The 60410-nt window shown below is 42.7% G+C and overlaps 1 protein-coding gene across 1 annotated transcript; it reads left to right on the top strand.

The window, feature by feature from the left end:
* The first annotated feature begins 7902 nt into the window (after positions 1-7902).
* LOC149977407 (LIM zinc-binding domain-containing Nebulette-like) lies at positions 7903-57422 on the top strand. Its single transcript, XM_090199396.1, has 4 exons — positions 7903-8247; positions 14362-14456; positions 45724-45808; positions 53260-57422. The coding sequence occupies exons 1-4, from the start codon at positions 8179-8181 to the stop codon at positions 53548-53550; spliced, it is 540 nt and encodes a 179-aa protein (XP_090055522.1). The 5' UTR covers positions 7903-8178; the 3' UTR covers positions 53551-57422.
* Positions 57423-60410: the final 2988 nt, after the last annotated feature.

The following is a 60410-nucleotide window of genomic DNA, read 5'->3' as shown; positions in this document are numbered from 1 at the left end:
ATTATTTTGCAAAGGAAATCATTTGTCTTTTTTGGATCCCTAGATTAATTTGAATATGACTATTGTTGTTTTTAGATGGTTGCGTACATAGTTGGTGCTGGACACACAGAAGGACCTTAGACATACACACAGAGATTACTGGAAAATGGGAAATGCTTGTTTTTTATTTATTTTATTTAACCAGGTAGGCCATTTGAAAACAAGTTCTCATTTACAACTGCGACCTGGCCAAGATAAGGAAAAGCAGTGCGACAAAAACAACAGAGTTACGCATGGTATAAAGAAACGCAGTCAATAACACAATAGAAAAATCTATATACAGTGTGTGCAAATGAGGTAAGGCAATAAATAGGCCAATAGTGGCAAAGTAATTACAATTTAGCAATTTACACAGGAGTGATATAACATACGCTAACCCCATTCTGTACAAATGTGAGTGAGTTTACGTTATGTGCAGATGAGGATGTGCAAGTAGAAATACTGGTGCGCAAAAGAGCAGAAAAATAAATATGGGGATGAGATGGGCTGTGTACAGCTGCAGCGATCAGTATCTTGTATGCTTTTCTAATGCTATTTAATGTGTTTGGATAGTGGTAACATAAGAATATTTGCCAAGCAAAAAGGTAGCCAAAGTCTACAGTGGGAGAGTGCAGAGAAGAAACCAGAATTTCTTAAACTGACTGAACCAATCAAATGTAAGTTCTACTGAGTTCAGACCAACCAGGAAAACTTTTTGGTTTTGTTGCACATTGTTAAAATGGTAGTTATTTATATGGTAGTACGGATTCGATGCTTTGGGTGATAGTTTGTGATTGTACATTTCTCACGTAGTGTGCAGAATATCGTGTATTAATGTAATATATCCACGCTTTGAGTGAAATACTGTTTACTGCAGGTAATTTAGAAATGTGCATTCACAACTGTACGCTGGGAATTATTTTGAATATTCGTGAGCCCATAAAACAAGAGTTCATTGGACAGTAAAATATATTAGTGAAATCCGAGTTGTGTTTCGTTAGTTGGGATAGTTGATGGGTTGACATATATTGCTTTTGGGCTAGTTATATTTTGTTAAATTGAGTTCAGGCAAATATTTTTGTATATTCCTTTCTGAGCATAGTTACAACTAGAAAGTGTTACAAGATGTGTGATAATAAAAATATATGTATATGCAAGTTACGAGAAACACTTCTTCTGTTTTCCAAAAGACTAGTCAAGTTGTGTAGTGAGCAGGTTGGGGTCACAAATGTGGACTCTACGTAACTGACTGAACATTATGAATCGTTTGTACCCACTACAATCGGACCAGTCAACTGCTGTTTATAGCGCCATACGTATTTATACAGATATGAAGAAATCTAGTTTTTAATCATGGTTAGTGAAATTGTAGAAACCTTATGCGAAAAACATGTGTTCCACCATTGCAGTTAGTATGATGATTGCTCGCTGAAATAGATGCAATATTTTGAGAAATATTTGTTATGTTCTTTGTAGAAATTGGTAGTGCATTATGGGATATCCCAAAAAGCTGAAACCTCATTATTGTGTTGAATCTAATAGCAGGACAGACTGAACCAGTAAAATTAATTCCCTGATTTTTTACGACACTATTTCCGAGACACAAATATAGGAAGATGCTGTAATTTTAACTATTGAACGACACGTTAAGACTGACGTATACACTGTATCAGGCGCAATGATTTTACCATTATTAGCCACTCGGCGGCGCACCACATCCTTGATATTTCTGGAGAACATCGTCTCTACCGTCTCTGAAACTGGCATTGCTATCATGGGCTACAGTGCCGTGTAATGAGTGCTGAGCAGTGGTGGAAAAAGTACCCAAGTAAAATTAAATATACCATAATAGGAAATGACAAAAGTAAAAGTCACCCAGTAAAATAAATCAAAAAGTATTTGGTTTAAAATACTCAAGTACAAAAGGTAAATGTAATTGCAAAAATATACTTAAGTATGGAAAGTAAAATTATAAATAATTTCAAATGTATTATATTAAGCAAACCAGACTGCACCATTTTCTTTTTTTCATATTTGTTAATTAAGGACAGCCAGGGGCATTCTCCAACATTCGGACATAATTTACAACGCACGTGTGCTTAGTAAAGTACAGATACCCCCAAAAAACTACTAAAGTAGTACTTTAAATTATATTTACTTAAGTACTTTTACACCAGTGGTGATGAGTCAAATTACAAATTAAAGTCTTAGGGACAGACGGCTTAAAATAATATAGGGATAGACTTTTGCTTTGTCTTGATTTTAAATTGGCTATAAAAAATAAAAATCTAAGTAGACCGTTCTGCTTCTGACATCTTGCATGCCTTGGATCCTGCTGCTCTGTTCTGGCCTCTTAATGCACTCACCAAACAATTGAAACAAGTGCAGCCTGTTACAATCAATAGACCAATTAAAAGGAAGTCAGAGACATGACTTCCTCTACTGGGAAGCTAAAGACATGAGCTCCTCTAATTTGAACAAAAGTCAAATTTTGGGGGGGTCTCTTAATATTGATAGTTTGACAAAGACGCCCGCCGATAGCAAGACACATTAATCTCACCGGGGAAAGCATCCGAGCCGGCACCCCTATGTCTCAGTATGTGTAGATGGTTGGTAGAATTTCTTTATAACATGTACAGGGTCGCAAATGTATTTTCGTGGTACAGTGGCCTTTTTAAAGCTCCAACAGTGCAGGTCAAAGAGAAATAAATGAAACAATGCCTATTCAGCAGCTTAATGGTCTGGGGGTAGAAGCTATTAGCCATTCTTTCCGTTTTTTTCCATGATGCTCCTGTACTGCCCGTGTCTGAGTGATAGAAGCGGAGAGAACAGGCATTCCTGTTCATATGCATTCCTTTTGTCCAGGTGGGTGAGGGCAGTGTGCATTGCAATGGTGTTTACATCTTCCGTGGATCTGTCAGGGCGGAAGGTGAATTGGAGAGGGTCGGGGAGGGAGGAGATGATGTGATTTTTGATTAGCCTCTCGAACCACAGCATGGTGACGGAAGTGAGTGCTACGGGTCGGTAGTCGTTCAGTTACTTTCCCTCTTTTGGGCACGAGAATGATAGTGGATATTGTGACGACCCTCCCACTCTGTCTGCTGTATTCTGTCTTTGTTCTTGTTTCCTTATTAGGATGCCGGTGGGCGGAGTTGGGAGGGTCGTCAGCTTCATGGGAAACACCTGGGCCAGGTGTCTCCCAGGATAAATAGACCTCTTCCACATTCATGGAGGAGACTCTCTCCATGCAGACACCTTTGTAGATTGTGTTGTGGTTCTTGGTGGCCTTTTGTTTGTTTGCTTTGGCACCTTTCAACACCCTGCATTATCACATTCATGCACGCAAAACTCACTTACACTACTGATTACACACATCATTGTATATTTTCCTTAGTTGCTTTAGTTAAATAAATATATATTTTGTTACTCCTTATCTCCACGTTGTCTCCCTTTGTTACGGGCTTTGAGCCGGTTCGTGACAATATCTTGAACCAGGTGGGGATAACGGCCTGAGCTAGTGAGAGATTGAAAACACAACAACTTGCTGATCTGCTCATGCTCCGAGGGCGCGGCTAGGGACGCCGTCTGGTCCGGCAGCCTTGCGAGGGTTAATAGGTTTCAATGACTTTACATACGTCCTCCGTGGAGACCGCAAGCACATAGCCCTCGTTGTCCTCAGCCCATGTATCTTATTCTGTCTGGCCAAAAAGAGTATGACACAGGATTTCTAGAGCTGTTGTTGTGCAGGCTATGTGGGCGGAGCTATAGTTCATGACTAACCTGCAATCATATGAACAAAAACTCTAGGATGGGACCCTTTGATCTTCTTCTTCCCACTGAATGTGTTATGTAAGGCTGCCAGTCTCTTTCTCTTTACTCAAATGAACATGTGAAATGTTGTGCCTGTGCTGATACAGTTGTGATGCTGGTCTACAGATTAACGATCGCCACTCAGTTGGAAACAATGATTGTGATTGTGAATTATGAGCATTTTTAAATGAAAAGATTGCAAAGAGAATGTTTTTTAAATTAAATATTGTGAAGATAATTGATGCAAAGATAACCGTTCATATGATGCTTGGTATTTGACACAACATAAACAAGTCACAACGTACTTCGTTTTAGTGGCCTTTGACAACAATTGTAGCGTATCCATCAGCTTTAAACAGTGCTTTAATTAAATAATTAAGCTTGTGTTGCATTTCATTTGCTTAGTCTGGTCTCTCTCCTTCCCATCTCTCTCTCTCTCTCGCTGTGACTGGCAAAACAAGGGAAACTGCTGATGCACAACCAAATTTCGAACTTACACATTGTGTATTCAACTATTCTAACTCTCAACAGTAAATTGAGACCCTGGACATGTCCGAATACCCGTACTTGCATCCTAAATAGTAGTCCATTTTAGTATGCGGAAGAATAACGTGTTATACTATGTGATATTTCGAAAATTTAGTATACTCTAAACTCCTGACTGTTGCACTAATTTCAGCTTTGACAACCGCTGATCAATTAGATATATAAAATAATGAATTTGGCCTTTACTACCGCATAGAAATGCACTGAACAACACATTCGTAGATGGCAACAAAAAAATTAGTACACAAATGTAGAATAAGGAATAAGGTTTTGAAGTGTCTGTCCTATATCTAGGAGATATAAGAAAGCTCAGGAAATATTTGAGTTTTTTTGGTCACATTTAAACCCTTATATTTGTTGGCACAAGCAAACTACCTCCAGACTTCCATTAGTTTGTATGGGTTGCCTTCAGACGTGTCACTTGTGGGGGTCGTGTTCATGATAATCTCCCCTTTCCATAGAGTCGTGATAATAGATTGTAGGCCAAACTGTTCGGACACTGCAGACAGGCAGGCAGGGACCTGAGAGACTGAAAAACAACTTCTATCTCAAGGCCATCAGACTTTTAAACAGCCATCACTAACATTGAGTGGCAGCTGCCAACATACTGACTCAACTCCAGCCACTGGAAAAATTGATGTAATAAATGTATCACTAGCCACTTTAAACAATGCCACTTAATAAAATGTTTACATACCCTACATTACTCATCTCATATGTATATACTGTACTCGATACCATCCACTGCATCTTGCCTATGCCGTTCTATACCATCACTCATTCATACATTTTTTTATGTACATATTCTTATTCATTCCTTTACACTTGTAAAGGTAGTTGTTGTGAAATTGTTAGGTTAGATTACTCGTTGGATATTACTGCATTGTCGGAATTAGAAACACAAGCATTTCGCTACACTCACATTAACATCTGCTAACCATGTGTATGTGACAAACACAAATTTGATTTGATTTTTGTGAAAAGACCGATTTTCAGGATGTCGCGGAAGGCAAAGACATAGGCGGTGAGGTGGATTGAGACGCAGCCCCAAAACGGATATCTCTAGCTTAAACTGGCATATTTTTTATTATTTTTATACCCCTTTTTCGCCCCAATTTCATGGTATCCAATTGTTTTAGTAGCTACTATCTAGTCTCAAAACTATCGTTAACTCCCGTACAGGCTCAGGAGAGACAAAGGTTGAAAGTCATGCATCCTCCGATACACAACCACCTTACTGCTTCTTAACACAGTGCACCTGGCAACCTTGGTTAGCACGCACTGCGCCCGGCCCGCCACAGGAGTCGCTAGTGCGCGATGAGACAAGGCCCACCTACCGGCCAAGCCCTCCCTAACGACACTAGGCCAATTGTGCGTCGCCCCACGGACCTCCCGGTCGCGGCCGGTTACGATAGAGCCTAGGCGCGAACCCAGAGTCTCTGATGGCACAGCTGGCGCTGCAGTACAGCGCCCTTAACCACTGAGCCACCCGGGAGGCCCAAACTGGTGTATTTTTATGGAGATTTTTTTATTATGTTACTTAGATTGGCGCATGGGTGCGTCAATAGACTCTTAAGGATTTTACCCATATTACACGTTTGAAAAACTGAACCAAACCATATAAAGGGGATACCTAGTCAGTTGCGCAACTGAATGCATTCAACCCAAAATGTGTCTTCTTCTGAATCAGAGAGGAGCATGGGGCTGCCTTAATCAACGTCCATGTCTGCGGCTCCTGTTGTTGTTGGGGGTTAACTGCCTTGCTCAAGGGCAGAACGGCAGATTTTTCCACCTTACCTGCTCGGTTATTGGCCCAATGCTCTTAACCGCCAGGCTACCTGCCGATTTTGAATAATGCAATAATTCACAAGCATGTGCAGACATAAAGGGTTTATTTTCTCGTCTGTATGCTGCTACACTCATTACATTTTAGCTTCAGGACAAAAGCACTAACAGCATGTTGCTAACAGCATGTCTTCATCAAGTAACGTTAGCCTATAAAAAATTAACAGTTAGGCCTACTACCCCTCTCATACGAATATAAAAGTACAGTAAGCCTAATTTACAACATTACAGCAAGTCAGGCTTCATTTTATCAATGCCTTGCAAATCATTCAGCCTATATGTGGTAAAATCCAATTGGAACTGAAAAAGTTGGTATAGTATATAAGTGAATTCACTGGGGAGTTGCAACAAGCTGTTTTATATAAAAGGTTATACCTGCCACCCCCAAAAATGTATACATTGAAATGCGTCATGATTTGTGGACGCATGTACAATTAATCTGTGCCTTAGTCTGATCAACTGCAGCCTATAACAACCACAGCTGCAGGTAGCCTAAATTCCTTCTGATCCGATCTGGGCCTGGTCAGGGGAAACAAAGCAATAACATAATGTATTTATAGCCTAAAATATGTACTTATAGACTAATATAAGCACATTTATTTGTGTTCTGAGAAAATGTGAATGTGGTCAAATTTGGTTTATATTCAAACTTTGAGTGATTACATAGGCCTTTTGAATCCAATGACTGAATGGAATTAATAATTCAACACAATAGTGATGACATACTGTACCAACAACTTTTTAATTACAGATGCAAAGGTCTACATGTAAGTTTTACAATATAATTCATACACTATCTATACAAAAGTATGTGGACACCACTTCAAATTAGTGCATTCGGGTATTTCAGCCACACCCGTTTATACAGGTGTATAAAATCGAGCAAACAGGCATGTAATCTGATTAGACAAACATTGGCCGTAGAATGACCTTACTGAAGAGCTTAGTGACTTTCAACGTGCCACCGTCATAGGATGACACCTTTCCAACACGTCAGTTCATCAAATGTACGCCTTTGCTAGAGTAGCCCCGGTCAACTGTAAGTGCTGTTATATGTGAAGTGGAAATGTCTAGGAGCAACAACGGCTCAGCCGCGGAGTGGTAGGCCGCACAAGCTTACAGAATGGGACCGCCGAGTGCTGAAGTGCATAGCACGTAAAATTAATCTGTCCTCGTTTGCAACACTCACTACCGTGTTCCAAACTGCCCCTGAAAGCAACATCACCACAATAACTGTTCATCGGGGATGTTTGCATTTCAAATTAGGGAGGTGTTAAACAATGGAAGTGTTCATGAATTTCCCTGCAAAAAAGCAGAGAACCATTTACACAGGTTATGTGATCTGTGAAAATGCCTGAATCATGACTAGGTCTTTAGGTGTATTCTAATTTGCAGTGTTTTTTTTTTTATCCCCTATGCTTTTCAGATGTACGAAAAAGCAGGCAAAAAGAAGCAGGCATGTTAAATGAATGGGATTTTGGTCTAAGGGATATCTCTCTCCGTCTCTCTGTCTTTCTCTCTCCATCCATCCCCATTTTGCTCTCTCTCTCTCTCTCTCTCTCTCTCTCTCTCTCTCTCTCTCTCTCTCTCTCTCTCTCTCTCTCTCTCTCTCTCTCTCTCTCTCTCTCTCGCTCTTTACGAATGCACGAACATCATGTGGTCCTGGCTTGGCGCTGTCGTCTCGTTGCTGAATCAAACAGCTTGGATCGTGGTAGGTGCTGTGTCACACAAGCAGCCACAGTTTACGTCTGTGCAATTTTAATGCGGCATCCACTCAGGACAGCATAGTGACTGTGCGAACGTACTTGCGAGACGCACCATTCAGAGAGAGACGCGCTACTTTATTTTTACCGACTTGACCTCGGGATATGATACAGAGCTGTTGCCAGGTTTTGAACAACTATTGCGCACGAATATATTGGATTTATTGTCGTGTGGAATAAAGACGCATATTTGAAAATGAACCCGCCGTGCGCGCGCTGTGGGAAAATTGTCTATCCGACAGAGAAAGTCAACTGCCTTGATAAGGTCAGATCACAATTTTAGGCAGTTGTCTATATCAGAATTGACTGCGCTGTATTTCAGGAGTCTGTTGGTAGATTTTTAAACTTCGATTCAAACTTATCTTTGGCCACATAGCCTGATGTCACAAAAGAGTGAGTGCACTGCTACACACAAGACCAGATTATGCCAAAGTTTATAGGTGTATTATAGTAGCCTATCTATTGTAGCATACACTCTAAGAAAAAATCGTTCCAACAGGGTTCTTTGGCTTTCCCAATTGAATAACCCTTTTGGGTTCTTCAAGGGGTTCTCCTATGGGGACAGCCAAACAACCCTTTTAGCTTATGATAGGTTATAGATAGAAAAAAAAGTTGCGATGAGTGTAGGCCTATGAATCATATTGATATGACAAGGGGACAGAATAGCCTGCAAGTTTAGCCTTTATCCTCTGAAGGACATAGGCTATTCAGATTTGCTCAATATGGAATGACTGTGGAATTTTCTTGAGTGTGATCTTTTCTTTTCACTAGATCAAAATATGAATGCTGATTTATGGTGGAATATAATACTACTAGTTCATGATCATTTAATAGTGCCTTTGTATTATTGATGTCTAAATCAGACCTAGGTCTATACTAGGCTACAATTACTACTACTACTACAGGTTAATTGTAAAAAGGTAACTTAGAAGTGAGCATCTTATGTCTGCTAAACCAACGCTGTAGCCTTTATCTTGACCACTCGGCCCTGGGCCCTGCGTTTCCTGCAGGCCTACCCATTATCTAAACCACAAACCCTGGTCCTGCTTTATGGCCATATGGTATCAATGTGGCCCACTTTCTAAGGACATCACACATTACATCACATCATGCATATGCAATCAAACGGAACACACCATGGACATTGACTACTTTCTGTCACCTATCCAAGCAAATCTGTGGCCGAAACGCCAGTGGACAGTTGTAGCACAGGCGTATCTGCAAACAAATGCATGGCCTATTGTACAGCTCTGACACCTGTCACATATAGAGGCATATTCTTAGTTAAATTATTTGCTCAATTTGGAATCAGCAATTACCTCAGGGCAATTCCCGGAGGAGATGGCTGCCGTTTTACGGGTGCCTAACCAATTCTGCTATTGTGTGTTTTTTCACGTTATTTGTAACTTATTTTGTACGTAATGTTTCTGCCATTTCTGCCACCGTCTGTTATGACCGAAAATAGCTTCTGGATATCAGAACAGTGATTACTCACCTCGTACTGGATGAAGATTTTTTCTTTAACGAGTCGGACGCAAAGGATTTAGTTCAGACACCCAAATAATTCTCATGAAGAAGAGACAGAGATATCAGGGACATACAGTTGAAGTCAGAAGGTTACATACACCTTAGCCAATTACATTTAAACTCAGTTTTTCACAATCCCTGACATTTAATCCTAGTAAAAATTCCCTGTCTTAGGTCAGTTAGGATCACCACTTTATTTTAAGAATGTGAAATGTCAGAATAATAGTAGAGAGAATTATTTACTTCAGCTTTTATTTATTTCATCATATTCCCAGTGGGTCAGAAGTTTACATACACTCAATTAGTATTTGGTAGCATTGCCTTTAAATTGTTTAACTTGGGTCAAATATTTTGGGTAGCCTTCCACAAGCTTCCCACAATAAGTTGGGGGAATTTTGTCCCATTCCTCCTGACAGAGCTGGTGTAACTGAGCCAGGTTTGTTGGCCTCCTTGCTCACACACCCTTTTTCAGTTCTGCCCACAAATGTTCTATAGGTTTGAGGTCAGGGCTTTGTGATGGCCACTCCAATACCTTGACTTTGTTTTCCTTAAGCCATTTTGCCACAACTTTAGAAGTATGTTTGTGGTCATTGTCCATTTGGAAGACCCATTTGCGACCAAGCTTTAACTTCCTGACTGATGTCTTGAGATTTTGCTTCAATATATCCACATAATTTTCCTGCCTCGTGATGCCATCTATTTTGTGAAGTGCACCAAAAGCACCCCCACAACATGATGATGCCACCCCCGTGCTTCACGGTTGGGATGGTGTTCTTCAGCTTGTAAGCGTCCCCCTTTTTCCTCCAAACATAATGATGGTTATTATGGCCAAACAGTTATATTTTTGTTTCATCAGACCAGAGGACATTTCTCCAAAAAGTACGATCTTTGTCCCCATGTGCAGTTGCAAACCGTATTCTGTCTTTTTTATGGCAGTTTTGAAGCAATGGCTTCTTCCTTGCTGAGTGGCCTTTCAGGTTATGTTGATATAGGACTCATTTTACTGTGGATATAGATACTTTTGTACCTGTTTCCTCCAGCATCTTCACAAGGTCCTTTGCTGTTGCTCTGGGATTGATTTGCACTTTTCTCACCAAAGTACGTTCATCTCTAGGAGACAGAATGTGTCTCCTTCCTGAGCGGTATGACGGCGCGTGGTCCCATCGTGTTTATACTTGCGTACTATTGTTTGTACAGATGAATGTGGTACCTTCAGGTGTTTGGAAATTGCTCCCAAGGATGACCAAACCTGTGGAGGTCTACAATTTTTTTTCTGAGGTCTTGGGCTGATTTCTTTTGAGTTTCCCATGATGTCAAGCAAAGAGGCACTGAGTTTGAAGGTAGGCCTTGAAATACATCCACAGGTACACCTCCTATTGACTCAAATTATGTCAATTAGCCTATCAGAAGCTTCTAAAGCCATGACATCATTGTCTGGAATTTTCCAAGCTGTTTAAAGACACAGTCAACTTAGTGTATATAAACTTCTGACCCACTGGAATTGTGATACAGTGAATTATAAGTGAAATAATCTGTCTGTAAACAATTTTTGAAAAAATTACTTGTGTTTTGCACAAAGTAGATGTCCTAACCGACTTGCCCAAACTATAGTTTGTTAACCATAAATTTGTGGAGTGATTGAAAAACAAGCTTTAATGACTCCAACCTAACTGTATCTAAACGTCCGACTTCAACTGTAGGTCGGGTGTATGTAAGGATCCGACGGCAAGTGGGTAATCTGCCTCTACCATCAGTCCTATTTGCCAACCTACAATCATTAAATAACAAAATGGACGAGCTGCGATTACGAATTTCCTACCAACGAGACATTAAAAACTGTAATATCTTATGTTTCACAGAGTCATGGCTGAACGATGACATGGATAGCATACAATTTGCGGGGTTTTTGCTGCATCTGCAAGATTATCTGTGTATATTTGTAAACAACAGCTTGTGCATGAAATCTAATATTAACGAAGTCTCGAGCTTTTGCTTGCCTGAGTTAAAGTATCTCATCATAAGCAGTAGACCACACTATTTATCAAGAGTTTTCTTCAATATTTTTGTAGCTGTCTATTTACCACCACAAACCGGTGCTGGCGCTAAGACGGCACTCAATGAGCTGTATAAGGCCATAAGAAAACAGAAAATGCTCATTCAGAGGTGGCGCTCCTAGTGTTCGGGGACTTTAATGCAGGGAACTTAAATCGGGTTTCTCTAATTTCTAACAGCATGTTAAATGTGCAAGCAGAGGGGGGAAAAAAACTCTCTAGACCAACTTTACTTCACACACAGAGTTGCGTACAAAGCTCTCCCTTGCCCTCCATTTGGCAAATCTTACCATAATTCTATTTTCCTGATTCCTGTTTCCAAGCAAAAACTAAAGCAGGAAGCACTAGTGACTCGCTCAATACAGAAGTGGTCAGATGATGCAGATACCAAGCTACAGGACTGTTTTTCTAGCACAGACTGGAATATATTCTGGGATTCTTCCGATGGCATTGAGGAGTACACCACATCAGTCACTGGCTTCATCAATAAGTGTATCAATTACGTGGTCCCCACAGTGACCATACGTACATACCCCAACCAGAAGCCATGGTTAAAAGGCAACATCTGCATTGAGCGCTGCCACTTTCAAGGAGCAGGACTCTCTATGCCTTCTGACGAACCATCAAACAGGCAAAGTGACAATACAGGACTGAGATTGAATTGTACTACACCGGCTCTGACGCTCGTCGGATGTGGCAGGGCTTGCAAACTATTACAGACTACAAATGGAAGCACAGCCGCGAGCTGCCCAGTGACTCAAGCCTACCAGAAAATCTAAATTACTTCTACACTCATTTCAAAACAAGCAAGAATGAAGCATGCATGAGAGCATCAGCTGTTCCAGACAACTGTATGATCACGCTCTCCGTAGCAGATGTGAGTAAGTCCTTTAAATAGGTCAACATTCACAAGGTCGCAGGGCCAGACGAATTACCAGGACATGTACTCCAAGCATGCACTATGCACTGACCAACTGGCAAGTGCCTTCACTGACATTTTCAATCTGTAATACCAACACGTTTCAAGCAGACCACCAAAGTCCCTGTGCCCAAGAACACTAAGGTAACCTGCCTAAATGACTACCGACCCGTAGCACTCACATATGTAGCCATGAAGTGCTTTGAAAGGCTGGCCATGGCTCACATCAAAACCTTTTTTCCCAGAAACCCTAGACCCCATTCAATTTACATACCGCCCCAAAAGATCCACAGATGATGCAATCTCTATTGCACTCCACACTGCCCTTTCCCACCAGGACAAAAGGAACACCTACGTGAGAATGCTATTAATTGACTATAGCTCAGCTTTCAACACCATAGTGACCTCAAAGCTCATCACTAAGCTAAGGAACCTGGGACTAAACACCTCCCTCTGCAACTGAATCCTGGACTTCCTGACGGGCCACCCCCCAGGGGGTAAGAGTAGGTCACAACACATCAGCCATGCCGATCCTCAACACGGGGGCCCATCAGGGGTGCGTGCTCAGCCCCCTTCTGTACTCCCTGTTCACCTATGACTGCATGGCCAGGAACGACAACAACACCTTCATTAAGTTTGCTGACGACTCAACAGTAGCCCTGATCATCCGACAACGATGAGACAACCAGTAGGGAAGAGGTCAGAGACCTGGCTATGTGGTGCCAGGATAACAACCTCTCCCTCAACGTGATCAAGACAAAGGTAATGATTGTGGGCTACAGGAAAAGGAGGACCGAGCACGCCCCCATTCTCATCGAAGGGGCTGTAGTGGAGCAGATTGAGAGCTTCAGGTTCCTTGGTGTCCACATCACCAACAAACTATCATGGTCCAAACACACCAAGACAGTCGTGAAGAGGGCACGACAAAGCTTATTCCCCCTCAGGAGATTGAAAATATTTGGCATGGGTCCTCAGATCCTCAAAATGTTCTACAGCTGCACCGAGAGCATCCTGCCTGACTGGTTTTATCACTGCCTGGTCCGGCAACTGCTCGGCCTCCGACCGCAAGGCACTACAGAGGGTAATGTGTATGGCCCATTTCATCACTGGGGCCAAGCTTCCTGCCACCCAGGACCTCTCTACCAGGCGGTGTCAGAGGAAGGCCCTAAAAATTGTCAAAGACTCCAGCCACCCTAGTCATAGACTGTTCTCTCTGCTACTGCACGACAAGCGGTACCGGAGCACCAAGTCGAGGTCCAAAAGGCTTCTTAACAGCTTTTACCCCCAAGCCATAAGACTCCAGAACAGCTAATCAATTGTCTACCCGGACTATTTGCATTGTCCCCTCCACACACACCTTATTTTATGCTGCTGCTTCTCTGTTTATTATCTATGCATAGTCACTTTACCTCAACCTACATGTACATATTACCTCAATTACCTTGACTAACCTGTGCCCTGCACATTGACTCTGTAGCGGTACCCCCTGTAAATATCCTCGCTACTGTTATTTTACTGCTGCTCTTTAATTCTTTATTTGTAATTTTTTAAAATGTTTCTAACTTTTTAAAAAACTTAAACAATGCAGTTAAGAAAAATAATTGTTAAGGGCTTGTAAGTAAGCGTTTCACTGTTCACCTGTTGTATTCGGCACGTTTGATTTGTTTTGATACGGTAACCTTTGTTGAATTCAGAAACCTTTCTTATTTTCTTAATTGTTTAGAATCACTTCTCTTGGTTGTGGTCATAGAAATCTGGAATATTAGTTATGTCTCGGATGCCTTTCAACTAATGAAGGCACTTATTCATTCACAATTCTCAAATTTGAGCACCAGCAGAAGGCCAAACTGAATTGAAATATAATTTGTGTTTTCCTTTCCAGAATTGGCATAAAGGATGCTTCCACTGCGAGGTGTGTAAGATGACCCTGAACATGAAGAACTACAAAGGCTACGATAAGAAGCCCTACTGCAATGCGTGAGTACATTTGTTGCTTCAGTTATTTATATGCTTTGGTTTTAGGGCTTAAGTCAGTGGTCTCAAACAGTTTTGTTGATGAAGTGGCAGAAGTAGGGTATGAGCAGTGGGCATTAATGGGCAATGCATTTATAGTGGAGGTGATTTGGAATCCCGCTCTTGTGATAAGGTGGACCTGCCTGATACTATTTCGCTCTTGGCCATGAGGATATCTTCTTGGTCTAATGGTTAAGTTGTTGGGCTGGTGTGCGCGAGACCCAGGTTCGATTCCCACCAGTTCCACATGAACATAGAAAAAGGGAGTTGAGTCCAGAGGGGAATTTCCTGACAAGACAGTGTTAGAGTACAGGAGAGGTCTGTCCTCGTCTCCAAAGCCTGGTTAATCTACTAGTAATGTCAGGCTTGTTACATCTGAAACACACTCATAACATCCAGATGTGTCTGGAAAATCTTTCAGATGAGAAATCTGAAGTGTAGGCTGGAGACTGGCCTGATCCATAGAGCAACATGGCAAGTAGGGCCTTCTATAAGAGAGCACAACAAGTCTATTTCTGTCCCCCAGCATGAAAGCAGATGGAGGGCCAACGCTTTTGCCTGGTTTTCTGCTTTGCGTTTCTCTTTACTTCTCAGATAAACGGCCCTTGGTTTATTAGAGGCTCTTGCAGTAGCGCACAGAAGATTAATTCACGTGGACGGACACACGCACGTACACGCGTGTACACACACACACACACACACACACACACACACACACACACACACACACACACACACACACACACACACACACACACACACTTACAGAAGTGCAATTACTGTCATTTACATTTAAGAGCACATGACATAATACATTATTCGTTCTATTTATACCGTGTTATTGTTGAATACTCTTTTCTGATTGGCTTGAAAGGCATTCTAGAGCGATCATTATTTCCCTATAACACACAGTGTATTTGCATGGTAGAATTTTATGGCTATAGTTCCTTTTTAAAAGTTTTATTAGAGCTGCTTTTGAAAGCAAAAGTCGAATTGAAAAAAGTTTTGTTAAGCAAGAACTGTTTGTGTGGTGAACAAGAGCTCGTTAGAGGTAACCAAGCACATGAGCTGTGGTTTATAAAAGAGATAATCAATCGGGGCTCTATGCGTTCTCTAGAAAATAATGCAACTCCATTGAAAGTCAGTTCCTCTCCGCTAGCGCATTGTGGAACACGCCTTCCACTCCGCTAGCGCATTGTGGAACACGCCTTCCACTCCGCTAGCGCGTTGTGGAACACGCCTTCCATTCCGCTAGCGCGTTGTGGAACATGCCTTCCACTCCGCTAGCGCGTTGTGGAACACGCCTTCCATTCCGCTAGCGCGTTGTGGAACACGCCTTCCACTCCGCTAGAGCGTTGTGGAACACGCCTTCCATTCCGCTAGCGCGTTGTGGAACATGCCTTCCATTCCGCTAGCGCGTTGTGGAACATGCCTTCCATTCCGCTAGCGCGTTATGGAACATGCCTTCCATTCCGCTAGCGCGTTGTGGAACATGCCTTCCATTCCGCTAGCGCGTTGTGGAACATGCCTTCCACTCCGCTAGCGCGTTGTGGAACATGCCTTCCATTCCGCTAGCGCGTTGTGGAACATGCCTTCCATTCCGCTAGCGCGTTGTGGAACATGCCTTCCATTCCGCTAGCGCGTTGTGGAACATGCCTTCCATTCCGCTAGCGCGTTGTGGAACATGCCTTCCATTCCGCTAGCGCGTTGTGGAACATGCCTTCCATTCCGCTAGCGCGTTGTGGAACATGCCTTCCATTCCGCTAGCGCGTTGTGGAACATGCCTTCCATTCCGCTAGCGCGTTGTGGAACACGCCTTCCATTCCGCTAGCGCGTTGTGGAACATGCCTTCCACTCCGCTAGCGCGTTGTGGAACACGCCTTCCATTCCGCTAGCGCGTTGTGGAACACGCCTTCCACTCCGCTAGCGCGTTGTGGAACACGCCTTCCATTCCGCTAGCGCGTTGTGGAACACGCCTTCCACTCCGCTAGAGCGTTGTGGAACACGCCTTCCATTCCGCTAGCGCGTTGTGGAACACGCCTTCCACTCCGCTAGCGCGTTGTGGAGCACGCCTTCCATTCCGCTAGCGCGTTGTGGAACATGCCTTCCACTCCGCTAGCGCGTTGTGGAACACGCCTTCCATTCCGCTAGCGCGTTGTGGAACACGCCTTCCACTCCGCTAGCACGTTGTGGAACACACCTTCCATTCCGCTAGCGCGTTGTGGAACACGCCTTCCACTCCTCTAGTGCGTTGTGGAACACGCCTTCCACTCCGCTAGAGCGTTGTGGAACACGCCTTCCACTCCGCTAGAGCGTTGTGGAACACGCCTTCCACTCCGCTAGCACTTTGTGGAACACGACTTCCAATCCGCTAGTTGTGGAACACGCTTTCCGGGCGTTGTGGATCCCGCCTTCCACTCCGCTAGCGCGTTGTGGAACACGCCTTCAACTCCGCTAGCGCATTGTGGAGCACGCCTTCAACTCCGCTAGCGCATTGTGGAACATGCCTTCAACTCCGCTAGCGCATTGTGGAACCCACCTTCAACTCCGCTAGCGCATTGTGGAACCCACCTTCCACGTAGTTCATTATTTTCCATAGAACACATAGCCCCTCTTATCCCTTACATAAACCACAGCTCATGTGCTTGGTTACCTCTACCGAGCTCTTGTTCAGATCTGCAGGGAAGGGGTGTGTGTAAACCCTCTTACCTGAACAAGTGTGGGTCCGTTCAAGGGTCTGATGCTAGTGTGGAAGTATAGTGCAGTTTGTTGAAGAGGAACACCTCCAGCATTTCAACAACACCATTTTAAAGTATATTTAATCTGCTGTCCTTGTGTTGTTATTGATAGGGTTTCAATGTAGCCTTCATTTGAACAATATATAAAGCATAGACACTATCTATTTTGCTGTATTATCAGCACACGCACACACACAGTAGAAATGCCCAAAAAATGTTTTCAGCAAATATCTTGTTTGTCTGTTGCATGCAGCTTCAACACATTTGTTTAGAGTAATCCCCAAGAAAAGACTGCATTATAAATGTATACAGGAAAGCCTACCGAAACACAGCCTCTAAGTCTACAAACAGAACACACTCTGTCCTACCCTTGTCACACACCCAATAGCATTTAATTAATGGCTCCTTTGGGTGAAAATGACCTCTGACCCCTTAGGGCCATAAAACCATTTCCTCTCACTGGCTAATAGACTTGTAGAATAGGCCACCTATTTCATTATGATACTACACCTCTCCATAGCCTCTAGAAGCCCTTAGTGTTCTGACTATATTCCCTATGTGGAATTTCCCAAATTCCTTAAGTGAAATTCAGTATCCCTGAAAGGAAGGTGTTCCCTAATGTGTTGGGGTGGTGCATTCTTTTAATTAAGCCCACCCCCACGGGTTCCAAACCTTGGGTCAGTTCCTCAAAGGTTCTTACAATAATCAATGTTCTTGGGACTTTCTTTCTCTCTCTCTCTCTCTCTCTCTCTCTCTCTCTCTCTCTCTCTCTCATGCTCCTCAATTGCCCCGTCTTTTTACAGTGGGAAGATGAAAGAGAAAATTGCGGAAGGATTAGAAAAGCACATTGTCAGCATTGTGCTGGGATTCAGGCCTTCCCAACATCAACATGCTCAACCCTCTTAGGATTCTGTGTGTTATTTAGTGCAATTCATTTTCAGTCCTGTGCTACCTTCATTTACACATTGGTAAATGAAGGAATTACACATTGGAAAGGAATGCTACTTAGCCTTTGACCTCCATGGTAAGCTTCTCTTCTGGAGTCTCAGGACAGAATCTACAAAGTTGCATTAATGGAAACTTTTCCCACCTCTGTGTCTATGTGCTGTATCATAAGAGAAAACAGGAAGACTTTTGGATTCTCCAGTATCTCCCTGTATACACACATATGTTGTCAGATTTTGGGTCATGATACAGTAATACAGTTGTAATAAACTCTCAAATCTTACAGATTGTGTCTTGCATTTACATTTTAGTCTTATACCGAGCGACGTACAGTCAGTCCTGGGGTGGTATGATGAATCAAGTGAGACCCTGGAGTCACTCTGTGCAGCGTTCACCTCCGCTTAAAGTGGCAATCAGCAGTAGAAACAATAACAAAGCGTACTCCCCACCCCTGTTTTGGTAAAAAGCTGAGGGATGGGGCTGGAGAAATGTAAACAATCTCAAATTCATAGACAGAGCTATGGATGCAACGACTGACCATCCATGATATAAAAATTATAGTTTTAACAATGTTTTGAGGCTATATAGTATGACAGTTAAACTAAGCTCGTGAGGCATTTCTAAGTTATGTTCTTCAAGAACCAATGGGTACATATTAGAGGTCGACCGATTATGATTTTTCAACGCCGATACCAATACCGATTATTGGAGGACCAAAAAAGCCAATACCGATTTAATCGGCTGATTATTTTTACATTTATTTGTAATAATGACAATTACAACAATACTGAATGAACACTTATTTTAACTTAATATAATACATCAATAAAATCAATTTAGCCTCAAGTAAATAATGAAACATGTTCAATTTGGTTTAAATAATGCAAAAACAAAGTGGTGGAGAAGAAAGTAAAAGTGCAATATGTGCCATGTAAGAAAGTTAACGTTTAAGTTCCTTGCTCAGAACATGAGAACATATGAAAGCTGGTGGTTCCTTTTAATATGAGTATTCAATATTCCCAGGTAAGAAGTTTTAGGTTGTAGTTATTATAGGAATTATAGGACTATTTCCCTCTATACCATTTGTATTTCATTAACCTTTGACTATTGGATGTTCTTATAGGCACTTTAGTATTGTGTAACAGTATAGCTTCCATCCCTCTCCTCGCTCCTCCCTGGGCTCGAACCAGCAACACAACGACAACAGCCACCATCGAAGCAGCGTTACCCATGCAGAGCAAGGGGAACAACTACTAGAAGGCTCAGAGCAAGTGACGTTTGAAACGCTATTAGCGTGCTAACTAGCTAGCCATTTCACTTCGGTTACACCAGCCTCATCTCGGGAGTTGATAGGCTTGAAGTCATAAACAGCGCAATGCTTGGCGCACAACGAAGAGCTGCTGGCAAAACGCACAAAAGTGCTGTTTGAATGAATGTTTACGCGCCTGCTTCTGCCTACCACCGCTCAGTCAGATACTTAGATATTTGTATGCTTGTATGCTCAGTCAGATTATATGCAACACAGGACACGCTAGATAATATCTAGTAATATCATCAACCATGTGTAGTTAACTAGTGATTATGATTGATTGTTTTTTATAAGATAAGTTTAATGCTAGCTAGCAACTTACCTTGGCTTACTGCATTTGCGTAATAGGCAGTCTCCTTGTGGAGTGCAACGAGAGAGAGGCAGGTCGTTATTGCGTTGGACTAGTTAACTGTAAAGTTGCAAGATTGGATCCCCCGAGCTGACAAGGTCAAAATCTGTCATTCTGCCCCTGAACAAGGCAGTTAACCCACTGTTCCTAGGCCGTCATTGAAAATAAGAATGTGTTCTTAACTGACTTGCCTAGTTAAATAAAGGTATAAAAATAATTATATCTTTTTTTTAAATCGGCAAATCGGCGCCCAAAAATAACTAATTAATCGGCCATTCTGATTCATCGGTCAACCTCTAGTACATATCATTAACTTATAAGTCCAAAAATGGATGCAACAACTGCAGATTGCCCCTTTTTAATAGACAATGCTTTGAGCTCACTGCAGGTCAAGGGAAAGCACACGGTCAATTATATGTCAGGGGAAGAGGGCATTTTTAATCTGCCATTCCTAGTTCTTTTTAAATAAACCTGTGTGACACTGTGCCCAGTTCATCACTAATATTTAAGCAGATTACTAATATTTAACTGCTTTTGTATTGCAGTGTAGAGGAAGGCTTATAGTCAGTCATGCCATTACCATCTTTTAAATACAATTTTCCTTAAAATATTTATATTCATATTTATTTTTCAGTTAGAATAATTAACAGTATGTTATCTAACGTCTGACAGCTCATTAGAAAGTGATGATGCAAAGATGTACCCCATTTCTGAGCCTTTCGTGTAGTGACATTTCGTAACGACTGCTATTGAGGGACTTGATAAATGCCCCAAAAGCTAAGTAGCATTTCAAATGCACAAGATAAGAGGACGTTTCATTGTACTCAACACATACAGGGGTTGACAATGTTCTTTTGTCTGACAGAGACAGAGACAACGTCATTTGTCATGCAGACAAGAAATATGAGGGAAACTTATGTAACTCTCTGACTAATCTTTTATGAGATGACCCAGAACTGAAAAGCTGTGAAAAGGCATAGATCTAAAGCAGAGTATATTTTATAGAATAAGAATGTTATGCATGAATAGTTGAGCAAACAAAAGAAAAGCCATTAGTTATGTGTTGCATCAAAGCATGTCATTTGATAAGCCTCTCTGTCACCAAGGTTTACCTGCTGTCTTAACACACAGGGTGCGTCTTAATAGTCAAATGCGCTGCATCTTCTCCTCATCTCCTTGCCTCTTCTACAGTAATATCAAAGAACGGGACAGGTGAAAGTGATTTCCAGGTCATTCAGTTCCATCGTTTTCTATATTGCTATCACCTAAACTGTCTTTTCAGATCAGTAAAGATTTCAAGTTTTATGATTATATTGTCATTTGCACAAGTAGGGGTGAAATGCCTTTCTTGCAAGTTATTTTCCCAACAATGCAATAATCAATATCAATATACAGTATAGTACAATAAAATCAAGTAAAGTAGGACAAAAAAAGACGGGAAATAGAAATAAGAAGAACACAAGACAAGTAAGTAAGCTATATACAGGGTCAGTTCCAGGGTCAGTACCAATACCATAATAAATATTGTAGCAGGCTCAAGGGAGTGGGGTTTCCACGTCACCAAGTTCCATAACAAACATGCACCAGGAGCACAACTAGAATGCGAATAGGGAGTTTAATAGGGATTTTGGTACACTGGGGAAGAAGGGAGAATTCACCAATTACTTCCCAGTCCACACGCCGTTCTCGTTGTCCGTTCCGTTCTCCAGGGGTAGTCCACACACTCGGGTCCTCAGCCAATCCGGTTCGGTGCACAAGGGGGGTAGTCCGACAGTCCAGGTCACAACGTGTAAGCACACAGATATTGTTCTCTCTTCTCCCACTCTTCATAACGCACTTTGTTCTCTCCTTACTCTGCCACTTTGTGCAGGCTGCTTCCTCCTTTATCTCCAAACATTCGCTGGTTAAACCTCTCTGGGATATGTGGGACGGTAGCGTCCCACCTGGCCAAAAGCCAGTGAAAATGCAGAGCGCCAAATTCAAATAAATTACTATAAAAATCTAACTTTCATTAAATCACACATGCAAGATACCAAATTAAAGCTACATTTGTTATAAATCCAGCCAACATGTCAGATTTCAAAAAGGCTTTTTGGCGAAAGCAAACGATGCTATTATCTGAGGATAGCACCATAGTACAAAGAGAGAGAAGCATATTTCAACCCTGCGGGCGCGACACAAAACGCAGAAATAAAAATATAATTCATGCCTTACCTTTGACGAGCTTCTTTTGTTGGCACTCCAATATGTCCCATAAACATCACAAATGGTCCTTTTGTTCGATTCATTCCGTCAATATATATCCAAAATGTCCATTGATTTGGCGCGTTCCAACTTGCGCAACGTGACTACAAAATATCTCAAAAGTTACATGTAAACTTTGCCAAAACATTTCAAACTACTTTTGTAATACAACTTTAGGTATTTGTTAACGTAAATAATCGATAAAATTGAAGACAGGATGATCTTCGTTCAATACAGGAGGAAAACAAACTGTAGCTAGCTTTCTGGTCATGCGCCTCTATCTAACAGTACACTTCAAGTTACCCTCGTTCTGGATGGCTGAACTTCTTCGTTACACAAAGGAAAAACCTCAACCAATTTCTAAAGACTGTTGACATACAGTGGAAGCGGTAGGAAAAGAGAGTGACCTCAAAAAACAAAATCTGAATAGTTTGTCCACGGGGTTTCCCTTGCTAAATAAGTTCTGTTATACTCACAGACATGATTAAAACAGTTTTAGAAACTTCAGAGTGTTTACTTCCAAATCTACTAATAGTATGCATATCTTATCTTCTGGGGATGAGTAGCAAAGCAGAGTGCTGCCCCCTATCCTAGAGAAGTTTTTGTTTTGTCACCAACACTAAGGGGCTGCACCACTCACTATTCGACTCTTCGATTATATCCGCTTCCAACATCGTTTTTACCTTGGTCCTGTCAGCCTTTCTCCTTGCTTCCGGTATCGGCCTGGGATCGGCCTGTCAGGAAGTCCAGGATCCAGTTGCAGAGGGAGGTGTTCAGTCCAGGGTCCCAAGCTCGGTGTTGAGCTGTAATGCTACATGGGGGTAGTCTTAGAGTTCTTGGGAACAAAGAACTTGAGACGTGGGGATTACAGACTGGGACAAGGAGAGGTTCAAAATTAAAGTGAATATGCCTGCCAGCTATTCTGCGCATGCTCTGAGAACTCGCCCTGGAATACCGTCCGAAATTGCGAGTGTTGACCTGATTAAAAACCTTACTCACGTCTGCCTCGGAAAGCGAGATCACCCAGTCCTCTGGGTTGGCGGGGGGGCCCCATGCACAGCTCAGTGTTGTTTTTGTCGAATCGTGCATGAAATATTGAAATATTGTTGGGCAGATCACGGCTGGCTCTTCCTTTGTAATCCGTAATGGATTGTAGCCCCTGCCAAATGTGGCGGGCGTTGGAGCCTGTGTAATAGGATTCCACCTCGTTCCTATAGTGTCCTTTTGCTTGTTTGATGGCTCTGCAGAGTTATTAGCAGTACTTCTTGTACTTGTTCATGTCTTCAGTCGTAGCCTCAGAGTTGTCTGTGACAGCCCTGTGTGTGGTTGCCCTGTCCTTTAGTTTGGCACCAACCTCTGTGTCAATCCAGGGCTTTTGATTGGGAATGCTGAGATCCTTCTCTGTGGGACAACGTCGGCAATGCATTTCTTAATGAAGCCGGTGACGGAGGTGGTTAGCTCGTCGATCCAATCGACGGAGTCCCGGAACATATTCCAGTCAGTGCTAGCAAGCAGTGTTGTAGCATAGCCTCTGATTCTGAGGACCATTTCTCTATTGAGCGCATCATAGGTACTTCCTGTTTGAGCTTTTGCTTGAAGCTTCTGCTTGACTTTATATATGGTACTTTCAATGTGATGGGCTTTAACCATTGGTGTAAAGTACTTTAAAGTACTACTTAGGTAGTTTTTTGGGGTATTGGTACTTCACTTTTTATATATTTTTGACAACTTTTACTTCACTACGTTCCTAAAGAAAATATTGTACTTTTTACTCCATATATTTTCCCTGACACCCAAAAGTACTTGTTACATTTTGAATACTTAGCATGACAGGAAAATGGTCCAATTCACACACTTATCAAGAGAACATCCCTGGTCATCCCTACTGCCACTGATCTGGCGGACTCACTAAACACACGCTTCATTTGTAAATGTTGTCCTGGCTATCCATAAATAAAATAAAAACAAGAAAATGGCGCTGTCCGGTTTGCTTAATATAAGGAATTTGAAATGATTTGTGTTTTTACTTTTGATACTTAATAATGTTTTAGCAATTACATATACTTTTGATACTTAAGTATATTTAAAACCAAAGACTTTTACTCAAGTAGTATTTTACTGGGTGACTTTCACTTTTACTTGACTCATTTTCTATTAACTATTAAGGTATCTTTACTTATGTATGTCAATTGGGTACATTTTCCACCACTGGCTTTAACATTGCAGCTTGTTTCTGATGGGAAAGGTTGGTTAATTTAATGTTGTGATCTCCAGGCTAAATTGTTCAGTAAGGAAAATCAAGTTTGAAATTTCAAACTTCATAAGCCTTTTTGAACCTCAAATACGCATCACGTTTTACATTTGCTACATTGCAGGAAAGTTCTCCCACAACAGGGTGATCAAATGAAGAGCCTACATCTGTAGTGCAGATCTGTATATAAGATTTGGCCAAGAATGTCTAAGCTAATGTCAGGTCATCATCCTTACCGGCTGCTCAGGTAGACCTAGTGGTGTAATTTAGAATTAGACTGCTCATGGAGGCCTATATGAATAAATGAAATCCTCCTCTGTGGCTTTCAAAGGAGAACAGAGACAATCATATAAACAATGTGGAATGTTAAATTCCATCATATAGAAAGTATATAGAATAGCATTTTTTTGTAAAATTATTCTGTTCATATAATAGCTAAGGTGCTTTTCAATGATGAGGATGCAGCCTTAATAGCAAATGACACCAATTTATTTGACCAATTTAATTTGACCCTTGCATTATGCTTATAAGGCTTAAAAGAGATTTCTCATGTAATTCCCATCAGTGTTATTGCTAAGTGATAAGAACCCTGCTTGGAGCCTCTCTCTCTCTCTCTCTATCTCTCTCTCTCTCTCTCACTCTCTCACTCTCTCACTCTCTCACTCTCTCACTCTACAACTGCTGAGGTTGTGTTGTGCTTCAAGGGAAAGGATCTACTCAGCCAGCACCAAGGGCAAGATGGATTATTCAGTGAATGTCTTAGTTTTAACGTCTTATCGCTGAGTAAAAAAAAGCCCAAAACAGCTTTTAATCACCTCGACAGCCGTGTAGACGATAATAGATCTCCCTGGCTCTCTAAAACGTTGCCTTAAAGTAATTATCTTAAACTGTTTTTTATTTATTTGTTATTTATTTTATTATTATTTTATTATTCGTTTTTTTTAGGGTGTAGATCAGCTTTAATATTGCACATATTGTGGCTTCCATCAATGTAATTGCCTACGTAATTTCCTTTTTTTAATATATATTTTAATAAATTTTCCTTTATTATTTTCCCCTAACCCTATCACCCCTCCCCTAATTGGAGTAAACTAATGGACAACAACACTTCGACTTCTTTCTTTTGTTTTTAGTCCCATCCTTCAGCTTCACTCAACCCCTCCCATCTATCTCTAAACACCATCCAGTTTTGATTTCTATTTGCCATATATTTTTCTTTTTGATTTACTCTACCTGGTTTGCCTCAAGAAGAGTGGAAATAGTCAATCCGGGTAGCCTAAGAAAATATTTGTTTTAAGGATTTTGAAAAATGACATAATATGGCTTATCCAAATGCACCATAGGTTCTCATTAAATCTGTGGGAATATATGTTTTATGTACTGGTGTAACGGCGTTCGTCTGTAGGAGGAGGAGAAGCGGACCAAAGCGCAGCGTGGTGGTTGTTCATATTTTAATAAATCACTACACATGAACAAACTAACGAAAACAAGAAATGTGAGAACGCAAAACAGTCCTATCCTGTGACGACAAACACAGTGACAGGAACAATCACCCACAAACACACAGTGAAACCCAGGCTACCTAAGTATGATTCTCAATCAGAGACAACTAATGACACCTGCCTCTGATTGAGAACCATACTAGGCCGAAAACATAGAAATGCCCCAAAACATAGAAAAACAAACATAGACTGCCCACCCAACTCACGCCCTGACCATACTAAATGAATACAAAACAACAGAAATAGAGGTCAGAACGTGACAGTACCCCCCCCCCAAAGGTGCGGACTCCGGCCGCAAAACCTTGACCTATAGGGGAGGGTCTGGGTGGGCGTCTGTCCGCGGTGGCGGCTCTGGCGCGGGACGCGGACCCCACTTCACCATTGTCTTAGTCCGCCTTATTGTCCGCCTCCCTGGCTTACTCACCATGGCCACCCCTCTCAATGACCCCACTGGACAGAGGGGCTGCTCGGGACAGAGGGGCAGCTCGGGACAGAGGTGAAGCAGCTGCTCGGGACAGAGGGGCGATAGCAGCTCGGGACAGAGGGGCGATAGCAGCTCGGGACAGAGGGGCGATAGCAGCTCGGGACAGAGGGGCGGCAGCTGCTCGGGTCAGAGGGGCAGCTGCTCGGGACAGAGGGGCAGCTGCTCGGGACAGAGGGACAGCTGCTCGGGACAGAGGGACAGCTGCTCGGGACAGAGGGGCGGCAGCAGCTTGGGACAGAGGGGCGACAGCTGCTCTGGACAGAGGGGCAGCTGCTCGGGCGGCCCCTGGCTGACTGACGGCACTGGCGGCCCCTGGCTTACTGGCGGCCCCTGGCTGACTGGCGGCCCCTGGCTTACTGGCGGCCCCTGGCTTACTGGCGGCACTGGCGGCCCCTGGCTGACTGGCGGCACTGGCGGCCCCTGGCTGACTGGCGGCACTGGCGGCCCCTGGCTGACTGGCGGCACTGGCGGCCCCTGGCTGACTGGCGGCACTGGCGGCCCCTGGCTGACTGGCGGCACTGGCGGCCCCTGGCTGACTGGCGGCACTGGCGGCCCCTGGCTGACGGGCGGCACTGGTGGCCCCTGGCTGACGGGCGGCACTGGCGGCCCCTGGCTGACGGGCGGCACTGGCGGCTCCTGGCAGACGGGCGGCACTGGCGGCTCCTGGCAGACGGGCGGCACTGGCGGCTCCTGGCAGACGGGCGGCACTGGCGGCTCCTGGCAGACGGGCGGCGCTGGGCAGACGGGCAGCACTGGCGGCGCTGGGCAGACGGGCAGCACTGGCGGCGCTGGGCAGACGGGCGGCACTGGCGGCGCTGGGCAGACGGGCGGCGCTGGGCAGACGGGCGGCACTGGCGGCGCTGGGCAGACGGGCGGCACTGGCGGCGCTGGAGAGGAGGAAGGCTCTGGAACCGCCGGACTGACGGGCGGCACTGGCGGCGCTGGGCAGACGGGCGGCGTTGGCGGCGCTGGGCTGACGAGCGGCACTGGCGGCGCTGGAGAGGAGGAAGGCTCTGGAAGCGCCGGACTGAGTAGCTCTCGTAGCGCCGAACAGGCGGGAGACTCCGGCAGCGCTGGAGAGGAGGAAGGCTCTGGTAGCGCCGGAGAGGCGGGAGACTCCGGCAGCGCTGGAGAGGAGAGAGCCCCTGCAAGGATGGGCCGGAGAGACAGCCTGGTACGGGGAGCTGCCACCGGAGGGCTGGTGCGTGGAGGTGGTGACGGATAGACCGGGCCGTGCAGGCGCACTGGAGCTCTTGAGCACCGAGCCTGCCCAACCTTACCCGGTTGAATGGTCCCGGTCGCCCTGCCAGTGCGGCGAGGTGGAATAGCCCGCACTGGGCTATGCAGGCGAACCGGGGACACCATGCGCAAGGCTGGTGCCATGTAAGCCGGCCCAAGGAGACGCACTGGAGACCAGATGCGTAGAGCCGGCTTCATGGCACTTGGCTCGATGCCCACTCTAGCCCGGCCGATACGCGGAGCTGGAATGTACCGCACCGGGCTGTGCACCCGCACTGGGGACACCGTGCGCTCCACAGCATAACACGGTGCCTGCCCGGTCTCTCTAGCCCCCCGGTAACCACAGGAAGTTGGCTCAGGTCTCCTACCTGGCGTAGCCATACTCCCTGTTAGCCCCCCCCCAATAAATTTTTGGGGCTGACTCCCGGGCTTCCTTGCCAACCGTGTTCCCTCATATCGCCGGCTCCTCTCTCCGGCTGCCTCTGCTCTCCTCGCTGCCTCCACCTGTTCCCATGGAAGGCGATCCTTTCCCGCCAGGATCTCCTCCCATGTGTAGCAACCCTTGCCGTCCAACACATCATCCCAAGTCCATTCCTCCTTGTGCCGCTGTTGCCCGTTACCACGCCGGTCCTGTTGCGGTGGGTGATTCTGTAACGGCGTTCGTCTGTAGGAGGAGGAGAAGCGGACCAAAGCGCAGCGTGGTGGTTGTTCATATTTTAATAAATCACTACACATGAACAAACTAACGAAAACAAGAAATGTGAGAACGCAAAACAGTCCTATCCTGTGACGACAAACACAGTGACAGGAACAATCACCCACAAACACACAGTGAAACCCAGGCTACCTAAGTATGATTCTCAATCAGAGACAACTAATGACACCTGCCTCTGATTGAGAACCATACTAGGCCGAAAACATAGAAATGCCCCAAAACATAGAAAAACAAACATAGACTGCCCACCCAACTCACGCCCTGACCATACTAAATGAATACAAAACAACAGAAATAGAGGTCAGAACGTGACAACTGGCCATAAACAAAGTCTATAGATAGAGTATATCCAGTTGCGATTTTAACATGTAAATCTAGGTGGGGCAAAAAAAATAATTAAATGTGGAATGCATGCCAGCAAAGACACGACACAACACTAAACAATACATCAATTGCACTATACCACTGCTACACCTGGCTATCAGCAGAGCCTTGTCATGTGCCGTTCTTAGTGTTCTCCCTGTAGACCAAGTCAGAACCGTCAGATAAATAACGATGGCATATAAGCAGGCAATGAAAGTTCTTACAATATTCAATGATTACATTTCTCTAAAACTGGTTATACTGTATGCTACATGTGCACCACCAAGTCAGAACAGTAGGCAAAATTAAGAGGGGAAAATAGACCAAATTATTAGGGTGAGGCACATGGGCTTCTAACTTCTTACTATACAACATACACATTTATGCAGCAGTATACAAGACATTTTTGGACTCACCTTGTTGTGCTGTGCTCACTTGAACAGGAAGGTGGTGCAGCAGTCCTTCGTGGGAAAATTTTGTCATCAAACTTTGTCATCAAAGTCTGGCATTCTCTGGATTCTCTAACCACAGATTCCTTCCAAACCACTCATTGTTGAATTTGCGATTTACAACTTGTTGTGTAATGTTTATAGCCGATGAGCAACGATACGCATAATTTCTCTTCATATGACAAGGATTAAAAAGTATTTGCCAGTAGATTGTCGTCTTGATTCATGATGACTGCTAGCTAAGATTTTGAAAATATGATGTTGACATGATCAGTCCAATCAAAGCTACTGTAGATATAGCGTGATTTGATGTAATTTTATCTGTGGCCAATGACCTTGAGCCTTCTTGGATGGGCACTTCTAATGTAACTCTATGGCAGCACCCATGGGGCTTGAATTTTCGAGCTCTACACTTAGACTTGACGGTGACGTATTGTTCCCATGAGTGTCAGAACACTGAGCCAATCACGGTGCAACGCACCATATTTTCTGCTGGCTTGCCCACCACCACAGAAAGCATTGAGCTAAGCTGAAACACCTGCATTTTGGAGCTGCCCTACTCAAGAAAACAATAAAGATTCCATATATGTGTCGTGTCTTTGGCTTTGCCGGATTAAGTGATATGACATGTTATTCTATAAAATAATTTATCCGTAATTAATATTACCTGATTGAGCTAATCGTGTAAATGTAATTAACTAGAGAGTCGGGGCACCACGAAATAATATTTATAGAGCTGTTATCTTCCGAAATAAACTCTTAAAAACCTAGTAATATTTTACATCAATAGCAGTCAATATTAATCGTCACCTTAATTCAGTCTCATCTGAAAGTTGTAAATTCTTGGTTATCTGCACGAACTCTGGCTAACAAGTTGAATCAGCAATACAAAATTGGGTTTAATTATTTATTTACTAAATACCTAACTAATCACACAGAATTACATATACAAAGAATGAACCATATCTTGATTACAAATTACATCATAAAGGAAAACGTCCCTAGCGGACGGAACAGATATGACAGCTTGTTACGCAAAATAAAAGGGGCTGGGTTTGAGTGAAAGAGCGGGAAGACTGAGGAACAAAGAGCAAAGCTGTGCTATCGTAAATACAATATCTTATGCATTTTAAATTACCGCCCATTTGGAAAAGGAAAATGCAATAAATATTTACTCTGAGCTGCACTTCGGTAGGTTGGTGGTAGATGGAAGGCCGTGTTGCCAACCGAGTCCTTTGTCCTTTGAAGAATGTATCTGCTGGTAAATTACATATGTTGTAGTAACATCGTCGTGTGGTAGACGGGATACTCTGCTTGTTCCTTCCTAACCTGCGTTTGCAGCTACTGTTGCTAACTCAACAGCTAGGAGGCATCACTTCTGTAGTGAATAAGAGTTCAAAGTTCATACCATTCGCAACCAAAGCTTACGCTGATGTTGGCTCCGTTCTGTAGTTATTATCTGAACCATTCTGACATCGGACCGTCGTCCTCACATCCTCGGAACAGGAGGTTATATTGTCGTCAAGGCTTTATAAAGGAAGGGAGAGGAGGGCGTGTTTGAAAAGTTTTATAGCCCATGTCCTTTCACAGGGGCGGGTCACTGATTATGAAAACCCAAATCTCACATTTTATATTTTTTTATTGTTTGCAAGCTGATATGTGACACGCATTAATGCCAAAATAACATGCAAAACAGGCTCTGCTAAAAATGTGGGGCTCAAAACAGAATGCCCTGAAAGACATGTTGCCACTGAGTATATCTGTAAAGATATTTAAGTGTATGTTCATACCCGAATGAAGGCTCTTTAACTGACAGCTCAGTCATATACTGTAAATACACAGCAATGAGAAACTAGTGTATGCGACTTTCTTCTTCTTCATTTGTATAAGTGAAGGTTCTGAGATCTGCCTGTTTTTGGGGTCTGAGAGGCTGTTGTAGAACATATGGACTAGCACAGAGTATAGCTCCAGAACAGGCCTGTTGTGGGGAAAGGGCCCCCGGGGTGGACATGTGCCCCACCATTTACACAGACAGGGGGAGATACACAGTCTGACACTGGTGCCATGGATCAACCAAGATTTGGGACACATGTTTTTTGGCTGTTAACCTGAGGTAAGATAATACATGTTAAGTGTAATATACAGTCTACAGTGAGGCTGAAACATAACTAAGGTCCATTATATTATGGCTCCTACTGTATAAAGTACAATCACAGCAGACAATGTAGAGTTGTTTCACAATACAGTGTTTTCAAGAGTAAGCCTGCACTCCTGCTTGGTGAAATACTACACAGGTAGTGTAACAAGGCAGGAAGAATACTCGCTGTAGTGTCCATGTTTTTGGGTGGCTGTTAGGAACATGGCTGCCAGTTTAAAAGTCCAGACAATGCTATTCTTTCGATACTTTGTGCAGCAACCTGTATAACACTTGGAGCTGACCCCATGTTTATTTCCCCTTGGCTAAGCATCACACAACTGACGAGAAGGGTTCACTTGTGAAAAGAGTACAAAGAGACCATCTTGTACGGATGGATTTACCTGGACTAGACGACACGTCCTTGGAAGGTTTTATTTCAGCTGCTAGAAGTCACACAGTTTTATCAACACCTCTCCCATCAGGTGCCTATAGAGGGTGACTGGTCAGTGGAAAAATGTTGCTTCACTGACATGGCATTTTGAATGATGAATGTGAAAGTCATATGCCATACATGGGAGATAACAGCATTAGGATTGAAATAAGTTGTCTCAGCATGCATTCACAGAACCGCCAAGAGAGGGAGAACACCAGATTCAGCCTGTCGGTGATAATTCACTCAGCATTGTTTAACAAGTTATGGACAGTGGTGTCGTGGACATGCATTTGTCTTTGTGTTTGTTCAAAAAAAGAACATTGACGGGGATGGCCGTCTGTGGCTCCCTCTGTTATATCCCACCAGGCCAAGGTAACAGGAAGTTTGAACCCCAACCAACCCCCGCCGCCGGACATCAAAGCAACAATTTTTTCTCTCTCGCTCAGGAAACCAAACCAGTGCAGAATAGGACCAACCTAGTGCTACTGCAGACTGGGAGGGTCACCCACAGACAGCATTCTAATGCCACAGTAACATTTAAACAATGCCCTCCACATCGGTCCTCACAATACGCCAGCGTCAGAGCATTGTAAATCTCTGCCGTTTCACCCGAATAATAAGCAAACTTTCGACGTGAACAGGATGCCTCTGAGTGTATTATTGGAAACGGTGTCTGAAAGGACACGAGGGGTTATATTTAGGTCTGACACGCATGTGAGAACAAAATGCTGCAGTCATGTAAATCAAGCAGTTTAGGATCGGTTTCTGTCTTACCAGGGGGATGCAAAGACCCATTTAGCATTTTGTAATTTACTCAGTGCTGTTTTTATTTATTTATTCACCAGGGGTTATGAGCGCACACTCACGTAAAGCCTTGAAGTAGAAATTGATAACATTATCAAATGGAAGTGGTGCGTTGTGTAATTAGCTATAACACTTTTCCAGTGCCAATTATCAACGAGAGTAATGCATTGTTAGATCACGACAGAGAGTAATGCATTGTTAGATTACGACAGAGAGCAATGCATTGTTAGATCACGACAGAGAGCAATGCATTGTTAGATTACAACAGAGAGCAATGGATTGTTAGATTACAACAGAGAGCAATGCATTGTTAGATCACGACAGAGAGCAATGCATTGTTAGATTACGCCAAAGAGCAATGCATTGTTAGATCACGACAGAGAGTAATGCATTGTTAGATCACGACAGAGAGTAATGCATTGTTGGAGATTGTTGGGTCCTCTTTAGCTACGTTAGTTTGGCTTTTCATCAGTAATGGGGTTCCGTTTGACAGTAGCCTCTGCTCCTTGTCTCCTTCCATCCATCTACTGTACATTGATCTTTAAAGGTACAATAGACTGAAATCACTCCGCCATTTCATGGTTGCTAAAATTAAAATGGCTCGCATTTCTACGTGAATTTGGTAGGGTCGCCCAAAAAGCTGCCTACTGCTCCTTTAAGAACTGGACAAGTGAAAATCTAATTCTAGACATCTTTCTATCAGCAATTTGATGAAGCAGAAGAAAGAGGAGATATGGAAAGAGGAAGACACCTTAGACAATTGAGAGACGCAAACCCAAGGTGTTGTGTTCGAGGCAGAGGTAGATGGGTTGCCAGATTTGTTTACAGTGAGTAGCAAGCTGATTCATGACTGAAGCTTGGTATCCCATAGACTCTCCTCACATATTCATCCAAAACACAGAGAGAGAGAGGCGAGTAAATGAGCCATCCTTGATAGATGGATGACCTGGAGACAGAGAGAAAGACAGACAGTGAGGGGGAGAGAGAGAGAGAGAGAGAGAGAGAGAGAGAGAGAGAGAGAGAGAGAGAGAGAGAAAGGGGGGGGTTGAGCTGTACCGATGTCAAGAACAGCACCCCACGTTGACCCTGACTCTTCTAATTAGACCACGCACACCTGGTTGGCAGCCATGTTTTTCTGCCCTGCTGAGAGAAGAAAAATTGTTATTGTGTGTGCAGAGGTACAAGAGAGACTTACAAGACCCACCCCAATCCACTCCACCCCTTCCCTGCCTAATAAACTTGTTTCTAAAATAGTCCCATTCAGCATACACACCAGTGAATTCTCAGGGTTGAAAGAGACGTGTATGTGTGAGCCGTTGCTACGGGAGACCATTTTCATCCCAATCATTCGTCACTTAGTGTTCATTTGAAAGTATACTTGAGTTCTACAGCGACTACCCACTGTGCACAGATGTCAAATCAACTTCTATTCCACGTTGGTGCAACGTAATTTTATTTAAATGACGTGGAAACAACGTTGATTCAACTAGTGTGTACCCAGTGGGTATGCACAATGGCAATCAACCATTGGTGACCTATCATTCAGGAAAATAATGAAGATAAATTATAACTAAAATGTATCGGTGCTCATCGTCCATTGGACATAAACATTACACAACAAGTTGGAAATCGCAAATTCAACAATGAGTGGTTTGGAAGGAATCAATCAAGCAATCACTAGCCTGCTATTCAGTAAAGTGGGTGTGTGGTCCCAAGTCTGAGTTTAAGGGTCTCTTTTCCAAGCTTAAAATAATAAACATCTAGCATGTCTTCAGCCGTGCTCAATACAACTGGAAACTCGGAACTGGGAAATCTGACTTCAGTGAGTTCAAGACAACTGGGAACGGTCATCCAACTCAGAATTGCAAGTCGGCAATTCGGGCCTCTTTCCAGAGCTACGACCTGAAGATCACTGACAGCATCATGATTCAACCTTGTTTTTTTTTTTAGTTCCCAGTTGTCTTGAAAGCACCATAAATCCAGAGAATGCCAGACTTTGTTGACAAAATTTGATGACACAATTTGCAGACGAAGGACCGCCGCACCACCTTCCTGTTCAAGTGAGCACAGCACAACAAGTCCAAAAATGTATTGTATTCTGCTGCATAAATGATGTAATATGCCAGGGAAATATGTATACTGTAGCTAAGAAAGTAATACTAAGTGTATGTTTTGTAGTAAGCTGTTAGTAGCCCATGTTCCTCACCATAATCATTTGGTACCTTTTCCCCTCTTGATTTCACCTACTGTTCTGACTTGGTGGTCCACATGTAGCCTATAGCCTGTTTTAGAGAAATTTAATCATTGAATATTGGAAGAGCATTCATTGTCTGCTTATATGCCCTCTTTATTTATCCTACATTTCTGACTTGGTGTACAGGGAGAACACAGTAAGAACGGCCCATATTCTGAATTCTGTCGCTATACATTTCAAAAGTGCTGAACAAATAGTTACAGTTGAAGTTTACATACACTTAGGTTGTAGTCATTAAAACATGTTATTCAACCACTCCACAAATTTCTTGTTAACAAACTATAGTTTTGGCAAGTCGGTTAGGACATCTACTTTGTGCATGATACAAGTAATTTTTCCAACAATTGTTTACAGACAGATTATTTCACTTATAATTCACTGTATCACAATTCTGTATCACAAGGCTACCCAAAACGTTTGACCCAAGTTAAACTATTTAAAGTCAATGCTACCAAATACAAATTGAGTGTATGTTCTGACCCACTGGGAATGTGATGAAAGAAATCAAAGCTGAAATAAATCATTCTCTCAACTATTATTCTGACATTTCATATTCTTAAACTAAAATGTTGATCCTAACTGACCTAAAACAGGGATTTTTTACTAGGATTAAATGTCTTGAATTGTGTGTTTAAATGTATTTGGCTAAGGTGTATGTAAACTTCCGACTTCAACTGTATATTGACTATGTCCGTCCTAGCGAAATGCCGGATTCTCTCTTATCCGCTCGTCGTCCCCTTATGCCATAGTTCGTACATCTCAATTGTCAGTAGAAACCACATTTGGCAAGTCTGCCATATCAGCTATGTTTTTTTTAAAGGCAGTAAATGAGGCTGAATGAACTGTTTCGCTGCCAGACAAGGTTCCACTGATAGCCAAGTGTAGCAGTGGTAAGGTGTTTGGACTGCTGTTGGGACAGCTTTATGTAGGCCCTAATAGTTTGTTGGTGCAATTAATGTATTGTTTAGTGTTGTGTAGTGGCTTTGCTGGCATGCATCAAAAACAATCTATTTTTTAAATTTTGCCCCACCAAGATTTACACGCTAAAATCACCACTGCAATCAACTATCTGTATGCCTCTTCATACAATTTTACATCTGGGCCATTAACTGGGATGGTAAGCAACCATGGTAATAATCTCCTCTTTGAGGCCAGTTTTGCTTCCGCTGTCAGGATTATCAATCAATCACTCATCTATAATTTGTGACTGTTCTCCTGCAGGTCTGGTAATCCATTTTCAATGTCCAGCTCTGGTTTACAGATGCATTGCAAAGTCCAACATTGAACACTAAGTATCATCCAACCCAGCTTTAAAAACCATAAATAAGAGCTTGGGCATAATGACAAGAGTTGTTGGCTTCCACATCTTCCCTTGTGGATAAGCAATATACAGTGCATTTGGAAAGTATTCAGACCCCTTCACTTTTTCCACATTTTGTTACGTTACAGCCTTATTCTAAAATGGATTAAATTGTTTTTGTCCCTCATCAAATCTTCAGACAATATCCCATAATGACAAAGAAAAAACATCTCCACAGAGGAACTCTGGAGATCTGTCAGAGAAACCATCGGGTTCTTGGTCACCTCCCTGACCAAGCCCATTCTCCCCCGATTGCTCAGTTTGGCCGAGGGCCAGCTCTAGGAAGAGTCTTGGTGGTTCCAAACTTCTTCCATTTAAGAATGATGGAGGCCAACATGTTCTTGGGGACCTTCAATGCTGCAGACATTTTTTGGTACCCTTCCCCAGATCTGTGCCTCGATACAATCATCTCTTGGACCTCGTGGTTTTTGCTCTGACATGCACTGGTGTGCCTTTCCAAATCATGTCCAATCAATTTAATTTACCACAGGTGGACTCCCATCAAGTTGTAGAAACATCTCAAGGATGATCAAGGGGAACAGGATGCACCTGAGCTCAATTTCGAGGCTCATAGCAAAGGGTCTGAATACTTACAGTTGAAGTTGGAAGTTTACATACACTTAGGTTGGAGTCATTAAAACTAGTTTTTCAACCACTCCACAAATTTCTTGTTAACAAACTATAGTTTTGGCAAGTTGGTTAGGACATCTACTTTGTGCATGACACAAGTAATTTTTCCAACAATTGTTTACAGACAGATTATTTCACTTATAATTCACTGTATCACAATTCCAGTGGGTCAGAAGTTTACATACACTAAGTTGACTGTGCCTTTAAAAACAGCTTGTAAAATTCCAGAAAATGATGTCATGGCTTTAGAAACTTCTGATAGGCTAATTGACATAATTTGAGGAGGTGTACCTGTGGATGTATTTCAAGGCCTACCTTCAAACTCAGTGCCTCTTTGCTTGACATCATTGTGAAATGAAATCAGCCACGACTTCAGAAAACAAATTGTAGACCTCCACGTCTGGTTCATCCTTGGGAGCAATTTCCACACGCCTGAAGGTACCACGTTCATCTGTACAAACAATAGTACGCAAGTATTATCTCTATGGGACCACGCAGCCGTCATACCACTGAGGAAGGAGACGCGTTATGTCTCCTAGAGATGAAAGGTGCAAATCAATCCCAGAACAACAGCAAAGGACCTTGTGAAGATGCTGGAGGAAACAGGTACAAAAGTATCTATATCCACAGTAAAACGAGTCCTGTATCGACATAACCTGAAAGGCCACTCAGCAAGGAAGAAGCCACTGCTCCAAAACCGCCAATAAAAAGCCAGACTACGGTTTGCAACTGCACATGGGGACAAAGATCATACTTTTTGGAGAAATGTCCTCTGATCTGATGAAACAAAAATAGAACTGTTTGGTCATAATGACCATCGTTTAGAGGAAAAAGGGGGAGGCTTGCAAGCCGAAGAACACCATCCCTACCCTGAAACAAAGGGGGTGGCAGCATCATCATGTGGGAGTGCTTTGCTGCAGGAAGGACTGGTGCACTTCACAAAATAGATGGCATCATGAGGGAGGAAAATTATGTGGATATATTGAAGCAACATCTCAAGACATCAGTCACAAAGTTAAAGCTTTGTTGCAAATGTGTCTTCCAAATGGACAATGACCCCAAGCATACTTCCAAAGTTGTGGCAAAATGGCTTAAGGACAACAAAGTCAAGGTATTGGAGTGTGTGTCCATGCGGGCGTTGGTGTGGGGGTCCATTTTTGATAGAGGTCATGCTAGTTAGTGCATATTTGGATGGTTATATACCACTGTTCCTAGGCCGTCATTGAAAATAAGAATTTGTTCTTAACTGACTTGCCTAGTTAAATAAAGGTAAAATAAATGTTTTTTAAAAGTAAGCTATATACATATATATATATATATATATATATATATACATACATATATATATATATATATATATATATATATATATATATATATATATATATATATATATATATATATATATATATATATATATATGTCTATATGTCTGTGTTCAAGCCAGCATGAAAAGTATATGTGTGTGTGTGTGTGAGCAGTGTGCCCTCATGCTTTGTTTGAACTGACTTTTGCTCTGTTTCCTGGGTTAAGAATCCCTCCCACAGTAAAGGGGAGCAAGCCAAGTCATCGTATCTTTCCCTCCTCTTAACGATCCCATTTCTCTGTATCTGTCCTGAGCCAACACATTATGCATTCAACGTTATTTTACAAGGTCAGCTTGAGAACGTTCTCTTTCTGAATAACAACCTGGGAAAGAGTCGCAGTGGAGAGGAGAGGGGTGGAATGAGCCAATTGGAAACTTGTGTAACGAGGCAGGAGAAAGTGACAGTTGTGATTTTCACTAAAATACCTATATTAGATACTATACTGTGTCCCAAACCTCTCCTCAACTACCCCCAGTTGTTAGACTTATTTGATCTATTGCAGAACTAACACACTAGATTCCCCTGGTCATCAAGTCATGAATTGGCTGAATCAGATGGGCTCGGACTGGAATACATGAAATAAGTGGAATGGCTGGGGGTGCTTTGTTTTCATTTTCCATCACCTATTGGAAAAACTCCTGCTACATCTGGCCCTTTGAATTAGTAGACCTTAGAGACCTGATTTGAAGCATATGATTGAACCAAATGTTTGATTCCTACTGTGATCTTTTGTATAGCGGGCATGCAGTTGATGTTATAGGCCACACCTTGCTCCCCAGACAGGGGGAGGGAGGAGGGAGGGAGGAGGGAGGTTTAACTAGAAGTTTGAATGTGGTTGGAACTTGGCGTTTCTTGATATGCCACATTTGATGACTTTTTCATATTTTATATGTTTGCTGTTTTTCCGACGCAAGGACACACAAAGCAATCTGTTTGTTTAGTTGTTTCAGATGTGGCGGAAGTAAACGCATTGTTAGCATAGCGAGTGGATGTGCTTTGGCCTGTATATTCCTGTCTTTATACCCAGGTTGGTCCTTATTAAGAGGTTACCTGTGCTCAGCTGTTGTGGCAACACGTATATAACAGAGATTATTTGTGCTCATTTTGTTGTGGCAATCACATATTTCTTTCAAGGTCAAACTGATTGTTGTCTCCATTCTGCTACCAGATGGGGAAAAATGAACACGGTAAGAACCTCAAAGTAAATTAAATACAAACAGGAAGAAAAAAAATGGGGGATCTCACATTCCAGGAGGTTTTTTAATTCTGTAGTCCAGGCATAAATAGCTTATTGTACCTTTCTTTTTTATTCTGGCCAAGGAAGAGGTACCTTGGCTGCCGAGCGAGTGTATGACATCCCACAGAGTGGGCCTTTGTTTCAGGGGATTGGGTTGCGCCGCCCAAACAAAGTGTCCAGCGTTGTCAATGGAGACTGGGGCCACTGAAGTGTAACTCTAGGCCTGGAGAGGGGGAGGTAGAGGCAGCTAAACAGAGGACCTGTAGAGGACAGAGCTCCCACACATACTCACTTATACACACAGGCCACCCACACATACACTCTCTCCTCTCCCCAGGTCTTTTAGCTGTCCATGCCCAAGAGACGGTAACCAAAGCCACACATGAAACCTTTCTATGAGCCTCCGCTCCTGTGACAGAGAGAGAGAATGCTTGTTTTGAAGGCACTCTACCTACAAGTTTGGTTTTCCGGAATAGTACCACTGGGACCAAGTTATTTGCCTGTCTTTCTTGACGTCTTTTAGATGCCCTGTGGCAGAACTATTCAACTCCTGGCCTGAGGGGCCATACCTCTAATGAGGAGCTGATTGAGAGCCGTGACATAAACAGAGTGGTGTAGTGACTGGTTCAGACCTGGGACACCAGGTGTGTGGTGATAAAAAGAACAAGCAGCAGTACTTGGAACCTCTAGGCCAGGAGTTCAACAACACTACTGACATCTGTTACCAGTGGTGAAAATGAGCTGGAAATAGAGGAAGAGAAACAGAAGAGTCAATGCACTTCATTGGTCCTCTTGTTCCTCATCCTCCCTGTATTGTGTAGCTCGTCCCCTAGAGACGTGTTAAGGGATCTCAACAGATTGTTTCCAGGAAGTAATTGTTGTATGGAAAGTGATGTTACATACTGACAGACTTTATTAGTGTCACCAATACACAATAACAGTGGTAAAGCCTTCCATAGATATGTCTTATCCGCAACAACAAAAAAGCAGTGGCTCTTTTGGGTGGCAATCTTGTTTGAGTTGACCTAGGCTGTGGTTAACTGTGTACTCCCATGGGGCTGCCTGTCAGTGTCTTTTCAGACAGTGATGATTCTGTAATGTTAGTGTGAGGTCAGTATACTGTACTCTAGTGAAGCTATAGTGTGAGGTCAATATACTGTACTCTGGTGAAGCTCTGTAATATTAGTGTGAGGTCAATATACTGAACTCCAGTGAAGCTCTATTAGTGTGAGGTCAGTATACTGTACTCTAGTGAAGCTCTGTAATGTTAGTGTGAGGTCAATATGCTGTACTCTAGTGAAGCTCTATTAGTGTGAGGTCACTGTACTGTACTCTAGTGAATCTCTGTAATGTTAGTGTGAGGTCAGTATACTGTACTCTGGTGAAGCTCTGTAATGTTAGTGTGAGGTCAGTATACTGTACTCCGGTGAAGCTCTATTAGTGTGAGGTCAGCATACTGTACCCTAGTGAAGCTCTGTAATGTTCGTGTGAGGTAAGTATACTGTACTCTTGTGAAGCTCTATTAGTGTGAGGTCAGTATACTGTACTCTGGTGAAGCTCTGTAATGTTAGTGTGAGGTCAATATATTGTACTCTAGTCAAGCTCTATTAGTGTGAGGTCAGTATACTGTACCCTAGTGAAGCTCTGTAATGTTAGTGTGAGGTCAGTATACTGTACCCTAGTGAAGCTCTGTAATGTTAGTGTGAGGTCAGTATACTGTACCCTAGTGAAGCTCTGTAATGTTAGTGTGAGGTCAGTATACTGTATCCTAGTGAAGCTCTGTAATGTTAGTGTGAGGTCAGTATACTGTACTCTAGTGAAGCTCTATTAGTGTGAGGTCAGTATACTGTACTCTGGTGAAGCTCTGTAATGTTAGTGTGAGGTCAAAACTGTACTCCAGTGAAGCTCTGTAATGTTAGTGTGAGGTCAGTATACTGTACTCTGGTGAAGCTCTATTAGTGTGAGGTCAGTATACTGTACCCTAGTGAAGCTCTGCAATGTTAGTGTGAGGTCAGTATACTGTACTCTGGTAAAGCTCTATTAGTGTGAGGTCAGTATACTGTACTCAGGTGAATCTCTGTAATGTTAGTGTGAGGTCAATATATTGTACTCTAGTGAAGCTCTATTAGTGTGAGGTCAGTATACTGTACTTTGGTGAAGCTCTGTAATGTTAGTGTGAGGTCAATATACTGTACTCAAGTGAAGCTCTATTAGTGTGAGGTCAGTATACTGTACTCTGGTGAAGCTATAATGTTAGTGTGAGGTCAGTATACTGTACTCCGGTGAAGCTCTATTAGTGTGAGGTCAGTATACTGTACTCTGGTGAAGCTATAATGTTAGTGTGAGGTCAGTATACTGTACTCCGGTGAAGCTCTATTAGTGTGAGGTCAGTATACTGTACTCTAGTGAAGCTATATTAGTGAGGTCAGTATACTGTACTCTAGTGAAGCTATATTAGTGAGGTCAGTATACTGTACTCTAGTGAAGCTATATTAGTGAGGTCAGTATACTGTACTCTAGTGAAGCTCTGTAATATTCGTGTGAGGTCAATATACTGTACTCTCATGAAGCTTTGTAATGTTAGTGTGAGGTCCAAATACTGTACTCTCATGAAGCTTTGTAATATTTGTGTGAGGTCAATATACTGTACTCTAGTGAAGCTCTGTAATGTTAGTGTGAGGTCAGTATACTGTACTCTAGTGAAGCTCTGTAATGTTAGTGTGAGGTCAGTATACTGTACTCTGGTGAAGCTCTTTTAGTGTGAGGTCAGTATACTGTACTCTCGTGAAGCTCTGTTTTTAAAAAAAATATATTTTTTACCCCTTTTTCGTGTTATTCAATTGTTTAGTAGCTACTATCTTGTCTCATCGCTACAACTCCCATACGGGAGAGTAGAGTGAGGTCAGTATTCTGTACTCAAGTGAAGCACTAATAGAGCTAATATGCTGTTCTCTAGTGAAGCTCTGTAACGTTAGTGTGAGGTCAGTATACTGTACTCTGGTGAAGCTCTTGACTCATCATCTCACATTGCTCCCTTTGTTGTTCAGAGGATCGTATGAGAGGGGAAATGGTTCAATGGTTTATTCAAATCCCAATTATCTTTTGCCGAAACAGCAGCTATTCTTCCTGGGGTCCACACAAAAACATAAAACATGTCAAGAAGCAAAACACTGATACACTGATAGACAAGAACAGTAACACATTTAAAATGCAACGAGATGACAATTTTAGCAAATGTTCTTTCTTACTCAGAATAACTTACAATGTACCCTTCCTTATCACACCCACAATCTTTGTTTAATGTCTAACACATTGAGCAATGTGGATATGCTAATAGTCAGGGGCTTGAATTTGTACTTTAGTGGTAGAATAATGTCCAAAATGGTTGCTTCCACAACGTCATTGTTAACAGACGTCTATTCAAATTCCCTCTCCCGTCCTATAGCTGCTCTCTGCTCTCCAGTGTGGAAATCTTATGAACAGTGGCGACAAAGTGACAAAGCCTGTCGTGTTTCTTTACAACACAAGTTAGCTCTTGCTGAGTGAGTGTTCTGTGCGGTCGGTAGGGTCATACTGAGGTCATACTGAGGGGTCTGGTATTTTGGACAGGTAGCAGGAAAACACATTGATCAAATTCTGTACCGTGTAAGTAGGAAAACCACAGAAGAAAGGTTGATGGGTATATTGGCAGCAAAACCCTTCGAGAGAAATGGCAGGGAATGAGGCTGAAAGAGAATGGGAAGCAGAGCCCCTCAAAACACCAAGAGCTCCAGTTTAGTGGAGTGGTCAAACTGTGCGGCTGAATATCCTCTCAGCACTGTTCTGAATGACAGCTCTCCAGCCTTTTAAGGAGTTGGTATTTTATCAATAGGACTGCCAGTTGGGGCCTCCGGGTGGCGCAGTGGTTAAGGGTACTACACCGCCAGCTGTGCCACCAGAGACTCTGGGTTCGCGACCAGGCTCTGTCATAACCGGCCGCGACCGGGAGGTCCGTGGGGCGACGCACAATTGGCCTAGCGTCGTCTGGGTTAGGGAGGGGTTGGCCGGTAGGAATATCCTTGTCTCATCGCGCACCAGCGACTCCTGTGGCGGGCCGGGCGCAGTGCACGCTAACCAAGGTTGCCAGGTGCACTGTGCTTCCTCCGACACATTGGTGCGGCTGGCTTCCGGGTTGGATGCGCACTGTGTTAAGAAGCTTGGTTGGGTTGTGTATCAGAGGACGCATGACTTTCAACCTTCGTCTCTCCCGAGCCCGTACGGGAGTTGTAGCGATGAGACAAGATAGTAGCTACTAAAAACAATTGGATACCACGAAATTGGGGAGAAAACAAGGTATAAAAAATATATAAAAAAAATAAAAATAATAATAATAATAGGACAGCCAGTTGAAGACTGGAGTAGGGAGTGTAAGCAGGGGGTCAGATTTGAACCCACGCCGGCACTGTTACGTGTGCGTTCTGAGCGCAGCGGCACTGATCGCTAGACAATTGAGACTACGTCGCTCTACTGTTTTTAAGACCTGGGAAACCCGTCTGTAAAGAACCTGTGGGCACCAACCCCTTACTTCCAGTACCTGTCTTTACCCCTACATTTAGTGAGCGATGTTCCAGTACTTTGCATGTTCAACTTAAATAAGCTGCTTTGCTTACCTTCCCGTTCACAAACTTCATTCCAATACTTAAAATGTTTACACAAGTGTTTGCTTGGTGTTCTGCCAGACTGTTTTAAATAAGGAAAGTTAGACAGATGGGAAAACGTGGTCCGTGTAACCCCAGAATAAATGAACCCAATATTATTCATACCATAAAAAACGAATCAACATGTATACTCAACAACTTTAGGTACTACTAAGAGCTTTTAACACTACTGAGCGGAGCTGGCCTGGTTACACATCCATCATAGCTGTTGGAACTGTGCTGAAAGAGATCTCCTCCATCTCTCTCTTTCTCAGTCATCTATAACAATCAACTGATCTCTCTCACTATCTCTCCACCTCTCTCACTATCTGGCCCTCTCTCAGTACTCTGTCCATCTCTCTCACTATCTGGCCCTCTCTCTCAGTACTCTGTCCATCTCTCTCACTATCTGTCTCTCTCTCTCTCTCTCTCTCTCTCTCTGTCTCTCTTGCTCTTTCTCTCTCTCTCTCTCTCTCTCTCTCTCTCTCTCTCTCTCTCTCTCTCTCTCAGTACTCTGTCCATCTCTCTCACTATCTGGCCCTCTCTGTCAGTACTCTGTCCATTTCACTCACTATCTGGCCCTCTCTCTCTCTCAGTACTCTGTCCATCTCTCTGTTTTTGATGTTCTATCTAGACTCCCATGTGTACAGTCGGGGACCTTTAGTCGGGGACCTTAGTCACAGCCTGTGAGGGATGAAGTGTGGTCAACCACTTCATCCCTTCATCCCTCCATTATTTCCTACCTCTGTCCCTCTATCCCTCCCAGGCAAACACATTCAAGGGCCCTTCATCCCTTTCCAGCACCCTCTCGAACACAGACACAGATCCAGCCTCCTATTTCCTCACTGGACATGGGGCATATCAGAGGGATAGTTTAGGTGTGATTTCCATGAACCCTATCCAACCAAAGACTTTTACTTTATGTTTTCATTATACATTAATTTAACAATAAGCTTTATTGAACCAATTTGCACTTTACTTGGACCAAACATGCAATCTTGAAGCTCAAGAAGACCAATATGTTTGTGTCTGATTTGTTTGATTTGTTTGTTTGTTTGTTTGTTTGTTTGTTTGTGTGTGTGCGTGTGCGTGTGTGTGTGTGTGTGCGTGTGTGTGCATGTGTGTGTGCAGTTTGCTCTTTTGCTTTGAGTTGTCATTCCATCATTCAAACCAAAAGGCTGTGGGCAGAGCCTAGTGTTTCCCATGTAACAGTGATATGTTTGTCACCTTTGTTCAGGTCATTCAAAGTTTCCCTTTTTCAATGTTGTCATCAGGTCATAGCTGAACTTTCAGCTTTTAGACTTTTCAATAGGCAATTGTTTTAGCAAGTATTGCCTGTGCCTGTTAAGTCCTATTCACATTCTACATTTTCTATTCTCAACACAGTGTATATCTGGGCTTTTGGGGAATGTTTATTAGGAGCATTTTACTTGATGATTGTTCTTAAAAGTTGTCCATATGCCAATAGGACTCAGTTGTTGTAATTGTGGGTCTGAAAAGCTAGATCCTTTGTGAATAACCAAAATGTAGGAGACAACCTTGCACTCAAATATACTTGACACTAACTTTTGGGAATCAATTAGCTGACTTCCTACTTTAACGTTAAGGACGGTAAACATGAACATGTCTCCATTCTTTGCCATTAGATTATAAGACAAAATAATTTGTGCAAAGGAGAGGAATCATCTTCTCATAGCAGTAGTTCAATATTCACATATGTACCTCCCTACCCTCTCTCTCTCCAGGCACTACCCCAAGCAGTCCTTCACCATTGTGACTGACACCCCAGAGAACCTGAGACTGAGACATCAGAGTGAATTGCAGAGCCAGGTGAGATGGCCTTCAATTTTTGTGTATGTCGTCAAATTCACATCATTTTCAGGTGCTGGGCTGGAAAACACATTGTTAAAAATGAGGAAACTAGAGGATCCAAACTTCTATGTCGTCACAGAGGTGTAATATGCCACAGCAGTGAAACACCACTCCCATGTTTTGCTCCTTCGCTATACCTCCCTTTCTGCCTGTATCTGGGTATCAGATCCCTAACTCGCCTGTACAGGGACACACAGCCAGGGCCCATCTGTCAAAGAAACACAGACACACTGGGTGTCTGTCCACATGCCAGTCCTTTGGCTCAGAACACAGCCAAAAGGAAGAGACAGGAACGTCAAAGAGAGGGAGGGAGGGAGAGAGAAGGAGGTGGGGGAGGGAGGGAGGGAGGGAGGGAGGGAGGGAGGGAGGGAGGGAGGGAGGGAGGGAGGGAGGGAGGGAGGGGAGCTCACTCACAGGATCTGTCTGATTTGGTTTACCCTGAATCTCTAGTCTACAGAGAGCTGTATTGCTTTCATTCTGCAGTCATAAACACTGCAGATCATCTAAAGGCATCAAACATGTGTCTGAAGACACGGATAGCGTTATATGTATCCACAAGCAAGGCTCTAAGCTCTCTCTGTAATGATGAACTTCTGACTATCAGAATCATCAAGGTACTCTCATCATTTTCTTCATACAGATTAATGGATCGTATAACTTGTATTAATCATCAGCAGCTTCCATTCCCCCACTCTCACATAGGCTCATGTATCCATAGCCACTGATCAAATGATGTACTCTATAACTACAGATCATTTGATTGTTAGTTACTTATACGTGCCATTTAGCACAGGCTTTTATACTTAGCGTCTTACAGTAGTGCGTGCATACATTTTTGTGTAGGTGGCCCCAGTGAGAATCAAACCTACAATCCTGATATTGTCATTTCCTTGCAACTGAGCCACACACAATCACTTTACTGTATTGTATGTACTGTACTGTATGTCAACATTCATCCAACTGTATCAGTGCATTAGGGTTTATTGCACACACACACACTGTAACAACCAGTGGATAGGAAAATATAATCTTGTCTCTGCTTCGCACACAAGCAATCCATTCTTTGGCCTGTTTTTTGGAGCACATTCTCAAAGGCGGTGGCGCGTCAGTAATTTGGTTATTTAAGCTTGAAGCAACTAATCTAAGGGGCCGATAGGGCTCCAGCTCCACTGGAGATTTCCCTGATTAACCTATGGTTCTATTTACATGGCCCCAAAGAGATAGGATCAAGTGTTTAAAAAAAATTGTTGTTGGAGTATCTATTTTAACATTCCTACTCCTAATTTCGAACTACAGTAATTGTTTCTACCTGTTTCTTTTCGGTGCATCACAATCTTTTTTTAAAGTTTTTTTTCAAGGAGAACAGAATTCCGATCTCCTTAGGTATTTTTATTATTTTGATGACAGGATATGAGCAGAAGCAGGGAGACAAAGTAGAGGGAGCATGAGGCTAATGCGGGGATCGGTAGAGACTCGGAGCTAGAAAATGGTATATCATACACTGCAGTTGAGGAACAATGGGAAAGTAATTCTTCTTTTGAAAGTTGATACAATTGTAACCCCACTTTTGAGAAAATGGCCCTTGAATGTTTGGTACACCTACTGGAGAGCTCTTCTTTGTCTAAACCCAATCAGTATCATTCACACCCTCTTAAGCCTTAGCCCCATCCATCTCTTTAAGGATTCACATATGAGGCCATGTGCTAAACAGAGTGAGTAGTTTAGTAAACAACCAAAGATGTAGACTAGTGGTAGCCTACAATAAGGAAAAACTCCAGGTAAAAATACGCTACCTGGCTAACTTGAAGAAAAAAAATATTGAAAAAAATATTGAAAAATACCTGGCTAACTCGATGGGTAATGTAATCATCATGGCAAAGTAGAGTCTTTTGTTCAGACATGTAGCTAGCTAGCTAAACAATAAACCGACATAATCCCACCTCATACTACTACCAATACAAACATTGTCAAAGCTGTAGTATGACTCTGTAGGTAGCTAAAGCTAACCAACCAGGTTCAATGTTAGCTAGCTAACATTAGGCTATAGCAAAGCAAATGGATTTTCTGATTTGAATAATATTACTACACAGATGATACACGTGACTTTAGTGAGCGACCCGGAAGGCAAACGTTCTCTAGTTAGCTAACAGTATGCTTTAACTTGCAATGAAAACAACTTTCTGACTAAATTTGAAACTTATATCTATCTATAAATGTAGCTAGACTCTTACCCGTATACATGGATGAACGCTCACGGCAGACTGGAACCATTTAACTCTGTTTTGTTTGTAGCTACATCTTGTTTGGCCAGCGTTGTGTCAAGTCACTCAGGTTCACACTGACCGTGGCATGTGCAGAAAGTAGCCCATCACTTTTTCCAACTGTCAATAGTGCCTGCTATATTCAGGGCATCAATGTTGTTGAGAAAAGTAGCAAGACTTTTGTAGTTCTCGATGGCTAACGTTATATCTTTCAAAAACGGCACAGTAGAAAGGACTATCAACACATACTGAACACATACTGAACAGCTCACGTTATAGACAGAAGCATGCTACATGGCAGACCAATCCAAACTCATCTCCCATCAACCCATCCATTATCTCAGCCAATCATGGCTAGCGGGAAGATTCCTGTCTTTTTCCATGGCTAAACCAACTATGCTCATAATTTTATGTTTTTATTTGTATTTACGGAAAACAAGTGTTTTATTAAGGCACATGAAACTTCCAGAAGGCATTTCTGCCCAAAAACGCATTTTGATTAAAAAAATACATGTTTACAATCAAATGCCTCTCCTGTGATGTAGTGATGTGCAACATACACCTAGTTTCCTGAAGCGAGACACAACCTTAATTCGGTGACTAACATTTGGTGTGATATTTGCTGTAACTTGGGCCTACACTAGAAAATCAGACAGCCTGTTAAGTGAGGGTGGAGAGATGAAGTAGTATAGAGGACACTGTCAGAACAAGTTGTCTTCTATGTCAGGGGGACAGTCATACAGCACTCACTCCCTCTAAGTTAGGCTCTCTAGGTATGACTGTTAGCTCTTAGCCTGAAACTGGCTCACATCTGGGTCATTTCTAGACACAACATGTCAGCCTTTCTGGTGGAACGCCCATGCCCTAGAGGAGTCGGTCAACAATGTCTGACTCTTATGTCACCTTTCACGCTTGATTTCCCTTGTTTTTTTCTCCTTCTTCTCCTTTGTTGTAGCCTGAACAACAATGCAGACATAATGTACAAAATAAACAACATTTTGGGGCATGTCTGGCAACTGAACATTTTCATAAAACCTACTATAAATCACCATCGTCTGAAGCTGTCATGTTTGGTAGCATGTTTTGGCAGCAGATTGTTGGTTCACTGAGGGACAGCTTTCCTCTCAGTGGTCTCCAGAAGGAGTCAGGCTATGTCCCAGGCCAGGGAGAGGGGCATCTCTGTCTCTCTCACTCTCACACACAGACTCTCACTCTCTGACACACACTCTCACTCTCTCTCTCACAAACACACACACACACACACACACACACACACACTCACACTCACACTCACACTCACACTCACACAAAATATAGAACACTCCAGTCTCTCACTGACAGAACTAGCTCTTGCACATTGATTGTTCATCCTCATTTGTGTTTTGTCCTATGAGTGTGTTGTGGCATCGGTGCCTTCACTCCTGATGCACTTTCAGCTTTTGTCTGTTAACTGGCCTGGGATAATCCTCCATCTCTGTCCCCTCAAAGTGCTGTCCTAACTGGCTGAGTGACCCTGACACAGTCACTGAGATCATGTTGGCCCCTGCTCATTATTGTCTGGCGGCCAAGCACCCCCACAATGGCCGTGCAGTTGCCCCCTCTGTTACCAGATGGTCTGAGATTCTATGTGTCAGAGAAACCATATGAGGTAGCCATGCCCCCCTCTACAATCAGCCTACAATTCTTTGCAAACCCAGTCGGTGATACCTACTCATATCGATCCCTGTCCTCAAACCCGACTGAGGACATCCTCAGTGTAGAGCAACAGCCAGGTCTGTGTGTATTATTGCCGTCTCTCTCGGCACCAGCCATGGATGCTGTAATAAAAGGAACTGTTATTACCTGACAGTGTCATTTACCATCAGAGATGGTAATTTACCCCGGCGTCTCTCTTTCTCTCTCTCTCTCTCTCTCTCTCTCTCTTTCTCTCTGTCTCTCTGGTGGTCAGTGTGAGTGAGTGACTGTGCTTATCGACTATCATGGAGGAGCAAAGCAATGCCTTTCTCACCAGATCCATTCTACTGTTGTTTACCACGTACAGAACCTGCCCTAGAGCCACAAATAAACACAAGCCTCTTCACACCAATTGAGATGCTCTGTTAACGTATCTACCTGTCTGTTTCCATCAAAGTACACTGGTACACTATGAAATAATGAATCTATTATATAATGTACATCTGTACATCACAGGAGGTTGGTGGCACCTCTCCTCAGCAGCCTCCACTGCTGTACACCTGACACTTTTCAGTGAGTCAACCAGCAGAACCCAGAGCTGAGAAGACTGCTGGATTTAATTCATATGGTTTTGGATGTGTAACAGGGTGGCCAACCCTAGCTCTTGGTGAGCTTCTAGCTACTTGTAGTAGGTATGCAGGCTTTTTCTCCAGCCCTGCTAAGTATGCAAGCTTAGTGGAACGAACTGCCCCTCGTCCCAGCCATTCCCTTGTGCTGTCTGAGAACCTCTGCCAGTCCCTCAGCCAGAAACATGAACGTCTGGGATATTTATCAACCTGTGTTTTTCTAGCTTTAATTTGACATGCTAATGATATGAGTCATAAATCACAGGTTGAGCCTTACATAACAGTAGCAATAATAGACTATTAATACTGAAGGACAGAATATCGCCACTGATAGGCTACTTTGAGAGAAATCAGCTGAAACGTGTCTCTTGGGTAAACTGATAAATGAATAACCCATCCTGTCCATGAGGTTTACACTCTTCATTATTGTAGGGCTCAGTAGCCTAGCTCTGTCTGTTCGTGTTTGTGTGAATTATACAGTAGGGTCTAAACTTATTGACACCCTTGATAATGATGAGTAATAGTGACTCTATAAAATAAAGAATTCAAATACTGAGCTATACTGTATGCACTTTTTTGTTGTTGAAATCCTATTATTTTATACTAATACAACATGCTCAGAGAAAGAGATGTTGTTGAATATGTAATAATTCATTTGCTCAAAAGGTAGGGAATCCTACATCAGGATTCTGACTCATTTGTAGTTTTTGGTTGTGTTTCAGATTATTTTGTACCATATAAAATAAATGGTAAATGATGTATTGTATTTTGGAGTCACTTTTATTATAAATAAGAATAGAATATGTTTCTAAACACTCCCATGCTAACCTCCCATGTTATTGGTAATGGTGAGAGTTTAGCATGTCTTGAGGGTATGATATAAAATGCTAACCTCCCCTGTTATTGGTAATGGTGAGAGGTTAGCATGTCTTGGGGGTATGATATAAAATGCTAACCTCCCCTGTTATTGGTAATGGTTAGAGTTAGCATGTCTTGGGGGTATGATATAAAATGCTAACCTCCCCTGTTATTGGTAATGGTGAGAGGTTAGCATGTCTTGGGGTATGATATAAAATGCTAACCTCCCATGTTATTGGTAATGGTGAGAGGTTAGCATGTCTTGGGGTATGATATAAAATGCTAACCTCCCATGTTATTGGTAATGGTGAGAGGTTAGCATGTCTTGGGGTTATGGTATAAAATGCTAACCTCCCCTGTTATTGGTAATGGTGAGAGTTTAGCATGTCTTGGGGGTATGATATAAAATGCTAACCTCCCCTGTAATTGGTAATGGTGAGAGTTTAGCATGTCTTGAGGGTATGATATAAAATGCTAACCTCCCATGTTATTGGTAATGGTGAGAGGTTAGCATGTCTTGGGGGTATGATATAAAATGCTAACCTCCCATGTTATTGGTAATGGTGAGAGGTTAGCATGTCTTGGGGGTATGATATAAAATGCTAACCTCCCCTGTTATTGGTAATGGTGAGAGGTTAGCATGTCTTGGGGGTATGATATAAAATGCTAACCTCCCATGTTATTGGTAATGGTGAGAGGTTAGCATGTCTTGGGGGTATGATATAAAATGCTAACCTCCCCTGTTATTGGTAATGGTGAGAGGTTAGCATGTCTTGGGGGAATGAGCTTTAATCCTCTAATGCTCTCACTCATCCTTCCTTATTCATAATTTATTCAGGACTATATGTAATCATGGTAGCATCCACATTAATGTTGTGTAGTGTTTATGTAGTGTTTAGAAACATACTAATTTCTTATTTTCAAATACAAAATGTTTGACTACTTTATAAGAATCTTTAGGGGTATCAATCATTTTGGCCCCTACATATTTTTGATTTTTGTATTTCTTGATTTTTGTATTAACACAAAATAATATAATTTGTAATATGTACATGTAGGTAGGGGTAAAGTGACTATGCATAGATAATAAACATGAAGCCTTGACTAACGGTAGCCTAGCTGGTAGGAGTGTTGGGCCAGTAACCAAAAGGTTGCTGGATCAAATCCCTGAGATGACAATCTGTTGTTCTGCCCCTGAGCAAGGCCGTTAACCCACTGTTCCCCGGGTGCCGATGACAAGGATATCGATAAAGGCAGCCCCCCCCCCCTCCCCCCCCCTCCCCTTCGCACCTCTCTGATTCAGAAGGGTTAAGACACATTTCAGTTGAATGCATTCAGTTGTACATCCCCCTTTTCCTTTGCTTTTCTTTACAATCCTATATAGCTAGCAGTCTAGTGATGTATGAATTATTCATAGTGTGCCCTTGACAAAGTATAATTATTCCACACAATAAGATAACGATCAGGTGTGCCACATTAATACTTTATGTAAGAGCTTATGTCATGATATGAGACTTCAAAGTGTTGGAGAATAAAGCTCTCAAAACTCCAATAGTCAAAGATGAAGGTTTAATTAGAATTCTAATTTGCGTTTAATATGTTCCCTACACAAAGCTATTGTATAGTGTGGGTATCTACAAGATGAACGGCTTTGAATCAAGAATAATTTTGTCTGAATTGTTGTCTTGCTCTTTAGCGATGAGAGGGACTACAAAACAACTGTCCTTTTAAATATTTTCAGAGATGAAATGGAACCAAGAACAAACCTAAACTAACCAGCTTATTTCCAAACAAAACACTTCATTTGTTTTAGACCAGCCTCTTTTACCCTGGTATCTTCAGTTCAAAACAGCAGGCTCTCTTTCTCATCACAATACTTGTCAGACTATTGTGTTGCAGCTTAGAACCACCGTGGAAAGAAAGGATTTTCAAATGGCAAAGTATTACGACTAAGTCGTTTTTCAAATCTCATCCCCGTCTCTTGTTTCAGGTGAAATACAAAAAGGACTTTGAGGATAGCAAAGGCAGAGGCTTCAGCATTGTATCTGACACACCAGAGCAACAGAGACTGAGGAAGACACAGGAGCAGATCAGTAATGTATGCTTCTGTGTGGTCACTTCCTCTATATCCCCTGGTCTCCATGGTTACCCCTCCTTCCTCTTCCTGTCCTTGTTACCTCATCACACCCCTGACCTTAGTGTGGGTGTCCTGTTTGTACTGTTGTGGGGAGTCTGTCAATGTTACGTAATGTGGAGGAATGGAGGAGAGGAAAGTGTCTGAACTGTGTGTGTGTGTGTGTGTGTTTGTGCGTGTGTGCGTGTGCGTGTTTGTGTGTGTGTGTGTGTGTGCGTGTGTGCATGCGTGCGAGCGAGCGAGCAAAGTGGTGCGTGAAAGCTAGACGAGTGTGTGAATCAGAGGGTGCATTTTGGTCACTGAGCGAAATCACGGGTTTGCACAACACACAAACACACACACTCAACATACACTCAACATACAGTATGATCCTCTCTCTCTTTCTTCTCTTATCTGGTCCTATCAACTCATAATCTCTCTTCTGTATCACAGACTGACTACATTGAAATAATACACGTACCGAATGTCTACCTTTCCATAATGACACCCACACATGCACACACTACAGTACTGGTAAGTGCACGAGGGGCCTTCACACGGCCAGCCTCAGTTTATGTAGATGACATATAACAGTTAAGCGGTGCCAGTGAACATCCCTGTCCCAACCCCTCGACTCAAGAGTATGCTGAGACCAAATGTGCTGCCAAACGAATTCAACACTCCTATCAGGTGAGAAATCTACCTCGGGTGCATCTCAATAGTCTAATTTGGCTTCCTCTCCTCTCCTCGTTTCCTTTATCTGCTACATAAGACGGTGTGGGTGAATCCACATGGGGGATTCCTACTAGGGAGGTCCTGCTGTCAAGTGTTTTCACATCAGTTCAAAGGAAAGGAGACAAGGAAAGGACACTGCTTTAGACTGATGACATTGTCTTGGGTCCCCTTTAAATACAACACACTAGGGGCTCTATTCAGTCCTTGGCGCTGAAGATCCGCTTCATAGCACGATTAACAGTTAAAGGTAATGTTCCCACCATCGCTGAGACTTCACTCATGGTAAACGCTGCATATGTCAGAAATTACCTTTACATTTTAATGCAGGTCTTCCGAGATACTAAAGTGATACGGATTGAATCCAGCCCTTACTCTTCTACATACTGTATGTTATGTGTCTAACTAATTCCACGGAGGGCCGACAGTCTCCGGGTTTTCGCTCCTCCCTTGTACTATATTGATGAAATAAGGTCACTGATCAGTTAGGAACTCCCCTCACCTGGTTGTCTAGGTCTTAATTGGACACAAAAAAACAGCAGACACTCAGCCCTCCATGGAATGAGCTTGTCACCCCTGTTGTATGTGCTCTAACCATATCTGATTTTAGTGCCCGCAGGTCCTCCAGGGGGAGGATAGGGTTACGGGCGCCATCGTCCCAGATGTGGCACATTAACCCACTGCTGATCCAGGTAAGCGACCCCCACTCACTGCCCAGGGCCAACTCGTCTGACCGTGTGATTACATTATTACGCTGTGTAAACTCACCCGGAGAGTATTACCGTGGATACACCTACCTCCTTCATTAACTAACACATCAGAGCACACGTGGAGGGCACTCTGAAACCTACGCTTGGTTCTGTTACCAGGAGGACACTCTGAACCCTATAGGAAATTCTTTGTTGTTATGTTGTTTTTTACTCTAAAAAGTGCTATCAGAGAGGAGCATATCAATGCTGCTAGTCTAATCCAAATACCAGCCTAATAAATCTTTATTATACAACATGTATTAAATGCCTGTGTGTGTCATCTAGCACTTTTGGCAGGTTTTCAGGGACTAAAAGCAGCGTGCCAGAGCATGAGACATCTATCCTTTTGCTAATGCTACATTACCCTCAGGTTTAGGTGCTAATGCTAGTTAGCGGCTAATGCTACATTACCCTCAGGTTTAGGTGCTAATGCTAGTTAGTGGCTAATGCTACATTACCCTCAGGTTTAGCTGCTAATGCTAGTTAGCAACTAATGCTACATTAGCCTCAGAACAACATGTACACTGTTGACTTGTATATGAATGGTATAGTACTGAGACAAGGTTGAATGCCTTCTGTTTCTGCATCATGGCTAGTATGATGCTAAGAATGCAGAGCGGAGGCCCCCCAAAATACACACCCAATCCCCCACTTCTACCGCACTGGCCCAGAATCGTCTGGTGTGGTTTTCAACCACATCTGGGTTGTTACAGGCTCTTTTTAGCTGCACCACGCCTACCAATCTTACCCTGTTATCAAATCCCAAATAACATGGAAAAACATGCATGGGGTTATTTATACAAACAGTCTTCCCATATGCATCAGCAACTACATACAGTTGAAGTCGTAAGTTTACATACTTAGGTTGGAGTCATTAAACCTCGTTTTTAAAACAATCCACAAATTTCTTGTTTACAAATAGTTTTGGCAAGTTGGTGAGGACATCTACTTTGTGCATGACAAAAGTAATTTTTCCAACAATTGTTTACAGACAGATTATTTCACTTATAATTCACTGTATCACAATTCCAGTGGGTCAGAAGTTTACATACACTAAGTTGACTGTGCCTTTAACCAGCTTGTAAAATTCCAGAAAATGATGTCATGGCTTTAGAAGCTTCTGATAGGCTAATTGACATAATTTGAGTCAATTGGAGGTGTAACTGTGGATGTATTTCAATGCCTAACTTCAAACTTGGTGACTCTTTGTTTGACATCATTGATTTCAAATCTTTGTTTGAAATCAAAAGAAATCAGCCAAGACCTCTGTAAAAACTGTAGACCTCCACAAGTCTGGTTCATCCTTGGGAGCAATTTCCAAGCACCTAAAGGTACCACATTCATCTGTACAAACAATAGTACGCAAGTATAATCACCATGGGACCATGCAGCAGTCATAACGCTCAGGAAGGAGACGAATGTACTTTGGTGCGAAAAGTGCAAATCAGTCCCAGAACAACAGCAAGATGCTGGAGGAACCAGGTACAAAAGTATCTATATCCACAGTACAACGAGTCCTATATTGACATAACCTGAAAGGCTACTCAGCAAGGAAGAAGCCACTGCTCCAAAACCGCCATAAAAAAGCCAGACTACAGTTTGCAACTGCACATGGGGACAAAGATCGTACTTTTTGGAGAAATGTCCTCTGGTCTGATGAAATAAAAATAGAACTGTTTGGCCATAATGACCATCATTATGTTTGGAGGAAAAAGGGGGAGGCTTGCAAGCCGAAGAACACCATCTCAACGGTTAAGCAGGGGGGTGGCAGCATCATGTTGTCAGGGTGCGTTGCTGCAGGAGGGACTGGTGCACTTCACAAAATAGATGGCATCATGAGGGAGGAAAATTATGTGGATATATTGAAGGAATATCTCAAGACATCAGTCAGGAAGTTAAAGCTTGGTCGCAAATGGATCTTCCAAATGGACAATGACCACAAGCATACTTCCAAAGTTGTGGCAAAATGGCTTAGGAACAACAAAGTCAAGGTATTGGAGTGGCCATCATAAAGCCCTAACCTCAATCCCATAGAAAATGTTTGGGCAGAACTGAAAAAGCATGTGCGAGCAAGGAGGCCTACACACCTGACTCAGTTACACCAGCTCTGTCAGGAGGAATGGGCCAAAATTCACCCAACTTATTGTGGGAAGCTTGTGGAAGGCTACCCAAAACGTTTGACCCAAGTTAAACAATTTAAGGCAATGCTACCAAATACTAATTGAGTGTATGTAAACGTCTGACCCTCTGGGAATGTGATGAAGGAAATAAAACCTGAAAGAAATCATTCTCTCTGCTATTATTCTGACATTTCACGTTCTTAAAATAAAGTGGTGATCCAAACTGACCTAAGACAGACCTAATAATTTGTACTTTGATTAAATGTCAGGAATTGTGAAAATGTATTTGGCTAAAGTGTATGTAAACTTCCGACTTCAACTGTACACGGATATGCAGTAGCTGTTTTGAATGATCCCTAATTTGAAAATAACTGGATAGAAATCCCTTTTCTGTTGCGTTGATTATGGGACTCCTTTTCCTTTTAATCTAACCAAAAAATGAAATGTTATTTGGGATTGGTTGTTTATGTTAATGCGGTCCATACGAGGGGTGCGAGTCCCACTCTAAAGGCTGTCCCATCCCTGTTTCCCTCCTAACCTTCCGGTTACTAGTCCAACGCTCTAACCACTAGGCTACCTGCCGCCCCACCTGTGCGAATACAGGATGAGTAAATTATGAATAAATTTTAGCTATTGCCAAGATCATGTTAAAAAACAAACATAAGGTGACTAACTGTAAATCAAGGATTTTAGTTCTCATACTGCATCCCCAATTTACTGCTAACGGACCGAGGCAGTGGATTTGCAATCAGTACTTTATAAATAGTGCTGACGTGATGTATCAAAAGCACAGGCTTTTGTGGCTCTGATGTAAAATGTGACTAAATGGAAAGTAGCGATAGTGTTCACACGAGGTGAAGTGCAGCAGTGACCACATGATTGGCCCTCAGGTATGTTTGTTTTGGATTTTTCTGCAAGCGACGTAGACAGAGCTTCAAAGGAGACAATGATGGGTCAAAACTTTTACATTTTATCTCGATGATTTTGGCTGTTTGGTCCCCCTTTGAAATGGTTGAGTGAACTTAGCGGCCAGATGGCTGCCCTATTAAGCCAGCATCTGACACCCTACTAAAAAAACTATTACAAATCATTTTGGCTCATGCCACCCTGTTCATGCTACTGTATGAACGGTCCTGTTCATGCTACTGTATGAACGGGCTCACTATTCCTGCAGCCCAAACCTCACTCCACAATGTAAAGTCCAAACCTGAGGTTTCGTTTTCTTCTAAATACTTTGAGCATTTTAATTGAGCCTGCCTGGAGTGCCAGATGGTAGGGAGTTGCACATTTGGGACCATTCCATTGATTCCAGCTCAATCTGGCGAAGCTAAAGTGTTTAAAAGAAAACAAATACAGGTTGAACCCAGTTTTCGTGCAACATCATTGTCTTCAAAAATTACCCTCTAAAGAGCAGTGCATATTGTGATCCACATTACTGAAACCTCATTACCTCCAACATATAATCTGCCATAGCGACCTGCAGTGCTATTTAGGCGAGAAGCCTAATGAATGACTTTCACAGTCAATGTGGTGCTCATCTATCTCGGGAATGTCGTGTGTCACAGGAGAACCCGACCAGAAACCTACAAGGCTTCTCCTCTCCAATCCTAAAGGACTGCTAAGATGTTATTTGCTCCATAGTACTACAATTCAATGAACTCTAATTGATTGACACTAATTGATGGTTGAATTGCTACAGTCCACACCCTTGGCTTCTCTGGGCCGTATGAATAACTCTGTCAGCGATGGAGAAAGCTTTAGGTCACTGACAGTACTCTCAACTATAAATGAATATTGATGAGCTGGCAATATCATCCCAGACTACCGTTGCTGGTAGTCGTGGCAGAATTGTAAAAGTCTGTTTCTATTAGATTAGACGGTGGACAGGGATGACACATGGCTGTCAGTGATTGTTTTTCCACTGTAATAGCCTCGACTGTGTGGAGTACCCCAAAACATGCACATTTCTTGCTGTTTCCTAGAATCTTGTTTGTACTGATTGCAGAGTAGAAGTTATGCATAGGTGGGTGGGCATGAGGTAATGAGGGTGATGACTGATTTCAGTCAGAAAAACTTAACCCTTCACAGTATCCTATAACTTGACATTAAAACCCTCTTCCTTAGGGTTTATTATGGATCCCCATTAGTTCCTGCCAAGCAGCTACTCTTCCTGAGTTCCAAACACATTAAGGCCCTTACATTACATCTAAAACAGTACATCATATAACATTATTACATGACATGTTTAAAATACCAAATGTATAATACCACCACACAACAATTTTACTAATAGCCATTGCATGCTCTACAAACAATGTTGAATTGTTTTGTCCTTTTTGTATGTTCAAAACCCCTAACTTTTTCCCCCCTGACACACTTACTCAGAGGTAAACACATTAGTTTCAGTTCCTCTCAGGTAAACCAGAGAAAGAAAAGTATTGTATAGCAAGCCTGAAATTCACATATCCATCTACACAGCGAAACGAGCATTATACAACTCAGGGGTGTCAAACATACGGCCCGCGGGTGGTTTGAGCTAAAAGGTGAAGGCTCTTTTGTGTTGAGGCTGAATAAAGGTGAGGGCTCTGCTACCACAGCTCTGCTCAGTGCCTTTGAGATAAGAGCCCAGGCACATGACCGCATGCAGGAAGAATAGGGCCTTTAACTGACTGCCCATGGACGACCTCTCCTGCTAATAGGGAGTGCAGACATGTTGCTAGAGCTATTGACTGGCACACTGCGGTTCCACAGGATCTAGTTTTAAAACAGGCATTCTTCAGATTAGAATGTTAATGTGTTATATTTATCTGCCATCTCTTTGACTTTTCTGTGTAATTTAAATGGCTAGAAGCCAGGGCATTGAGAGCAATGCGAAACAACTTGATTTCTTTGTCTTTTAGAGAACTGTAATTTACTGTATGCTGACGACTTTGCATCTACAAGTGAATTTCCTCATATTCCATCTTGGCAGGATACATAATAACAACAAGTGCTGCTTGTTGCAACATGAGTCACTGAGCCAAATTGAATTTCCTCACTGTAGACTCACTGGTATCAAGATTTGGTTCCAAATGGGTCTGTTATCCAGTTAAAGCTATCTAGCTTTCTTTGTGCCATACAAACCCAATGCTACCCTATCCACTACATATAATAAGAGGAGAAAACCTCCCACAGGACTGGTGCCTAAAGCCCTATATTTAGGGGTCAATTATGGTAATAGTCAGGTCTAAATTAGGGATATTGAATGTTAACGCCAATTAATTGTGTCCTGCATCCAATCAGCTTGTTTGGAGACTGAGTGGGAGGACGGGAGTGTAAAGCACTCTTGTAATATTATTCTCATGCCAACTCCTCCATATCTGCTTTATTGGCCTCAACTTTTCACTCCTCTCCACTGGTCTCTTCATTCTGTCATGGTTACCCATAA

This window comes from Oncorhynchus mykiss, chromosome 15, assembly GCF_057628025.1.
Source record: "Oncorhynchus mykiss isolate SJ-2025 chromosome 15, ASM5762802v1, whole genome shotgun sequence".
Lineage (NCBI taxonomy): Eukaryota > Metazoa > Chordata > Actinopteri > Salmoniformes > Salmonidae > Oncorhynchus > Oncorhynchus mykiss.
The sequence above is the reverse complement of the archived record's forward strand: the minus strand, read 5'-3'. Positions and strand labels throughout refer to the sequence as shown.

What these genes read in the sequence shown, in the direction of transcription:
- LOC149977407 (XM_090199396.1), top strand. Translation starts at nt 8,179, where the DNA reads ATGAACCCGCCGTGCGCGCGCTGTGGGAAAATTGTCTATCCGACAGAG. An exon ending in AAGAAGCCCTACTGCAATGC is followed by an intron (nt 14,457 to 45,723) that starts GTGAGTACATTT and finishes CTCTCTCTCCAG; the next exon opens with GCACTACCCCAAGCAGTCCT. An exon ending in AGAGTGAATTGCAGAGCCAG is followed by an intron (nt 45,809 to 53,259) that starts GTGAGATGGCCT and finishes CTCTTGTTTCAG; the next exon opens with GTGAAATACAAAAAGGACTT.